Consider the following 72,089-nt stretch of genomic DNA (forward strand, 5'->3'; position numbering starts at 1 on the left):
TTATTTATTTTACGAAAGTTTATTTGTAATATTATTATCAAAAGGATCTGTTAAAGATAACAAATAAATTATCAAAAATAGAAAAGAAAAAAAAACATGACTTTTGAATATAATCAAAATTATTTTTATTAAAAAAAAAATGATATTACTTCACATGATTCGCGATAGTTATTTTGGAAATAACTTTGGAAAGCAGAGATAAAAAATTGGATTAAACGTTTTCCAGGCGACTTGACAAACACCGAAAACCGGACGAGCTTTCTGAAAACGATCTGGGAACCGTAAACGTCCAAAGATAATCCGAAGGTTTATGGTTTATGCGAACGTGATTGCGCGTTTCATCGCATAGCGCGATGATTGGAATCTGTGAGTTGGTTCGTCTATTATTGGCAGCATGCTGATAGTAATGGCTACGTATACGCAAGAACCCTCTCTTCTGCATTCCCCTTTTAACCCCTAGTATATCATCAACCCTCAACTCTTGCCACTCCTTTCCAGTCCATTTTCAAACGTTTTAAACTGCATTGCACACAAGTATGGATGCATAATAAAAGGTAAATCATTCATCTTGTTAAATGTTTCCCTACATTATTATTGTTAATTAGGAACAGAATGAGATAATTGTTGTTAGAAGAAATTGATTTTAATTATTTATGTCATTTGATTTGAATAGAATGATGAAAATTAATTATAATTAGGTTCATGTAGAATTGCAAATTTGTATATGTAATTTATATATATATATATTAAATTATATAAAATATTATATAATATTATAGAATATATTATACATTGTTTATTAAAATTTAGTAAAGTATTATATAATATTTTATATTATATAAATATATATATATATATATTAAATATAAGATAATAAATTAATTTTACTTTTAATTATATAATTACATTTAAATATAATTACGTACAATATATAATTGCAATTATATAATTATAAATATAAATGTAATTATTAATATAATTTGATAATAAAAAACAAAAAATCAAAAAAGAAATAAATAAATTTAAAAATATTTAACTAACATTAATAAACATCATTCAAACATAGTTGTTCTTCTACCTGGATTATCTAATTTATTTTAAAATTATTATCATCCATGAATTCGAAAATTATCAAAAATCCTTAAGTACTCTTAAGCCGATATTCAAACCTATCGAACTGTTTAATCTCTCGGTAACTTTTCAAAGGGATTTACAAAATTTTCCTTTCGACAATTGCCATTTTGTACCTTCGACAAAATCCTAATAAAAGCTTTGAACAAATTTCGATGAAATAAATTTTTATAATAGTACGATTAAAAAATACTTCATCGACTAATTAGTAAGCGTTTGCTTTCACGGATTAAAACAAAGTTAATTTTCTATTTTCTCACTCTTTCCAAGTAATCTATATATGTAAAAGGGAAAGGGCTAGGAGATGTAGAAAGGAAAGGGAAGTAAAGTAAATCCTAGAAAGTTTGACTTTCTCAACCGAGACTAAAGTAATATGAGCATGGTTAGGTTTACTACTGGGTAAAGCTTTTGTTAGAAAATCGTGAATTCTCTTGTAGAATCTTCATCTCTCATTTTCTTCGTTCATCTGTCCGTCTGTCCGTTGTGGTAGCTTTTATAATTTGACTGTCGTCTCTTTACCTTTCCTTCCTTCCTTCCTTCCTTCCTTCCTTCCTTAGCGTTTCCATTCGCAATTTTCTTTACCCATCCCCCCTTTCGCCCTCCCCTTCCCCAGTTTTGCAATCCACCTAACCACTTGAAGCAAAAGCTTTCATTCCACCCACACCAGGTGAAGTCTAAGGCAAGCAAGCAAGCAAGCAGTGTCGTGCTTGAACGATAACTTAGTATGCAAGTGTCCCTCGCGATTCCACCACGCGAGTTTGCCCATGCAAATTTTCTACAACTCGGTCGCGTAACAAGCGGACGGACTCGAAACCAACGTAATAAATTAACTGTCCGATCCCTGTTGCTGTTTGAACTCACGTTTCTCAACCGAAACCCAAACCCAAACCCCAACTCTACATCCCTCACCCTTTGTATCTATCTTTCTCTTTCTCTCTGCTCTTGCTTTCCATCAGCGTGTACTTATTGTGAGTAGTTTACTATTTTCGAATTTCATAGCAAATTTGCTGTTGCTCCTTCTAATGCTTCAATCCTCTTAGTTCTCCTCCTTAACCTTCTTCTTCTTCTTCTTCTTAGTAACGTTTTCACTGACCTAGATTTCTCAAGCACCGTTAAAAGAAACTTCCTTCGTTTTATCTTTAAAAACTTTTCTTCAAAACTAATCGTCTAATCGATTTCTAATCATTTTTTAAACTTTAATTGAATTTTTCAAGTGAAAACTTTTTTAGAATGAGGATGATTTGAAAAAAAGCGAACGAAAATCCATGGTAACGGCAACGAAACGATGAAACGGCTACGGTAGTTAAAAAGAGAAAACGAGACAAACATATGCACATCTATAGGATTTAGCCTAAGAGAAAATGAGATAGAAGACAATATGCATTTGTTTCTTACTCTCTACTGGCTACTAAGTGTTGTATATGTGTTTGTTTGTATGCAACTGCATGCTACGAAACGTAGACTCATATTAACTTAATTGACACATTTATAAGTTAGTTCTTCGACTGGCCACTAGACTATCCACGTTTCTCACAAACAAAGCTGTTTTTTTTTTTTTTTATAATAAATAAACCCTACAATTATCTTACTCCTGATACCTTGCATTTGACTCATTCTCTCGAAGCGAAGGTTTTAAGAAGGTTTCACTTCTAACACGTGTGATCTGCACATATGATATTTCTTTTCTTTTGTGAAAATTTAAAAAGATTTTCAAGATTTGCAAATATCTTCATCTTGAATCCTAAATCGTAGTAGTCGTAGTCGTAGTCGTCCTACTAACCGATAAAATGCAATTCAAATAGGAATTCGAACGTAGTTTGAAAAGGGATCGTCGAGAAAACTCCTGACGAAGGCAAGAATCACGAAACTTAAAGGGCCACCACTACTACTAACATCACCAATAGTGAGTAGGTGGTTACCGTGCACGCTAACTTCCCTCGAATGGGTCGATTTTGCCAAAGGCGAGGCTTTCGAGGCCAATAAAAAGAGAAAAGAAGTGGATGAAAGAGAGAATAAGTGTATAACGCGTGAGAAAGAGAGATATTTAAGCTTTTTATACCGACTATCGTTTAAACGGCACGCTCGTTTATGCTCGCTCAATTGGAATCTCGGGATTGTTGAAAAATTTTCATTGGATAAAATCACAGGAAAAAAAAAGTAATAATAATAATCATATCTCTCTACTTATATTATTATTTATGTTATTGTTAAAAGAATTTCTACGTTTCTTGAGAAATTTATTTATTATAATTGTATACTCAAGTTTATTTATGACGTTTTCGTGTATAATCGTCGAATAATATGAATACTTGAAGAATAATAATTTAAAAGAAATGAAAATAAAAATTTAATTACATAAATATTATAGATAATTTAATTTTTATATTATTATTATATTATTATTAAATATAATAATATTTAATTATTATATTATATGTAATAATATATAAAATTATATTATATAAAATTATTTTTATATATTATATAATTAATATATTTTATTATTATTATTATTATTATTATTAATAAAATATAATATTATATAGAACGAGAAACTCTCTTATTTTTAACGTTGCACTAACACGAAACAGAAATCTTCATAAAATGTATTTTGCATATTTCACATACCAAGATAACATTTAGTACGCTTTTGATGGTTCTTAATAAAGATACCAACTAAGATACCAACAATTAATAATAATTACGTTTTCTAGTAATCTATTATGATATTCTAATGATATCCTTTTTCAATGAATTCAAATACTTAACTGTACTAATTCAATTCCTTAACAAAAGTCAACTTATTACGTTGATATATTTTATTATATCTATCGTTACGAAATAATTGCTTTTTACCTTCTAATTTTATATAATAGAAAAAGAAATAAGAAAAGATATTTTACTGTGAGATCGATAAAGTTTAAAAGTGAATTTACTGACATAGAGAAAGTAATCAGTTTTATGTTACACCATATATGTTAGTTCACGTTTTTAACAGCACTATTAATGCTCAAATAGACACGTATAATACACATATGACTACATATCTTCTTTTATAGACTTGTAGAATACATCGTAAAATGCATTGAGATAATAACAACTATCTGATAATCTTTCATCTCGGATATGACAATACAATTTTATTAGATATTTCCTAAAATTAAAGAACACGTGTTGATAGATCGTACGATATACACATCCCTTTTTATTAATAATATTATTAATAATATCCTAAAGGTAGATTTAGTTTTAATATAATAAAGTAATTTTTTTTATATAATAATATATAATATATATTCTATTCATATAATAATATAAAACGGTAATATATATAATAATAAAGTAATTATAATAGCATTTACGACAATGTGTGTATAGAAATATTTAATATTTAAAATTTAATTAACTATAAGAATAAATAAATAAATAAATAAATACTAAGTTACTACAATGTGTGTATCCCATTTTATAAAATGATATATATACCCTAGAGATAGATATAATTTTATTATATTTTATATATTCTGCTTCTACTTTTTAACATATCGTATTCGTATGAAAGAATACTCAAGGACCATAGTGACGATGAATATAATAACGAAGAACATCTACATGAAAGAAAAAGGATCTCTTTTGTATGCAGATACAATCGACTCACGAAGTTTACTAAAGAATACTACAATGCGTATGCATCTACACCTGTCTCTTACACTTGTTTCCTTCTTTTTATTTTTTTTTTTTTTTTTAGTTTGTTTATTTTCTATTTTTTTTCCTCCTCAACCTTTCTATGACACTTTCCCTAACCTTTTTTCTCTATTTCCATCATAGAGAGAGACCCAAGCTTGCTCTCGATTCAATTTAACTCGCGATAAGATCGCGTACGTTTCTCAGTAAGCTTTCGACTTGGATAAATACGAAGGTCCAAAGGGAGAAGACCTTGGCCCTTTGTACACGTCGATAGGTACATTCCTATTTATAAAGAGTAAGAGAGAGAGAGAGAGAGAGAGAGTCAAATTTTTCGTAAAAACATTCTAGACGGGGAAAAGAAGATTAGATTTTCCAAACGGTATATTTGACTATTAAGAAAATTCGAGAAGGGCGTAAGGACATCACCCTTCTAGCTATTCAAATTGATTTACGACCAATGTTATTTATTTGACGTAAATAGGATAGCCCTTTAGCTTTTTTAGAAGAGTAGGTACTGAATCAAAGTTATTTCAAGAAAGTATGCTTTATTTTAATTATTAAATAAATTTATCTTTTTTAAATACTTTAAATTATTATATTAGTATTATTTATTGAACGTTTAATTAAAGATGCATGTTATTTTAAAATTTGAATTATAATATAATATTATTTAAATTAAAATTTTAATAATTAATTAAGTATTATTATAATTTAATATATAACAATTTATAACATAGAAAATAATTTCAATAATTACATATATATATATATGCTATCGTGAATTTGAACGAATAAATATTAAATTTATCAATGAGATATTTGAAAGATAAAAAAGAAGATGAATCAAAAAAAAAAAATCTATCGTAATCATATTGACATTTTACTCTCGAGATATCAAGCTTTCTGGAACACCAATCCCTAAGACGATTTCAAACAAAATTGGATCTCGCTTATCAACGAGGGGGGAAAAAAAGAAGAAAAAGAAGAAGAAGAAGAAGAAGAAAAAAAAATAGAAAAAAAAGAAAGAAAAATAGCTAAAGAAAATGGGCTATCTGTAGCAGCTGACCTATCTAGAGCCCCGATCGGCGAATAAAAAAAAAAAAAAAAAGAAAACCCTACAAGAAAAAAAGGACAACGAGTGGTAGGATTCGACTTGTGTCTCTAGATCCTCGTAAACGTATCGTATCAATTAAAATTGGTTCGGCTTTAGGTCAAAGCAATTTCGAAATCGGACACACAAGAGAAATTCAACGTCACTGAGAAGTTGCTTGTGGATAAAGAAGTCGAACTTACGATCGATAAGAAAAGAAGGTTCAAGAAGGTACAAGAGTTTAGTAGTATCTAAAAATAAGAAAGAAAAAAAAATACTACGAGTTAGATCGTAAAATAAAGATTTCAGTTAAAGAAGGTCTAAGGGATGAAGTAGATAGTCTTGTACTATTTTGAAGGTTTTTACATTGTATACTCTACACAGTTATATACACACACAAAATAAATCAATGTTAACCCTTATCAATTTCTAACATCAAACATCGTGACTTTCTATCTCATAGAAACAAATTCTCATCCCACTTTTTAAGGCTCCCTTTTTTTCAACACAAGGCACATTCGATATAAGCGTGATTCGCGCGTTAGATATTATGATGCCTATAAACGTGTATTTGCGTGTTTATATATCTATGTGTACTTATATATAAGTATATATGTATATATATGTGTGTGTGTGTGTATTTTTCTATGGGTAGAAGAGCATGGATGAGAGAGGCGGATCGGACGGGTTCAACCTGAATACTGATTCTCGACTGACGCATACATTATCTCCCATGGATAAAAGATATTTGCATTTTGATGGACCGCGCCGAGTGCATTTGACGTTTCGTATGCATTTTTCACGAGTGCGTGTACGCGAACGTATACGAGTGAGTGCAACAGAGAAAACGAGAAAGAGAGAGAAAGAGAGGGTTCGCGAGCCTCTGGATAACTCGTCCTTCCAGCCGCTCTTTATTTATAGCACAATATATATATCTATATAGATATATGGGAAGAGTATTTTGCGTTTATTCGTGCCGCCCTTACGACCCTTTTGAATATCACCGCTGAGTGTTTCACTGCTCTTACATGGAAGAGACGAACGGTTACTTTTCAGATCGTCCTTGTTCGAGAACTTTTCATTATTACCTTTATCTCTTTTTATACTTTATTCAGGTTTTCGTGTGTGTTTTTTTTTCTTTCTTTTTTTTTTTCTATTTGCTCGGTTCGCTTAATATTCTACAATTAACGAATTTACTTATAATTTATTATTTAATGTATCAAGAAAATATCATTTTTAAATAGATGATACTACTATTACATCGTTCGTTTAAATATTTTACAAAATCCTGAAATTACTCTAACTACATTTCTTTATATATATATTGTATATTTAAATTCTCAATTTTATAATACAAAAAATAACAAAATCCTTTAAAAAATCTGATTCAAAAGACTACAAAAAAAAAAAAAAAAGGAAGGCACACATTTCATTTAAAATTGCGAATGATAAAAATTCGATACTCAAGTTGTTCCAGACATGAAAAATATTCTGTCAAAAAAAAAAAAAAAAAAAATTAGAATATATTTTACTCTTATATGTATATATACTCATCTTTATCTATCTCTCCCTCACACAAACACACACATACATACATACATACATACATAAATTCTTTCTTTTTCTTTCTTCGGACAAAAAAAAAAAAAAGAAAAAAGGCCCGCGACAAAATCAATTGCCGAAATTGCCCGGGGTCGAAAGCTGGATAAGCGCTTGGATAGTACGTACAAAGGCACGAAAAAAAAAGTGGCAAATTGAAAAATCACCGACGCGTAAGCGTACCGTAAGTGAGAGACGTCGTCCTTTATATATCACTATCTCCCTTTCCCTTTATTCCTTCGATTCAAACTCTCTCTCACTCTCTCTCTCTCTCTTTTCGTACCCTGTGTTTAAAGCTGCAAGGGTAAGCACATACGCGCATATTTTCAAGTGGATTCTACCATCTTTCATCGAAGTACGAGTGAAACCCATCCACCCCCGCCCCCTCCCCTCCCCTCCCCCAGCCCCTATAATACGTATAGCAATAACGTCTGCAATAACCGATAATTCAAATTCAAAATCCGTTTCTCTACGACCCTACGCGATAACGACAAAGGAAAACCTTGCGATTTTTCACCCCTCTCTGAGAAAAAAAAATGAGAGAAATATACAGAGGGGTGGTAAGAGAAAAAAAAAGAATAGGGGAAAGGGAAATAAGGTGATTATTATTCGCGTTACGTACAAACGAAATTCAAACTCACCATTTTTGTTGGTTTTGTTGTTGTTGTTGTTGTTGTTGTTGTTGTCTTTCTTTGATATTTTTTTTTTCACTTTCTTCACGACTCTTTTTCGTAGTCTCCCTTTTTTTTTTTTTTTTTTTTTTTAAGTTAGTAGGGAATTACCCGAACTTTTAGGCACCACGAAACAACTATATATCAAGTATTTGAATAGTATAATAATAACAATTATAATAATCACGCACACTATATATATGCTTTTAGCTTATTTTACACAATTTCTTCTTTCACGAATCGTGTCATCACAATTGTCGTAAGTCGTAAGTCGTAAGTCTAAGTCTAAGTCGTAGTAATAGTAATAGTCGTAATAGTCGCAGTTGTCGTAGTCGTAATCGTCCTCGTCTTTGTCGTTTTCGTCACACTGCACTTTTACGTCGATGCAACTGCACCACCTTGACAGTCATCCGTCGACACTCGTTTAAGACTCTCATGACTGAAAATAGAAAATAAAAAATGAATTAGAATTAACAATAAATAATTGAATACTTAAATCATATGAAATTTTCATGTTCATTCATGAACATGAATGAATGATGAATAATCTTCGTGATAGTAAATGCATGAGAGTTTAAACGTAAAGATAGACAGATAACAAGAATAAAAAAGAAAATGTTTCATCCTTTTTTCTTTCCTCCCAGAAAGAAAAAGAGGGAAAGAGAATAAGAAAATATTATTCAAAGTGAATACATAAATATCACTGAAAAGATAAAGGAATAAAATACAGGAAGAAAGGACTTTGAGAATATCTCTCAAGAAATTTACGAGAACCATAAGAGAGAAAGAGGGTGTTCGTGTCGCGTGAAAAAGAGGGACGGACAGCCTTCTTCTCGCCTTCGGGCAAAATTCTGTTAACAGTTACGGGTTCTAGGTAAAAGGAAAGAGAAGAAGAAGAAGAAGAAGAAGCTTAGCAAGAGACGTTAAGCTTTTTCTAGCGAGATAGAAAGTATTATCCGTCTTTTACAAACGAATAATCGTGCGGTAAAGTTTCTAATATGAAACAGTACAAAAAAAAAGTAGAAAAACTCAACCGATGGACCGACAAAGAGAAACGAGCGAATAAACGTACGTGTATAGAAGAGTTGAGTGAGAAAGGTAGGGGTAGGGGGATGAGATGGGCTCACTATGATGATGCCTGGTACAGTAGTTGGGAGAGGGTAAAACTCGGAGTAAAACTTGCGAAACCCAAGGGAACGCTTGTGAAGCTTTACAACTTCGACAACCTTAAATCGACAGAACTACTAACGCGAAGCCTTCTCTCGTACACGTTGGATGCTTTCTCTGTAAGGATGGATAGGAAAAGGAAAACTAGGTGGATGATGGAGCTAAATAGAAGAGGTAGGTACATGTACTCGATACTAAAAGAAGAACGATTCGGGTGAACCTTTTCGTACCTTCTACTACGATGAGAAACTCCGTTTACTGTTACTAATACTATTACAAGTAGTATTACTATTACTAGTATTACTTGTTGGGGAAAGTTTTTCACCAAAGCTAACTTTTTGATCATAACGTGTATGTATTACGAAGAAATCGTCTGTGGTTTTTAACCCCCTATCCCCACCACGTTATCGTTCTACCCTAAAAATGGTAAAGTAAATATCCTTGACCTATAGATACCTGCTAGTATGGGATATACGTTTGCTGTGCGTGTAAAAGGGAATGAAAAAAAAAAGAAATGAAGGGGAAGAAAAAAATCGACGAAGATAGTGAAGTGGAAAAAAAGGGTAAGAGGAACGCGTAATTAAATTTTACAAGAAAAAGATAGTTAAGGAAGATAACGCGATTAAACCCTCCTCTCCCTTTCTTTTACTTTACTTTTCTCTCTCTCTCTCTCTCTCTCTCTCTCTCTCTCTTCGGGGAATGATACTGGAACATTTATTTACGTCTACGTTAACATGGAAAACACCGGTCCACGGTTTAATGGCTTCTAATTATATGTAATAGTGATGCATGGTGAGTTGAAAAAGAAAAGAACTGAAAATACTCGACGGAGAACGAGCATGGATTTACAAGGGCTTCTACGTTGTTCAACAACGCACCACCACCACCATCACCTACCATCGTTCATTTACTTTGCTTTTACATACCATCATCTCGTCGTGTCTTTTTAAATTCGAGATTTTTATCTCTTTATAATTCCCATCGTCGTTCTAAATACACATATATATATATACACACATATAGAAAGACATCGTCATATTTGTCATTTACGTTTAATTAATCTAACATATAATATCTCTCGTTAAAACTACAAATTGCATGGGTTCATTCACAAATGTGATCTAAAACATTTAATTCTCATCCAATGGTAATTTAGCTCACCCCTCTTTTAACGATTTCATGAATTTCCAAAGACAATAGGGACCAACCAATCGAACCACGCCTATAGACCAATCCCTAACGATTTACATGTTCGAACAAGTTGGAAGAAGGAGAAGGAGGAGGAGAAACGACGACCTTGATAACTTGGATTCCCTTCGAAAATTCTGCACCGTTGTCCGGGCAGTCCGAGAAACTAATTTCCAGTAACTTCCGAATCACCATCATCCCTTTTCGCTGTCCTATCCTCCCCTATATATCCTTCTCTCTCTTTCTCTCGAGTGAGACAGACAGACAGACGTCTCCAGAATTCCAGGAAAGGGTTGAAAAGAGAGAAAGGGTCCAAAAGAGTCGACGTTCCGCGTTAATTTAATGAAAAATCGACATTTCTCTTGCGTGCTAACGTAGCACGATCGCAACCCTTCCAATCCCCCCCCCATGCACCTCTCTCCCTTTTTCTTTTCTATCCGAGACGTCGAAGGATCACACTGCCGCCGAAGGAGTCAAAAGTACGCGAGGAATTAATGGCGAACATTCCAAACCCTTCCCGATTCGTCTCGACAGCTAACCCTTTTTTTTATTTTATTTTTTTTTTTTACACAGTATACACTCTGAACAAAAAACTACCAAGAGAAGGTTGAATAACGTAAAAAAAAATATCATGTGGGCAGATCACACTTGTTAGAAGTGAAACCTTCGAAAAATTAAGTTTCGAGAGAAAAAGACAACTGCAGAATATCAGGAGTAGGATAATTGTTAGGTTTATTTGTTATAATATTATTATTATATTATTGTTATCACATTCAAAAATTGTTATACGTTTTATTGAAAACACATATAAATAGATAACATATTACACAGCAAGCAAGTTCTCAATTCAAAGAAATGAGACGAGTTGCTTCTGGTAACTAAAAAATGCATGGTAACTAAATACCTCTGTTAGTGTAGTAAACACTTCTATAGTAAGGTTTTTTCCGAAAAGTAGTGAGGTTATTTTTTAATAAAATAGTGAGGTTTTTTCCGAAAAGTCCGTAGGGTCTTTCCGATAAGTCCGTAGGGTCTTTCCGATAAGTCCATAGGGCCTTTCCGATAAGTCCGTAGGGTCTTTCCGATAAGTCCGTAGGGTCTTTCCGATAAGTTCGAAGTATAGCATAAAGAGGAGACCGAGAATAGGAAAAACTGTATAGCTATATTCCGTCTCATTCCTTCGCAGTCTAAATCCTATGTTTGTCTCTTTTTCTCTCATTATTTAGTATAGCAACCGTTTCGTAGCTTCGTTTCATAGCTCCGTTTCCTAACCGACCACGTTTATTTACTTTTAAGATCACTCCCATTCTAAAGAAGTTTTCACTTCAATAACACACACAGTTAAATGATATGCAGCAATCGTAAAAAGTGCGACTCGCGACACGCAGCACGTGAAAATGAAACAAAAAAAAAATGCAGTCTCGATAGTAGTCTGTCCCCAAGGATGGGATGAGTGCTATAGGGGAGGGGGAAGAGTTCTGGGATTGAGTAGACTCGGAAAATACCTAGACATACACCCCTCGAACCACTTTCCTCACCCCCAACAATTCCGGACGCGATCCCTTGTTTCGAATCGAAAAGTCGCGTCAATGGGGGGAATGGTAGGGGGTCGTGACGTTCATCGTATGCGCCTCAACTACCCCTATCTTCTTCCCTACACCCTTTCCTTCCTTCCTTCCTTCCTTCCTTCCCTTTTTTTTTTTACTTCGGTACCAGTAGCAACAGATTCACCAGGCAGCAACAGCAACAGCAGCAATTCTCTTTCTCGAGTTTTGTCAGTGCACAGAGGTTTCCGTGTTTCCAACAACGTAACGTCATCTCGTCCCTTCGAAAGTAACAAAAAAAAAAAAAAGAAAAAAAAAAAAAGCTCGGCTTGCATTTCAGTAAAGAGCCAACCCATCCGCGTGTGCATGGACAATGGGACGAGACGCCCTGGTAGACGGGCCGCCGACAACGCCCTTTTCTTTCGACACGCGTGTCTGCGTTTTATACGCTAACATATGTGTGAGTGCATATATCTTTCTTGCTTTATCTTTCTATATGTATATATCTGTATCTTTCCCCCTCTCTCTCTTTCACACACATTTAAAAAAGGGGGATGAACACGTTCCTCCTTCTTTCTCCACGCACCAACGAAGGGAAAAAAGGGTGACACACTCGTCGATCCTCTTCTCAACTTCCGTCGCGTCGCGTGGGTTGACTCACTCATACATTCATACACACATATATACAAGAATAATGATGGATGCATAGTCGTATACAGTAACGTGGTGGAAAACGATTTGACGGTAGGCAGAAGCTTTGACATTGACTTCGAACATCCTGGCTCCTTCTTTTCTCTTTCTAACAACTTGTCATCGTCATCGTCATCGTCATCGTCATCGTCATCGTCATCATCGTCAAGGTCGGTAAATCCATGTTTAAATCGACCGTTTGGTATACGACGAGACACTGCGGATTTAATGAGTTCCCTTCGACTCCCTTTTCCTTCATTCCTTCAAAAATGAAGGGGAGAGTGCATCCTTGGATAAAAATTGCATAGACTTCTGTCGTCCTGCCGATACCGCGACCATAATCAAAATGATATCTACCTCGAAAGCGAGGAAGACGAGCATGGAATTGGGTGGTGCGGTCTGAGGGATACGAGACATAGATAGACGTAGGGTGGGGTGGCAGAGAGGGATGGAAACCGAGACGGTATCGCGATTCGATGCTTCGAGGCTTTCAACTATACCGGGGGTTGATTTCAGTTGGGGTGGATTTTCTCTATAGGTCTCGCAACGCTTTTTTTTCACTGTCCGCTCCCCTCTACTCCTCTCATCCCTTCACCTCACCGTCATTCCTTTTTTTGAAGTGTAGATTTTTCAGGGAGATATCTTTTTTAATTATCCCCCTTCTACGATGTATGTGTATGCAACGTCGGCATTGCATCTATCTATACCACAAATGATGAGGTTTCCTGAGTATATTGCAAGTTAATTTTATAATTTATAAAATGGTTTTTATTGCAAATTACTGTGAGCTATTTTTATAATCTTGTTTATTCTATAAAAGAAAATATAGAATGCAACGTTTATTAAAACTTTCAACGATTAATTAGTGTGAGTGATAAGGAAATGGAAATAGTATTTTTATTTTTCATATTATTAGATATTTTGTTAATTTGTTAATTGGGAAATAAATTATTTATTTTATATTTAAAAAAGAGAAATATATAGAATGCAACATTCAATAAAATTTTCAATGATTAATCAGGGAGTAAAAAAAAAGTAAATAAATAAAAATAATATTTGTATCTTTGGTATTATTAAAAATATCTTGTTAATTTATCAGAGAATAAATTTTTGTTTCAATTAGTTTTACAATGAAGATTATTCATTCTTATCATAGTTATAAATAATATCATCATGCAATAATAATATTTCGTATTTGACGACATATTTCTTGAAAACCAGTTAACAGGTTTTAAAATATTAGCTAGGCAATAACCAATAATAATAAATTCCATATCGATGAAATCAATTAACGTATCGAATACAAAAGCAAGATAAGATCTTAGCAGATATATGACTGTGGTCTCAGTAATAATATCGAATCGAATTAGAGGTATAAAGTTGTTTCACGATTTTCACCCAGTTCTCCTATAGCCCTAAGGCATCATCCCTTTTCAAACTACTGGTTGGTTGGTTGGTTGGTTGGTTGGCTCTACGCCACTGTATTTCAAGAGACTAGTACGTGGGCCCTGAGCATTTACGAAACTACAGGCATTCGCACCTTTCGTGTATGAGACGAGTACCTACGCCTAGAGCTGAACGTTGCAAAATGGGGGAAATATTCACAGCTTTCTTTTGTCTTTTCGTTCATCCCTGTTCTCTCATACCCCTTCGAAATTCTTCCTCTTACTCATCCCCTACAGACGACACTTGCAATCTCACAGACTCTCATTTGTTCTCCTAAAATTTCATTCTTTTTTCTTTTCTTCTTTTTCTATTCTCACACCCTCCCAGTCAATGAATACTCAAGTTGACTTTTTTTTTTATATCGTTCAAAAAGTATTGTTACTTATATCATTCAATAATTTTGATCCATTGTAATAAAAAAAATATCAATGTAGAATTCGTATGACTGAAAATGAGAAAAGGGAAAATATGGGTTGATAGGTTTGCATAAAAATAAAAAAGAAGGGTAGATGGAAAGCAAGAGGGTGAAATTTTCCAGCTTGCGTGAAACAAAAGCATCGTATAGGAATCTCTCATTCACTCACTCACACCCTCGTACAAGCCTAAAGCTTTTTTTTTTTTCACGTCGCGTCACCTAACTTTCTTTTCTTTTCTTTTTTTTTTTTTTTTTTATTCTGTTTCTTCTTATAAAACGCTAGACGCATTACAGTGTATAAAATCTTTCCTCGGAAGTCATTTCCATTTACTTTCGTGAAAGTAGCTAAAGTTCAGGACTCTGTGCTTCATTGTGTTAATTAAGCTGTCGCGCACTGGTACAAGTGGAAATTGTTAATTAACGTAAGTTAAGTTCGAAAGTTTGGACGAGAAACATTTTCAATAACGAAACTTTCGTTTTATACAATGGCCAAAGTTTGACGATTTCGTATCTATATTTTTATTTCATACGTTGAACGATATTTAAAAATAAAACATAGGAAAAAATTATTTATTTTTTATTAAAAACCAAACCCTTTTTTGGTGGATGGTACAATTAAAATTTAAAATAAATACAAACTTAAACTTAGTTGTTCCTTGTTCGTACTCAAAAGATTCGGGTTCATGAACGAAAACGATGAATTCATAATCTTCAGAATTATTTCATATAAATTTATATAAATTATTTATTTCATTTTTTATCATAAACCAAACCCTTTTTTCACGAATGGTAAAATCAAAATTTAAAATAAATACAAACTTAAACTTAGTTGTTCCTTGTTCGTACTCAAAAGATTCGGGTTCATGAAAGAGAACGATGAATTCATAATCTTCAGAATTATTTTAGAAATAATGAGTCTCGTGAATATCATTATGATATCTAAAGCTGAAAGATATCGAATTGGTGAATCTAATGGGTGGTGGGAAGAGAAAGGGGGTGGGATTGAATCGTATAAGTACGAAGAATGCGTATTCATTGATTTCTTTGAACAGCACACACAAAACTCTGTACCCTTTCCTTTCTTTCTTTCTTTCTTTATCAAAATCTGGTGGTTCTTTTATTTTTTTATTTTATTTTTTATTTTTTAGTATGTTTTTTTTTCTTTTATTCTATCGAACGATACGAGGGAAAAGAAAAAGATCGGCTATTGTTGAAGGAGTCGCACAATATAAAGTAATGAGTTGCTTGATTCGTCCGAAGAATGGATGATAGAATGAGAAAGAGAGAAAGAGAGAGAGAGAGAGAGAGAGAGAGAGAGAGAGAGAGAATGGTGAATCCTACCGAACGGTTTCACCTCCCTAAATGTAATAATAAATTCCATTCACGAGTTCCCGACGTATTCGATTGCGGCCGATATATATATACCTATACATATATCCGTAACTATACTGGGTGTCTCGTTAGAATTGGCCCACTGACTACGTCCGCAGAAAACTGACGTGATAACACTGCAAACTCAACCATACAACTCTTCTCTGTATACGTTTATTTATTTATTATTTTTTTTTTTTTTTCAAGAAAAATGTAATAAAATATTCCACTAACGTAAAATTTGATCATTTAATTTAATACGAGTGTACACGTATTGTTAAATTAAACAATAATCATATGGATTTGATTTAAACAATAGGAACAATGTATATTAAAACGAAGCGAATATAAAAAACAAAAAAGAGGTAGAAGGATGAAAAGTTGATCGAAAGTAATTTTTTTGTCTTCTTCGTAATACTTTTTCAAAATAAATATGAACCCGTAGAGAGAAGAGGATTTCAAGGAGACGATCAGTCATACGTTATATCCGTGTGACGGCCGATCATTTTTCTTCTTGGAAGTGCATTGCGACTACTGTACTCTATGTATATATATCCATCTACCTATACTAACCAACCCTACCTATCTACCCTACCTAGGTAGCTAGCAAGTTACCAACGTTGGTAGATTCAAGTAAGGAATATCAACTCTTTGTAGGTGAATAAGAAAAATAATCGGACTGTTGGAAAAGAACTATTATAAAATAAAATAATTCATCTTCATAGATTATTATGTAATAGTTATAATATTTATATATGGTATATTATATAATATAATTAATTATAATAAATTATGAATAATATTATTATATTAATATAATTAATATAATTATATATATATACTAATATACTACTAATTAAATATAATTATATTAATATAATTAATTATAATAAAGTTAATAGTTATATATTATATTATAACAATTTATTATAATAATAATAATAAATATAATTATTGTAATATAATATAATAATATAATTAAAATTTAATTTCAATTAAATCTTAATTATATTTATATTTAATTAAAGTTATATATGTATAAATTAATCACTTTATTAAAAATTATATATTATATTAATAATAATAATAATAATAATAATAATAATAAGCTTTGAAGATAATTTGATAAGAAATAAATGTGATAGAAAAAATTCCAGAAGTATAGATAATAAGTCAAAAAAAAAAAAAAAGAAGAAAGAAAGAAACAAAAGGGGTAGTAAAGAAGAATAATTGTCCGAGATTCTGGTCACGAGTCGACGTGAACTCAGAGAGATAAATAGAAAGAGAAAGAGAAAGAGAGAGAGAGAGAGACAGCCGTTAAGCCGGAACTAATTGAACTATTGTCAAGGGGCGGCCGAAGGTGAGCGCGAACCTCTTGTAACTTGGGTATTATAGAGATTCAGCAACGAGGAACCCATCAAATCCTCGATGATAGATCCTCCAACACAATGGCCGGGTCTTCCGAGCTTCTGGGTATCATTAATATATGAGAAAGCTTTTCGTTTCTGCCGAATATGGAAGAACACGTGACGTTTACTTGAAGGTTTGCGAACAACGTGCACGTCTCGTTTATTTCTTTCCCCTTCTAGTGCTTTTCATCTTTTTCATGAAGAAACACCATGGGACGACTGTTACTACCATTCGATTTAACTGTACCATCTCATTTTCCGAGTAGACGCTTTTAACAATTATTATTATTATCATTCTAGTCTTGTTTTTTATTCCAGTGGGTGGTGGATATTTTGTAGGAAAAAATTGGTTTTCAAAATTTTAATGACATTCACATACTTTGTTTATTATTTAAATTATACCTAAATTGTTCTACGAATCGATACACCTTTTTATGGTATTCAAATTCTAAAGGGTTGTATGTATATATATATATACAGGTAGGATTAATAATTAGGTGAAGCTACTATATTGTATTTTGGGTATAAAATAATAAAATCTTTGTTAATTACAGAGAAACAGTTTATGTGTTAGTCATACAAAAGAAAACCTCTATCAATTCCAAAATCATCTTATATATATAAATGACATTTTCATAATCTCTTAAACGTCAAAGATAAATGAGTTAGCATCTTAAAAGTAAAACTAGTAGCAGCAATAGTAGTAGTCGTAGTAGTAGTAGTAGTAGTAGTAGTAGTCTTTGAATATATGATGACCCGTGTGCTAAAAGCGTCGTAGAACGTTTGCGTTTACTCGACATCACAGTCGACTAATGCGAATTAGATATTGACGTATAATTCGTGTACGTCCGTTACATCCATCCTCCTTCTCTCTTTCTTCCTTTTCCCATTAGGGGATGGTTTTGAACTGACTGAGAAACGAACTGTGCGCGATTCGAACAGAAAGTTGAATATAGGAAAGCGATGATGCTACTGGCTCGACCCGTTTTACCTTGATCCCATAAAAAGAATAATTAATAAGAGAATCGTCCTCTCGTTTGATAGGCTTTATCATCCTTTCAACCCTCTACTACTAATGCTACTCGTTAATCGTTTTTCAAAGGACGCTTCGTTTATGAATAAAAATTCCATTTGAGCTTATCAACTTTTCGATTTTGCTTTTTCAACCAACGTTTTTCACGTGTTAAGTATTTTAAACGAAATAATAGACCCTCCTTTCCCCCCCCCACCCACAAAAAAAATATAAAGTCGATTAGATCAAATGTAAAATAAATAAATAGTATATACAATACAGATACATACGTGATAATTTTTCTGATCTTTCATTGAGTGTTGGAAACATTTTTTTTTTTTATAAATAAATAAAACGAGATATTCGCATGATTAAAAAATAAAAATCGACGAATGACGACATTAGACGTTAAAGACGTTAGAGACGTTTAACTTTCGTCGATACGAAGCTTTAATTAACGAATTAAAACTCATAGAGTTGAACGCGCTCGTGTTCCAATCCAAAACCCTTTGGGTGTAGTAAAATTTTCCACGTAAGGAAAACGTGGAGAGAATGTCGCGTTAACGTTGCGGGGTTAGGGGGGTTGGGGGGGGGGATAGAAGAGGCAGATTGGGGTGGGGGGTGTACGTAAACAGGAAGTGGAAGATGAACGCGTGTAATGAGCTCTTCGTAACGGTTTAAGGCGTTATACGAGCCAAGAAAGTTCGTTATTTACTTGCGAGTAGGTACTCCAACAGCTCGTTTACGTACGCAACGGTATTTCATTTCCTAGAGAGAGTAAGAGAGACAGAGAGAGAGAGAGAAGCTTCTGGATAGGCACTTGCTAGAGGTAAACACATTAAGGTGCTCTCGACTTGTCGGTACACTTCAGTTTTACTCTCTCTCTCTTTCTCGTTCTCTCTGTCTCTCTCTGTCTCTCTCGATTTAATCCTTTTGGTATATCTTAATTCACGAAAATCACGATTAATCCTTTGAACGTACTCAATATTTCTCTTCCCTTGAAATGTTTCTAATTAACCCACTGGCATTGATTCAATTTAAACTTAGGTACTGTTTGGGTAATTGATTCATTTTATAGTTGTATGTATAAATATATATATAGTAATTTATATATTTTTTTTATAAAAATAATTTAAATATATATATATTACTATATATTTTGTATATTTTAAATATATATTTGTTTATATATTATATTAAATTATTTTTGCATTTTAAATATATATATAGCACATATTATTTTACTACAATTATATTACTAAACTATAATTATATAAATATACTAATAAAACTATACTATTACTGGTAATTATATTATTACTAGTAATTATATATATTACTAATAGATATAATAAAATAGTAAAATAATATATATATTTAAAATAATTTTAAAATAAAATAAATAATAAATTAAAAATAATATATATATTTGAAACAATTTTAAAATAATTTTAAATATACATGTATATAATATTTTTTTTTTATAAGATGTAGCTTTGCGTGTAAGCATTGAAACTTTTCGAATAATTAATAAAAAAAAATAAAAAATAAACGAAATAAGATTCTTCCAAATTTATTGTAAAATTTAATTTTTAAGATAATTATTTGTGTATACATTTAATAAACATTGTTTGTTTTATAATAATATATTAATTTGATTGTATTAATTCCTGATTATAGATCTTTTGAAATTTTAACAAGAATTTCTTTTATTCTTATTTTTATTCTTTTTTCTTTCTACTATTAGACAAAATTTGAAATCTTGAATAAACTTTTAAAATGAGAATTACTTTTTCCTCAAAACATTCTTAAATATTATTATCAACCGAATGGAGAGAAAAAAAAAAGTAAAAAAATAATCGAAAAAAATCAACTTTTCCTGTCACCTGCTACTCGACACTCTTAACTTGAAAGTTCTCACTTAATTCCCACCGACTTCTTTTCTTTCTCTTCTCGTTTCTTTTTATTTTTTTATTTTTTTCTTTTTTCTTTTTTTTTTCTTTTTTTTTTTTACCAAGCCCGCATTTTCTCGATTTTTCCGGAGGCCCCCATTCTCGGTTGGATTACTTAGCGAGAAAGTTTTTGCCGAATCAATAAAAGAAATTAACACTTTTTTGTCAGTTTAATCGGATAAAGAATTTTTTTTAATTTTTTTAATTCGATGCATTTCACCAAAAATTTCTCGCTTTATCTATCAAATTATCATGAAAATAATTTTAAAAAATAAAATCCTATTTTATTACTAATACTAATATCATTTTCAACTTGAAAAAGAAATTCTCATGTCAAATATCTCTGGTCAACTATGACAAAATTCACTTCTTTATCTGCGAATTATCTTGAAAATGATTTAAAAAAATAATACGAATAAAAAATCCTATATTACTAATACCAATATCCTTTACCAACTTAAAAAAGAAATCCTCACGGCAAGTATCCTTAGTCAACAAAGAAGATTTTGTAATAAAAATAAAATAAAATAAAATTAAAAAATTTAAAAGAAAGGAAGATAATAATACGTAAAAAAGAACACGGTGGTTGTTGTACAAAAAGGTTTAAGCATTTGGTAGAATAAAAAAGAAAAAAATATTCACGACGAAATATTAGCTCTTTAAATATTTCACGGTTAGCTGCTTAAAATAATAATAATAATGATAATAATAAAATTAATAATAAGAAGAAGAGTGTATTGTATTATGTAGAAAAAGAAAAACAGGGAATATCTTACAGGATTTTAAAAATCATTTGCATATATTACCGCCATCGTACAAACAAACAAAAAAAAAAACCCAAAAAGAAAAATAGAAAGATGAGATCGTAAGAAAAATTTCTAAAAGAGAGAGAGAGAGAGAAAGGGAAAGAGTAAAAGAAGAAAAATAATACGAAAAGAAAAAAAAAAAAGAACGAACGAATGAACGAATATAAATAATCAAATGATGATGCATCGGAAGATGAAAGGGATCCTGGGGCCATATCTATTTCGAGATTTGGGTGAGATAAAAGGCAGATACGATAACAGATTGGTCCATGGATGGGGGGTAAGCTCCTAAACCCAAAAGAAGGAAAAGGAAGAAGATTTGAGGATGGTCGAGTCTTCCATGAAGGTTTTGAGATCGATCTGAAAGTGGTAAAAGAGAAAGGAAGAAAGAAGAAGAAGAAGAAAAAAGATAAAATGAAGAAAATAAGGGTCGAGACCAAGAGATGGCTTATGGATTCTTTGCCTTTTTACCCTTTTTCCACTCTCACCCTTCTCATCTTCTTCTTCTTCCTCTTCTTCTTCTCTTTTTCTTCTTCATCTCTTACACTCCCTTTTTGCCGAAAGTTTCACGCGGTAACCCTTCGTATAAAAGGTTGCATGGTGTTGGGGACACAGTCAAGTAATAGACGTGATCCGAGAGTTCTCTTGGAACCAACCTTTTCCCCCATTTGTAAAGGGAGAAATTACATCCGTCATTTTTGAGGAAGAAAGATCAAGGTATGAACTAATATTTCAATGGTTGTGTTCATCGTTATCAATAGAAAGTATTGATGATAAGAGATGAACAAGTTTGAAACAACATTATTAATTAACAATTTTTATAATGTAAACGTATGTGTATAATGTTTATATTATATTATTTTTCATGTATTAGGTTGAATCAATAGTTTGTCCATTTACTTGGTCATAAACTGTTTAATGTGAATTGTTTTTGTACTAAATGTTAATTTTAATAATAATAATTTAAAAAAGAATACAAGAATTTTTGAATCATTCCAGTAATTACATATATTAAAATAACGTAATTGTTTGTTATCAATTATAGAATGAATTTATTTTTGTATGAAATTTAATTCTAAAAATATTAATTTAAAAATGGAGAAGAATTTTTGATTCATCCTAATACTTACATATATTTAAAAAAAATGTAATTGTATTATAAATTATATAATAGATTAATTTTATATAAAATTTAATTTTGAAAATAATAATTGAAAATAATAAAAAGAATTTTTAATTCATTTTAATACTTAAATATACTATTTAATAAAACACGTAATTGTTTTATAAATTATATAATGAATTTGTTTTTGTATAAAATTTAATTTTACAAATAATAATTAAAATAAAATTAACAAACTTTTGATTCACCCTAATACTTAGATATACCCCAACAGAACGTATAAAATTCAATTTACTTCATAATAATTGTTTTCTCAACAAAATGAAGAAATGATGAATCAATATTCACAACAAAATAATTTTCAAAGATGAACATAAGGTGTTGATGATAATGAAGTGTAAAAAGTTAAAATAGAATTAAATCGAAAGATACTTTTGTTACGGCCGATTAAACAATGCGTATCCTTTTATTTTAATTTCACTCGATTTCACTGGTTATCCCACACCTATCTTGATGGTTACTAACATATAATACGTCTCTTTTATTTCCCATAGAAAAATATATACATAAATACATATTAGTATATATATATATATACTATATAAAATACATATATACCTATATAAAATTTATACACTTGAATAAGAAAAAACATTATTCTCTTTTATCGTCAGTCAGTTCGTTTGAACGCTTTCGCAAAAAGAAATATCGAAGATTGATCGATTCTAAATTCGTGATTTTAAGACACCCATGAATTTATGCGTTAAGAAAAAAAAAAGGATCTGAAAGAGAAGGAGAAAGAAAAACGTAGAAAAAGAAAGAAAATAGAAGTGGTTGATAAGAGACGAGTAGACTGGAAACGACGAGGTTTTCCGTACGCGACAAGAGTTTACCCCTTTTGGTCCTTACAACCCTTGGCACGCGGCACCCTTGCTGTGATTTTTAACGACCTTCGTCGTCTACATTGTCGTATGCAGTAGTCGTCATCCTTCTCTTCCTTTTCCTCTTTCTCGTCGTCATTTTTTTTTCTCTCGAGGACGTAACCGTGACGAAAGTAGGTTCAAGGTAAGCGCCACCGTTACTGGCGTATGATTTATGAATGGGGAAAGAGGAAAAATAACGCCACGGCTATTCGAAAAAAAAAACAAGAAAAAAGGGGATGTAAAAAAAAAAAAAAATAATAATAATAAAAGGAAAAGAGGGCGGTAGCAAAACTCGCGTGCAAGCTGCCAAGCGTTAAAAACGTTCTTTTTGTTTTTGTTTTGTTTTGTTTGAATAGACAATACGTTAAACAAACGTTAAATTCACTTGCACACGTGTGACACGACTTACCTGTTTTTGTACAAAGTAAACGTGCGAAGTGTTGTTAAAAAAGAAAAAAAAAACCAAGTGTTTTTTTTATAATGTTCATCGTCAACAAATATTCGAACTTTGAGTGGCTTTTTGATGAAAAAGAAAAAAAACGAAAAAATCACCGTCAAACGTATTAACCCTTTAGAGTGCTATGAACGCATATATGCGTTTGGTAAAAATTACACAATTTTTATATTAATTAATTAAATTATATTCAAAAAGATAAACTGTTTACTGTGTTAATTGTAAATTATATATATATTATTAACATAACTGTTAATTATTAAATATAATTTATTATTAGAATCTATAGTTAATAATAAATTATTCCATTCCTAAAAAACATTTTAGTTATTGTAAAAGTATTCACCACTCAAAGGTTTAATTATCTACAAATTTTAATCGTAATTATATTTAATTATACGGTGATTAATTTTTATCTTTATAACAAACGTTCGTTGTTTCGTTGGAAAAAAAAATAAATTGAAAATAAAAATGAAAGAACAATTTTGTATATAAAACATTATTGAATTTATAGAATTCTCTTTCTTTTTTTTCTTTTTTTTTTTATAAATTAAAATATCGAACGATAAAGAATGATAAAATGAATTAAAATCGAGAAAGAAAGAAAAAGGAAAATGATAAAGTGCATATAAAAGGGTACGAATTGTACGTTTTAGTTTGTCCTTTGCGTTCCCAATGAAATTATTTCTCGAACGAACCAACGAACGAATGAACGAACGAACAAAATGAAGCTTTGATCTTTCCACTTGTAAACGTGACATATGAATACCATGGGTGAACCCGACGACGTTTGGTATTAATCGTAATCACAATTCAATTTCATACCAGTCAAAAGAAACATCGTTCTTCCTGATGTAACAACGCTAGGAAACTGTAACTATGATTCGTCCTACGTAATCCTACACATCGTCCTACGATCTTTGTCCTACATTCGTAACCCGTATTTGATTGCAAAAATTTCAAACGAGATTGTCGTTGGATTCTGAAGATTGAATTTTGTCATTCGTTCGAAAAGCAATTAAATTCAATCCTGGTTGAAATGATCTCTCATGTCAATGAAATACTAAAAATAGTGGTCAAATTTTTAATAATAATTGCAAAAAAAAAACTTTGTACAAAAATCAATCAAATTGTATCTCTCAAAATCATTCACTGTAACGTTTATTAGATTTTTATGTTTAAGTAGTATTTAATACAATGTGTTTTTGAAATGAAGAAAATTTTAATTGAAAATAAGTTAGTATAATTTAATTAAATATTTAATGAGTTTAATTTGTAAAGCAAATGAATTAAACAAATACGAAAATAATGTATAAGAAACGATTGTACTGTAAAATCGTACGTGTTGGGATAATTGTAAAAACAGGTAAAATACCCGTTGTCTTTATCACGTTTAAAGGTCGGTCGTCCTTTGTTTTAACTGTTATTTCAATGTTTTTTAGTATCAGAATTAATTAAAATACCTATTAAAGTAACGATAATATAATGTAAATTTGTTTAAAAATTATATATACCTAGTGTAAATAATTTCAATCTGTAATTGTATTAAATAAAAATGTTCAATTAAAAATCATCAGTGATTTATGAACCTTATAAAAATTTATATATTAGTTTAAACAATCTAAAAAAATTAATAAAGTATAGTAGTGTGTTAAATTTACCTTAATTAATTGTTAATTAGTGAAAAGAAATGTATATTGTAGTCGAAAAGCACCGAGAGTGTATGTTGACGTACCGTTCTCTTCGAAATCCAACGATAAACTGATTCTGTCCTCTGTCAAAGTCCTTTCATTGAATGTTGTTTATAAAACTTTCTGAAATAATCAAATCTATTTATTCCGAATACTTTTTCATATTCTACACATCTATGGTTCGGAAAGTCATATATATAAACAACAATCAATAGAAATACTTGAAATAATTTTCACAGATGATAAAAGAATCAATTTACTGTCAGATTTCATTTAAAAATATTATTCAAAGATTTCGTTTATTAATGAAACACATTAAATATATAATTATTATTAAATTATAATTAATATATATTTAATATAATAAAAAATATATATTTTTTATTATAATAAAATAATATACATATTTATTATTTATTATATATATAATTTATTTATTAAATTATCTTTCTTATTAATTAAAAATCTGATAAACCTAACAACATATAATTCAAAAAAACACACACACACACATCATATGTAAACCTATCAATAAATTAAATGAAAAAAAAAACTGAACAATTTATTTTCACCCCAGTTCATTTTAACGATGAACTATGAAAACGTTTACTTCAAACGATAGATCGAAGAAAACCTCGAAGGAAATCTAAAACCCTTCCTTCCTATAATTCTCTTTCACTCTAGAATTCTCTCCCTTTTTTTTGCGCTAAAGTAAACGCCATATTTTACAGTATCAATCATAGCAACGCAATAAACGGCTCCGTGATATAAGAGAGTGAGACAATAAGAGAGGGGTCAGGTTGCCAAGATACAGAAGCAGTTAATAGCACTATTACATCTAGCCTAGCCGGTTTTCTAAACCCAGAACCAGGAACGACAGGACAGAACAGGATAGGAAAGGAAAGGAGGGCAAGCATGTGCACGTGCACGTAGGATGGTAAGAGACAGACAGATAGATAAAGAGGAGGAATAGGAGTAGAAGGATTAGAGAAGGTGGTAGGTAGTGGTGGTGGGGGGTTGGTGGGGGGGGGAGATGACGATGTGCCTTATTCGGTACCCCCGAAGGGACACGATGTCATCGCAACGTGCTACTACCAGCTGTGACTTATAACGTATCACGATGTGCAGGAACAACCAAGGACTAGTACAACGTTGTTGCCCAACGGGTGGCCCGTCAAAACTGAGCCCTACGTTCAATATAACTTGTGATTTATCGAAAAATAGAAATAAAGTGAAATGATAAAAGATCAGGTGAGGTTAGGAAAGGTGCAAGGAAAAAGGGGAGAAATATTCGTTCACTTCTATTACACCATTTTAAACTGTTACTTCTTTTTTGGAAGCCTTTTTACTGTTAATAATAAGTTTCATATGTCGAAGAAAGATGTAGGGCTGTTTTCTTTTTATATTAAAGTTCCTTAATCTTCTTTTGGTGAAAGGAACGAGTTACTAACATTAGAGATTTACCAGACACGAAAAACACTCTTTTACGTTAACTTCAATGAATTCTCAATTGGGTAAATAAATCTGACGATCTGACGGTTTTATTTTGAAGCTTTTGGGATCTTTGGATGGACGACGAGTTTAGGTACTTCTAGGAAAGGAACAAAAAAAAAAAAGAGGTGAAAAAGCACTGGAAACATTTGAAACAAATTTTATGTGCTAGTTTGTTTTTTCGATGTTTGATGTAAAGGATATAAAATATGTGTGTGACCGGATTTGTCTTACTAAAAAAAAAAAAAAAAAAAAAAGGAAAAAAATCTAATTTGTCATAGAAAGATTCAGGAGAGATCTTAAATCATTTTAATTACGCTAAATCACGTCCCGCGGGGTTGCGATTAATTGTGAAAAACTAGGTGACGGGTTATAAAGTTGTAAAAAAGTTAAAAGAACATTTCTTAAGGATGGTTTTTTGAATATGCTAGACGGTTAAGGTAGGCAGGTTGGTAGGTAGCATGTTTGCCTTACTAGAAAATTTGTTGAAGCACATTTTGAAGTAGCACTCGCGGGAACAGATCAAAGGCTTTTGGCTTCTCAACTTCTTCACTCTTGGCAGGATGAATACACGCCCCCGCGCGACCAAAAACTTTTTCGTACAAAGTTATAAGTTGTTTCTTAACCTCGATTCTGAGATATAAAAAAGAGGGAAAACCGTTCGTTGATCGTTATAACAACTTTTACTCCTGTGTTGTTACAAAAAGAAAAAAAAGAAAAAAAGAACTTTCTTTTTCGTATATCGATAAATTGAATCATTTCTCATTTGCTAGTTTCATTCTACTTCACTCTTTTGAGGATAAATATTTACAAAGTATTAATTATTATTTAGTTTTTCTTCGAAGTAACCAAGTTTTCATAGTAATATCAATAAATGAAATTTTCTTAGGATAATAAATAAAAAAAAATAAATAAATAGAAAAAACAATTGTTTATGAATTTAAGAAACAAATAAATAAAATAAATATATATTGATGTAACCTAATTTACAAAATTTCTAATGACATTTACAAGCATTAACATAAATTAGATTTAATTATATTAATTTGTTTTTTTTTTAATTTATTATTAATTAAACTATACTTGTAATAAGTAAAATGTTAAATATATTATTTAATTAACTATTAAGAGAAATAACTAAATTAATTAAATTTTAATTATATAAAAAATTGACCTGATGTACATTGATTTACAAATTGCTAACAGACAAAAAAAAATAAACGTAAAATAACCTAAATTTGAACTACAACAAAAAATTTAATAAAAAAAAAAAAAAAAAAAAACGTAGACATTGAAAATACACATTTTTCGTTTTTGATATCATGTACTATATATTGTTTTCCTCAAATAAAGTTTTCAAAACGATTGGTGGAATAAAAAAAACAGTCTGCAATACTGAAGTACTATTGGCAGATTAAACCGTCGTTCATTTGCACGTCTGCTACTTGAAAAGTAATTACCCCGTTGTCATCGACAGACCACCACCACCACCACCATCATCAGCATTGGACTCGAATCGCAAAGGGGGCGGACGGGGAGGGGGATAAAAACTCAACGGCTGCTAGAGGGTGAGCCTCTTCATTATTTTCCAATACTTTGAACTCTTCGAATACTGCTATCTCTCTACTAACGAAAATAAAACATAGAAATAGAGAAATCGTTTGTTTCGTTTGTTATATATAATATATATATATATATATATATATATATATATATTGGATACGTATCAAAAGCAACACCACGTTGAAAATTATTTTTAAATAATATTATATATATATTGAATCCGATTGAAATAAAACCGCTAATTAACCTGTGCAATAAAAAGTAAAAAAGAAAAAAATAAAACACTATTTTTATCTCGAATCTTATCAAATAAAAATAACTAAATATTAAACGATATGAAAAATATAAAAAAAAAATATAAAGAATATAAAGAATATAAATATAAATATATATGTATATTATGAGGAATTAATATTAATTAGTTATATTAAAATTAAATTTACGAATCAAATTATTTCTATATAATATTATTATATTATTATATTATATATATATAATATACTCATATTGAAATTAATTTATATTAATAAAATTATTTATAAATTATTATATATTATTATATTATATTATATATATAATATCCTTATATTAAAATTAAATTCATTAATAAAATTATTTATATATATTATATTATTATATTATATATATAGTATCCCTATATTAAAATTAAATCCCTATGAATTATATATTCGCAAGAATCTAACATATTCTTTTCTTAATAAAATTCGAAGATAGAAATAAAAATTAATTTCGTATTATCTTCGTCGTTTCATTCAGAAAAAAAAAAAAAAGAAATGAAAAAGTTTGAAAAGATAAAAGAAATGATTACATTTAATAATGTATCTTTAACTCGAGACACATTACTAATCTGTAGCCTTTGATAATATTCAGATTCGTTGAACGAGAGAAAAGGATCGAAAGTAAATGGTCATGACCAAAAAGGAAAGGATAATACCACCGGTTGGATAATACCGTTCTTTCACGAAGCAAAAGATAAGTCTTTTTCCGGTACGAAGGAACCTCATTCGAAGAAAAGACTGCATCCTATCCTCCTATTCTACTACGTTGGAAAACCAAAAGGAAATAAGAGAAGGCTAGCTCGTACTCATCTTCTCTCTTTTCTCTATCTCTAGTGGCTGTAATTCTCCAGAATATCAGTGAGTCGTTAATTCTGATAACGACGAATCGTTGGATCTTTTTAGAACATTGTCCAAATCGAGCCTCGTCACTTTAGTTCTACATGGTAAACATCAGGGTCGATTCCTATCATGAAAATCCTTTACGATTTTTTTTTCTCTCTCTTTTTTTTTTTTGAGGACTTTTTTTTTTTTACTATATATGCGATCGACTTTATAGAGAATTCCAATTAACTTGATTTATTTGTTATTTTTTGTTTTTCTTCTTTTTTTTTTTATTTGTTATATGTATACATATATAACATATATATATGTATATCGATTTTATCACGAAATTTATTCGACAGGTAAAAGTACAATATCGTTACTCTCATATCAAAATGATTTTTTATATTTTACTTTAATAAAAATTATGATAAATAAAATAATTTTTTTCTGATATAGAAAAAAAAGAAACAAAATTTAATTTATAGTACCTGTAATTACATAGGTGAAAAATAGAAAAAAGAAAACAAATTATTTGAAACGTCAATCAAGTTTGATCGAGCACACATACACACACTTATACTGTATACCATTTATACCCCCACCTACTAACCTACCAACCAACCTACATAATATGCACACGATAAAACGTAGCCGATCCCTTTTTCCCTTGGATTTCCTATTTCTCTCAGGCGAGTAAACGTTTCGAGCATGCACACTTTGAAGTTGGTCGTTGGTTAAACAGCCCGCCGGCCCAGAATGGCCACGTTGCCTTCGAATCAAAACACCCTACAACTGTATTTAGAAGAGATTGCCTGATATCCAGCCTTTCTACTACGTGAACACGAGTCTACCAACACTACCATGACAGATACGAACGAGTATTAGCGAACAAACTTAACGAACACCCTACCCCTCCTCATCCCTTCCTTCAAAATTATATTACACTCGTGAGGGTTTTTAAAGGAACTTGCCTGATTAGAAATGAAATCGTGCGATAGAATAAAGTAATCGCATGGAAACGAACATATATATATATATATATATATATACAAATTTATATTTAATGTTTTTCCTTGTCCTAACTACGTTAATGTTCTTTAAAAATTGTTCTGTAACATTTCTTGATAAAAAATAAAAAAAAGAACAATATTAATTAATATCATAATGATTTAAAATAATATTAATAATAATAATAATAATATATTTAAAATATTACATAATATTTTAAATATTTTAATTCACTTAATATTTTAATAGTAACATTATATAGATATATTATTTTAATTTTAATATTTTTAATATTTTATATATAAAATATAAAAATAATAATAATAATAATACCACACATATTCGAAAGAATTTTATTAAAAAAATAAAAAAAAAAATGGAAAAAGGTTATAAAGCAAAAAAAATGTTCATTTGATTTGAACGAACTAAAAAACCATTTAACATTGTACCCTTTCTTAAAAATGAACTTTTTTTCTCTACATAGTTTTTTTTATTTCTCTATTTTCTTTTCTATTCCTTCGCGAGAAATCTAAAGAAAGGTACCTAAAGCAATTTCGAGGAAAATCGAGGCGAAAGCTTGATTACCAGCGTGACTAACGAGACTTCATTCTTTCGTTTTAAACGAGAATGGGCCCTCCGATCTCGTTCGAACCTACCTACTATCTGAGCGTGGAATCGATTTAGCAACGTGAGAGTCGGTTTGCTTGCTAGCACCAGTTCGGCCTCGGCAATTCCTTCACAATGAGAGAGGGAAAGAGAAAGAGAAAGAGAGAAAGAGAGAGAGATCGATTTCACATTTGTAATCGAGCAAACGCGACGTCAAACATTCTACTCGAAACTCATCGAGTATTCCCTTCTTTCCCATTTTCTATCTCTCTTTTTCCAATTGATAAAAAGGGTACAAGATAGACTGATAACGGAGCTTGAAAAAAGAAGAAGAAGAAGAAGAAGAAGAAAGAAAAAATCTCCTACAAAGAGCATTGTTAATGTACACGACACCTTCGGATTTGCGAATACATCGGAGTTCTTTGAGATCTTTTTTTTTCTTCAATGAATCCTTTATGCAGTTATTTTACCATTTTACACCTTTCAGGATGAAAGGATAAATTTTGAATGGAAAAATGACAAATTTATCGATTATATTCATTCAATCTTAAATACGCGTAGATATAAATCAACAATTAATTATTTCATTATAAATTATAATTTATTAGTGAGATTACGTAAAAAACATGCATACACATCTATACATACTTATATATGTATATATATTTTTATATATATATATATATGTGTGTAGAAGCAAACTATCAAAGGAGAAGAATTCGCGAGTTTTCAAGAGTAACGAGCCATTAAATCGCACTTAAAGTGTTTGCTTGACCATTCTTGCTTTTACGATAGAGCTGCTACTACCCCTTGCTGACTCTTTTTCTACGTTAAATCGCATAAATGGTAGAGGATTTTTAAAGGGACAAGAGAGAAAATTTATTATACCGTTTGTGCTTTTACCAAGATTTTTCTTGCAGCCTGCTACTGCAATTGCTACTATTGCTACCCCTGCTGCTAGTTTTGCTACTGCTGCTACTGGGTGCTACTGGCTGCTTGCTGTTGGCCAGCTACGTAATGGATTTTCGATATCTCTCACGTTTACTAGTAGAAACGAGAATGCAAATATGATTTACTCGCTTGGCTGATAGCGTGGGAAAACGATTTAACGCGATAAATAATACAAATTTTTTTTTACTCTCTATAATATATATATATATACTTTACATAATTATAAACTAAATGTTACCAATGAACTACTCTCTTCTACATTTTCTTCTTTATTTCTCATTTTTCATTTAAACACATATTTTATTTTGTTTACTTTAACGTTAAATATGATTTTTAATCGTGGTAATGCAATTAAAATCAGTTTTTAAATTGGCTGCAAGAAAATAATGTTTGTGTGTTTGATAAAGATAAAAAAAAAAAAAGGAAGGAAAGAGAAAGGTTCTTTTTTTTTCCCCAACGATATTACACCTTACATACATACACACACGTTTAATGAACAACCCCTTATTTCCTCGCGTCGAATATCCTATTAAACGAACGAAGTAAAGAAGGTGAGAAGAATTAACTCTTAATACTCACCCTTTTCTCTTTTTTTTTTCTTTCTTTTTTTCTTTCTTTCTTTCCTCGTACCTTGATCGAAACCTTTGAAATCCTTCGATTTTTACCGAACTGACACGTTAACAAGGCTTCCAAAAATCACCGCTTGTAATTATGATACTTGTACGTAATTCACGTGAGCAGAGCTTTAACCAAAGTGAAGTGGAGGGTGTATTATAACCTCTTCATCAATTTCCTTCCCAACCTTTCTCCTACCTTTCTTTTTTTTTTCTTCTTCTTCTTCTTCTTCTTCTTTTTCTTTGTTTTTTTTTTTTTAAGAAGAAAAGGATGGAAGAGTGGAAGGTGTGCGAGTAGATGGAGGAAAAAAAAAAAGATGAGCTCCTCTCGAATTTCGTTTAAAAAAAAAAAAAAAAAAAAAACTTTGTGACACGCCCTTCAATGCACCTAGTATCACTTTTCTTGGTACAACTTATCGATTTTACGACAATTTGTTACACCATCTTCTATCCTCGTTCTTTCTATCTCATTCCACCCACTCCCCTTCACTCACTTTCCCTTCTTATTTGAACATCTTAAGTGATAGGCTTAAGATATTTTCCGTGTTGTAGACATAAGGAAAAGTATATATGTATTTATGTATATGATGTATATCATTATTATCTTAAAGTTAAGTCATCTTATCTTTTAAACATCATTTATTTATTTTTTTTTTTTTTTTTTTTTGATATCACGAGATTTCTTATAGAATTATAATTATTATCTAATTTATATAATATTTGAATTTTAATATTTTAGGACAAAACTTTCTCGCGATTATAAGTGTAATGATTCCATCACATTCATATATTATTTATCAAATAATGCAAATGTTAATTAACAATGATTATATCATAAAAATAATGGTAATAGGTTAGATGCATTGAAATGAGTGAAAATGAACAATAGACAAATGCTACTACTGTATTTATACGTGATTGCTAAAGTAGATAGGTGGAATGGGTGAAAGATCGAAAAGAGACAGAGATATAAAAGAGTAAAAGAAAAAAAGAGAATGAGAGATACAAGTAAAAGGCAGTAGTTGGAAATTCGCGAACACGATGAAAAGGACACAGAAAAGAGATACACGAGCGGTTGAAAGGTAGTCAACGCTCGTCGGGGGTGTATTCTTCTTCCTGTTCACCTTCGTCTCGCTTCGTGCATGCTTCCTATATATGTGTGTGTTATGAAAAGGTTTGATATGTCGACGAGGGCGATGCTATTTGATACATAAGTACATACGTCGAGCAATAAGCACGGTAAATACACTGAAATCTCATATTCCACCCTTCTCCGAGACCACCTCCCATCCCCACGCATCCCCTTTTTCGTTTCGCTGATAAAAAGGATAGCCTTGCTAGCAAATGTGCTATTTCTTTCTTTTTTTTTTTTTTTTTATTTATCTAACTTCAATTATACTTCATTTTTAGTTATACATATCTAATAACACGCGAATTTTAATTATATATATATATATATTTTATTTATTATAAATATTATTTTACGATCGTGAATAATACAACGTATGTGTTAAGTAGAAAAATTTAATAGAAAATCTGTTAGTATTTGTACGATCGAAATAAAACCGTGATATAGACAGTAACATTAACACAATAATATTTACAAATATAAACAAATACATAAATGATTATATAATAACTGTGCAAAAAGCATCGGTTTCTTGAATAGAAAAAACATAGCAAAAACAAAAACAAAAATAAAGTTGAAACGAGACTTGCCAGAGTTTTGTTTTTTCTTCTTTCTCAGTTTTACCTACTTTAGGAATCATTAGTAGAAAAACTTTCTTTTTCTTAGAAAGTGCTCGTAAAAAAAGACGAAACGAGAATGTAAACGAAATTCGTATGGCAAATTCGTTTAAACTACACGGTCGTAAGGCGCAATGCGACAACACGGATGTAGGCGCGAATGGTGTTTCTATAGTTGGTAAAAACAGAAAAACAACAAGAAGAGAGAGAGAGAGAGAGAGAGAGAGAGAGAAAAAGAAAGATAGAAAATAACTTTTGGCTAGCACCTTCCTGTTTAAAATGTGGGCCACCACGAGACAACCGTGCATGAATAAAACAAATGTATAAAACGTTTTTATCCTACGTATGCGCACTTGTCGTTTAATTTTAATTAAATTTTAATTATCCTTGTGTGTGTGTGTGTGAACGAATAAAAACAAACAAATGCATATCCTTAAATAAACATAAACAAAATATTATATACAAAATACAAGTTTTTTTTTTCTTTTGTTTTTAGCAGACCTCAAATGGGTCCACGTTGATAGAATTCACAGTGGTAAGATTTTCTTTCCTATAGTCGATGATATCTTCATAAATCTCATCGTATTCCAAAAGAACACTGACACATGTATATATCTATGTATACATACTTATATACGAATGTATATATTATATCACACGTTACACGTTATAGCAAAAATCGCGCGCGAAACCAACACGTTCAAAAATGTACCTCGTAAACCCCCGAGAAACATCGAACATTTTCAACACGTTTATCAAATTTATTTATTAAATATAACGATCAAATAATAATAATAATAATAATAATAGAAGTACTAAAAACAAATATGTTTTTATCTCTTCCACAAAATGATTATTTTTTTTGGGTGTTAATTTCACGGCATCGGGAACACAAAACACGGGATTGTTAAAACGACGATATTTTCATCATGTGTTTGCTTTCTCTTTCTCTTCGTTATTAGAAAAAAGAATGGAAGGGTAAAATCTTTCTCTCTCTCTCTCTCTCTTTCTCTCTCCCTCTCTCTCACTTTCTTTCTTTCTTTATTGTTATTTTCCAAAATATTCTGGTGGTCCTTTTATTCTGTTCCGTTCATAACTCGGTCACGATTCGTAAGGTAGAAAACGTCGGTGAGTTTCTCGCTCGACCGCCATCGATCCCACGAAGCTTGCTTGCTGCGCGAGAGAATGTGAGAGAGAGAGAGAGAGAGAGAGAAGAGAGACAGAGAGACAGAGAGAGAGAGAGAGTAAAGGTAGGACAAAGAGAGATTATAATGGAGAATTAGTGAGCGGGAGAAAGATAGAGATATACGCGGATACGTTCTTGGATGCACAGTGTAAACGTTATATATGTTATATCTATGTACTTATATATATATATATATATATATATATATATATATATATATATATATATATATATATATATATATGTATGTATACCTTAGGATTTATTTACCCGCGTGGACGTGTTACCACGTTACATTCCTCGTCATGTTATGTTTTTTTTTTATCCTTTCATCGTTTTCATAAACACGAGGAAGGTGTTGAACTTTTCTTCGACATTTAAATCGATCAACGATAAGAAAAGTAAAAAATAAACCGAAACAACAACACAATAACAATTAAACTTGCACGATATAATTATCAATCCTTGATTTTAGATTCTATTTACGTTGAGAACGGAGAAAAAAACAATGTCATTCCAATTATTTTTTAAATGATTATTCCTTCGTACGTTGCTGCTGCTGTTTCTGCTGCTGCTACTGCTGCTGCTGCTGCTGCTGCTGCTGCTGTTCTCATGCAGCCAACGTAGGACATGTGATCGTTTAGAAAGTGGGCCATGTTAATTTGACGTGTAATACGTTTACATATGATGAATAAATGATGAATAAAAAACTTATAGTTCAATCTATATCTTTCACACAAACACAAATACACGCATATGTATATATCCACTTGTTTTATCGAAACGTTATATACAAAGTGTCAACTTATTTTTGTATAAACATTTGTCGTTAATAAACGAACCTTGAACACGTACAGCGAACACCTTTCTTCTTCTCTTCCTTCCGAGAGAGAGAGAGAGAAAAGATCGATAAATTTCTCTTTATTTCTCTTTCTCTTTTGCTCTTCATTCGTAAGAACACAAAAACACGAACGGTACGAATAAGAAACGTGTGGGAGAATTTATACACCATAAAAAAAAAAAAAATTACTAAAAATTATACGAGTTATACGATAGAAATGAGAAGAACTGGACTTTTGATTTGTTCGTTTAAAATGTAAAGAGAGTGAAAATAAAAATAAATAAGGGTGAGAGAGGGTGAGTTAGACGTTATTTAGCGATAAGGGTTTACAACACACAGGAAAAACCGCGGAGAGAAAAGGCGCGGAATCCCTACGCTCGCGAATCGGTCCGGTGACTGAATCGAGCGACGTCAGAGGGGGAGGGTGAGGCGCGAGACGACGGTAGAAACGCGCCCGCCGAAAGGAGTGGGGGTGTACAAAGAGAGGGGAGAACGAAGATACACCCATGACTCGCGCATGCGTGTCTCTCCCTACTATCTATTTTCTCTTTCCCTATACTTACGGGTAGCCAGCTACTACTACCACCACCACCGAAACCAAATACAACCAACCACCCACCAACCCAACCACCCATTCTAGTTTTATCCTTGTCACACTCATTTATACTTTCTTTCTTTCTCTCTCTCTCTCTCTCTCTCTCTCTTTTACCTCTTCTCTCTATGCCCCTTATTTTCTTTCCCTCTTCCAACTTTCATTTTTTTGTGTGCTTCTCTCTCTCTCTCTTTCTCTCTTTCTCTCTCTTTCAAAAACTCACCCCGTCGTTGCACTCTTCTTCTTCTTTTTCTTTTTTCTTTTCTTTTTTCTATTACTTTCGTATCCTTTTTCGTAGATTTTCTTCAACTTTCGTTTAAATCGGATAGGTAACTTATTTATTTTCTTTTAAATACTTATTACTTACGAATAAATGTTTAACATTTTAACGCTTAACACAAGTTAGAAAGAGACTGACGATAAATTAATTTAACGTGTTAAATAAAAATTTACTCTCTATTTCACAATTATTTTCTTCACCTTCTCTATTTCTCTTTTTTTTTCTCGTTTTTTTTTTTTTCCTACTCTTACCAACCCAACTCTCACCCTCTCTCTCTCCATTTCCCATACAGTTCATTTTTCTTTCAGCTCTATATAATTTTTGTCGAAAAAGAATAAAAAAAAAAAAATAAAGAGAAAAAAAAAAAAGAAAAATGAACAAAAAGTAGAATAATATCGCTTGAAATAGGGGAAGTCGGAGGGTGAGTGAGGGGTGGAAATAGAAACGAGGAATCAATGCAGCGGTGACACTTAATTGATATATCGCGTTAATCACGTTGAATTTGAAATTCGCTGAGAGTGGATTTTATATTCCTATAAAAATGCATTACACTGACTGCGCGTTTGATATACATATATATATATACGTTTGCATGAACGCATATGTATTTGTATATGTAACCATATATATATATATATGTATTCTTGTAGTAGTGTGTAAAAGCTCATGGGACACCTATGAGAGCTTTAAGAGCGGACCGCTGGTCTAGGCGGAACATAAAGCGAATATTTCGTTTAATATTTAACACCCTTTATGAAGATCGATGTTGTAGGTATTGGATATTGAACATCAACGTTGATATCGCTATCGCCATAGATAGAGAAAGCGAATATTTGATCATGATATAAGTACAGACAGGTTTTCATACTAAACTTCGTTTGTTCTCTCATTCTTTTTCTTTCTTTCTCCCTCACTCAATTACTCTCACTCTTTTTTTTTTCTATAAACTTTTTCTTTCTATTATTTTTTTTTTTTTTATTAGTTTTCTTTTGCTCTTTTTTACTCGTTGAGACAGATGGAATTTGCAGAATGTAAAGCAGAATGGATCGCCTACGATTTAAAGAATTTGAATATCGTTACGAGAACGAAATACTCCTCTCTCTCTATCTCTCTCTCTCTCTATCTCTCTCTCTCTCTCTCTCTGTTAAATGACGGGAGATAGTGTCTAATGAAAGCGTGAAAAATTCGTGCTAATTTTATCGATTATCTATTATCATTTATTAAATATTTCATTAATCTAATTAAAGATATATATTTGAATGAAAGAAAACTGTTATCTATAATCGAAAGATGTTCATTCATAAATAATCATTCGAATATGAACATTCAACAAATAATATATTTTTTTTTTTTTTATACATTTGTACGTATTAATATTGTATACAATTTTTATAAATGTATCACTGAATGCGATATTTTATTAAATGATCAACATCCTCCAATATTCGTTTTTTAATACATTTATCTGAAATATGAAACAAAAAATATCAAATCTGACACTTCTACAAAACCCATGAACTTTTTTTTTTAATCCAAATTCAATTATAATTGCAAACGAATCATTTTGAATGTAGTAATATATAACATATGTATATAATTGAACATTGTCATAGAAACTAGTACACGTTGATATACGTAACATTACTTCTCTACGTTTAATTTGTAACAACGATCAAGTTGTCAAGACCGACACGTAGCTAGAGAATAGTGCAACAATAGCCGAAAATCCTCTCAAACGGCTAACCATCCAACCCATTCACCCCCTACCACCTCCCTTCCTCCCACCTCATCCATAGCATACACGCAGCATCCAAACGTTTCGTCGAGTTTCTCCGACTGCTTGTTAGGTTGTGTTGTGTTGTCCGATTCTGTTGGTTGTTTTGGGGGGGCCTCGGCGTATATGAGAGTGCGATAATCGCGATACAACCGGCGAAACACCGGATGCATAATAGTTGACAGGACCTAGAGCGTTAGTCGCGGTCGAACGGCTATTATAGACGCACAAGGCGTTGGCTGAATACGGATCGATAGGTCGTGACGTGTTCGCAATACTCGGACGTATTTTTGAAGGGTCGGTTCGGCTTTGGTTCTGTGACGAATCGATTTGTTTCCAGAAACTCGATTATATGCGATTTTCCACCATGTTCCACGGATTTCCTCCGATTCGTCGATCTTATCACACGTGTGTCGTTCATCTTTTTTACGATGATTTTCAAAACAATTTTTATTTTAAACAAGGAAAATGATCAACTTATCATTTGGTGAGCTTATAAGTTAAATTAAGATTTATATTATGTTTTTGCAATATTTGTTTGTTACTTACATTTTGATAAAAGTTACTAGATATTCGTGAATGTTAAAAATAAAAATATTTGATAAATTCTTATTAGATTTTTATGTTTGGTTATCATCCGTAGTTATTGCAGATTGAACGTGTTATTTTTTGGGACACTACTAAATAAAACATTTGACGTTTCCACCTATATAACCATACATGTACGATCCTCTTAGAAAGAGATGTACAAAATATCACTTTGTAAATTCGAACCAACGCGAAATATTTCCTCATCCTCCTTGGTTGTGTTCACAAAGCAAATTTTCACGAAGAAACGAACGATCTAGTAAGTGCGCATGCTTGTATATATACTTGTGTATATACATATGTGTATGTGTATATATGCAACGTTTCTCGCTGCATTGAATATATCTCGCTTGTTGTATATTTATAAGTAACGTTACTGGAAGTCTTTGCGTGAACGGTAGTCGATGGTTTTGTACCGAACAAAAGAAATCCTTATACTGAGAAGTAGAAGAGAAGAATCCCCTCTCTCTCTCTCTCTCTCTCTCTCTCTCTCTTTCTCTCACTTTCTGTGAGATAGGTTCTCTACCATCAGTGGAATACTAACGCTATCGCGTTATATTTCCGTACCTCTTTGAAAATCGCAAAATCGTAAGGGAGCAACCGGGATGGAGAAACGATGGGTGTTTGGGGGGATGCTTTCTTCTTTCTCCCATACTTCGATGTTCTGTCAAAAGATTAGAATAGAACGGTAGTTATGTATGAATGCATAGAAACTTTGCTTTAAAAAAATAAAAATAAAAATAAAAATAAAAATCATATTACCATCTATAGTTCTCCTACTTCTCGTAACGATGAAAATTTTCAGATTTAAACATTGTCCAAGCTAGTGGTAAGAGTATATAAAGAAAGGTGGAGGGGATAAAAATAAATGACCGAAAGAAAAAAGGATTAGTAAAAATATGCCGAGAATAAACTTCCGATAACATCGAACAGGCAAATCGTTTCGTTATGTTTGCGGACGTAGAAAAGGACAGGATATGTATATATATATATATATATATATATATATATATATATATATATATATATATATATATCTATGCAAAAGCGAATTATTCTCGTCACCTCTGTGATTCGATAGAAACGATTGTGGCATGAGGGAGTTGTTCCCTGTTCCTCTATTCATATACATATGTACGTACACGTGCATACGTGTACATAGTCGTGTACGCTCGACCACCGGAAATAGGATTGTCTTCCATGAGCCTTTATCCGATATCGCGATTCCAACACGATATCCTGAATGAATGAACGAACGAACCAACGAACGAACGAATGAACGAGACAACCGAACGAAGGTACACCGAGTACGAAACACAAAGAAGCTCAAGTTTTAATTAAAAACCATTCAATTACGCAGATTCTCTTCTCTCTCTCTCTCTCTTTCTTTTTCTTTTTTCGTATACTGTTCCCTCTCATGCTCTCTCACTCCATTACGATCGTCTACAACGGTCTATCTGCAATGTAAACACGATTGTCTCAGTCATTAACGTAAGCTAGATTTTCATTTTCTTACATGGTTTATCTGAAAAAAAAAATGAATCCACAAATGATATGATTTTTTTTTATAAAAAGTTGCGTGTGAAAAAATTGGAAAATATTTTTCTTTCTATCGGATCTTTTTAACCCTTAGATTGCTATCGACGCATATACGTGTTTGTCAATATTAATATAAGGTAATGTAATATTTATATTGATTAATTAAATTATATTCAAAAAGAAAACCTTTAATTATTAAATATATTATTTATTATTAGAATTTGATTAATAATAAATTATAATTAATTAAAAGTATTCAGCACTCAAAAAGGGTTAAAAATCCTCGTTAATATACCATGGATATAAGATTTGAAATGCAGAAAGATGGACACACGTACCATAAGCGAATATGATAAAAATCTTTTGTAAAATGGGGTGGGGTGGGGGGATTAAGTAGATTTACATATATCATTCTACCATTCCTTACACTTTTACCATAGACAAAATAAATGGATTCTGGTGCACGTACCCAACTCAACCCTACCACCATTGGTCTTCTCTTCTACTTCTTCCGATCTTATTCAAAATGCTGATTAGGCAAATAACAAGAAGAGAAAGAAAAAGAACAAAGAGAGAGAGAGAGAGAGAGAGAGAGAGAGAAAGAGAGAGAAATGAAGAAAGTACATTCCTAGCAGAGTTAAATCCTCCGAGAACTGGGTACCAAGTACATCCGGCCCATTTCTCATCCTTACTGCATAATTATTTTCACGCGCAGAAGTATTCCATCTTTTCATAGTCGCTTACGTTCGCATTTCGTCTAAACCGTCTTTTCCATTAGTGATTCGTCCGATTTCCAACTACTGAAAGAGAAAGAAAGAGAGAGAGAGAGAGAGAAATACTAAGAAGAAGTAGAAAGAACGGGGTGGTGGCAAAGGGGTCGAGCAAACGTAATTAGTCGACGAGGTCGGACCGAGAAAGCATGGTGGTGGTGGTGGTGGTGCTGGGGGTTTGGGTTGTAGCTTCGCAGCCCATGAAACTCCATTTTTCCAGGCAAAAAGATCAGGGTCGAGGAAAAACCATTCGCCGGGTCCTTCCTCTCTTTTTCTATCTATTTCTATCTCTCTCTCTCTCTCTCTCTCTCTCTCTCTCTCTCTCATTCTTTCTCTTTCTTTTTCTCGTACATGTACCACATACACAAATACAAAACGTATACATAGACTGTTTGGTCCGACATCTTCCTTCCTTTTCTCTCATTTTATTTTCTTTATCTCTCTCTCTCTCTCTCTCTCTCTTTTGTAGCCGACAACCGAGTGAGTATTTCTCTCTCTCTCTTTCTCTTTCTCTCTCACGTAGCCTTCGTTTTCCTCGTTGCCGCCGCGGTGTCGGTATTTATAGCACCGAGAAACCACAGAGCCTCGGGAAAAGCTGCCCAGCAGGGTAGAAACTGCCGGCCGAATCGCCCACGAAACCATCCCAACCCCCACCCAGGTTTTCTTCTTCTCTACCTCTCTTCCTAGACGACGACGACGACAACAACAACAAGAACAAGTACTACTACTACTATGACAACTACAACAACCGTCCGAACGAGTTTCTTCTTTCTCTCTCTCACACCCACGCAAATACATATATAGATATACATATAGACACGTATATAGAAGTCCTAGCTTCTTGTTTTCTCCTTACACGCATTGCGGAAGAAACGGCAGTGCACATGGAGCCGTTATTTTGAGCTAAAAGCCTTAATCGTCGTTTTTACTCGTTTTCTTTTTCGGCGAAGAGAAAGGAATTACCGGAGCAACGACGAGGACGTTGGCTAGCTAGCTAGCTAGCTATGTAGTATTACTTTACCTTACTATTGCAATAACTACTACCTTCGACTTTCTTCTTAGCCAACAGCATCGAGAAAGCTACGAACGAACGCTTACGGTTTTCTTTACACCACCATAAAACGAACCAACAACTTCTTACCAAACTACCATCCTTCTTTTCTTTTTCTTGAGTTGGCTGAGTCTGTAGTTGAAGGGCTGCCGCATTACGTCGCTTCTATCTTCTTCTTCTTATACTTTATAAAGGATATTTTTCTACGGTGAGACTTCTTAAACGCCATGGGAAAACCGACTTTTCTCTTTTCTTTATAATATACTTTCTTTTACTTTTTTTGTTTTTTTGGTCTTCTTTCTGTATCATCAAACCATCGAATATGAACAACCGTCTACCATTCGTAAAAGCCATTTACAAATATACCATTATTGTTATTATTATTATTATTGAAGTATACGTAAATAAATGAATTATTTTATTAAAACTATCCCCCTTTTGTTTTCTACTTGTGATATCTTTCGTAGATTTTTCATACGTTATCACTAACAAAAACGTTTCATTTAATATCGCGGTTTATGTTTGTGGTAGTTTTAAAGCCCCCACCTCCGGATAACGATCCTCTTTTCGAGAACAACCGCAGACAGAAAAGAGAAAGAGAAAGAGAGAAACAGAGAGCAACATCATTCTCGCATGTGAATTCACCGGGTATATTCGTATATGCGTGAGAAGAAGGGTGGGAGGGGTACAGACAGAGAGAAAATGAGTCCATCGTCGAGGACACGCGTCGACGCTCGATTTCAACGCTTGTTTTTCCGCTGGCGATAAAATTTCATTCGTAGAACCCACCAGCCCCATACCGACACCACCCCCTCTCATACCACTCGATGATAGGTACACGCGGCAATATTCACCGTCCACACAGTACGACTAACCATTTTACCCTTCCATTATTTTCACGAACATTCCAAACGGTTAATATTGGATTCCTTCCAAGTATTTTCACAATTCAGATGGCATCTTCACCTCACTATCTTCCACTTTTCTTCTGGTGCCCAATATAAACGTAGTCTTTTGCATATCTCTAATTGCGCTTTCATTATACAGAAAATGGTAGAATGTCTTAATGAATTGGTCTCTTATAAACGTGAGGTGATGCTGCTGCTAGTTTAGTTGTCTATGCGATATCGTTGCAGCAAAATGATACGACAAAATTGAAAACACTAATTGTAAGAAAAATACAATAATCTTTCTAATGGATCAATTTTAATTATTAATAAATTAATACCTTTATAATTTAATAGAATTTAAATACAATTTAACCCATAGACTGCCAAGTACGAGAAATCTCGTAGGGTGTGCTACAATTTGAAATTAATTACAAATGATTATTTGCGTTCAAAATTATTTAAAAAGGTTGAATAAAATATTCATATGGTGTAAAAAACATTAATTATCAATGATTGTAAATACCATTACAATATTTATTAATATTATTATATTTTTTTAAATTTAAATATATGTCTGGCAGTCAATGGGTTAAACGTTTACTCCTTACGTTTGTTTTTGTTATTTTAATAAGAAAAATACTTTTTGAAGTAACATAAGAAAAAGTTTTCCATGAACTGTTGTGTCTGGTAGAAGACTAGTGTCTGGGTTGTTGGATAGAAAGACTTTTTCAGCATTTTTTTTTGTTAACGAGTTTGAGAGTAACTAAGATTCCAAGACGCGATACTCGTGCTCATTGTTGCTTTGACATTCACTCGAGCCCAGACACGGTTGAACAGTTTCTGAACAGGTCTCTGAAACGTACGTGTACTTATGGATACACGGGTGGGTCTCTTCCTTGCTTGTACGTTGTTCAGACGTATTCTCGTTACATATACTTCCATCTCCCACCCACACCCACCTATACATAAGCTTTACCGCACATGGCTAGCCCAACAGACCCTCGGTTATCGTAGGACCACTCGAGACGGCTGTTAGCATGTTGACTTAAGTACCTACAAGGATTAACAAACCAGCCACTTTTTGTCCGGCGGCTCACATTTTTACATAGACGAGGGACGAATCTTAATTATGACCTTACTCTTTAACAGTACCTTAACAATGGTTTCTACTTTAGATGATTCTTCCTACTTCTCTGATAAATAATTTAACGAGTTTCTTTCTCTTCTTATTATTTAGGAACAATTTTTATAGTAACAAGTTTTTCAAACGAGTTATAAGGGCCAAAACTTTTGCTTACGTATTTCGTATATTCATATGAAATAACTGGGGGAAAAAATATGTAAGAAAGGATCTCTCTCTCTATATATATATATATACATGTAAAACGTCTTTTGTTTTCCTCGAATTTCCTGACTCCTCTCGAATGTCCAAAAGTTTAACGCGAGAGAACCTAGGATCTTCGCGTACGAGCATAGAAGGTAGAGAAGGTAGATGGGCTGTCAAGTTAGCGATGTTTCCTTTGGGACCCGTCAAACCTACAGAACGATAGCAAACCTCCTTCTATACGGCCTCGGATGTCTCCGTGCATTCCCTAAGGAGGCCAGTGGTGATAAAAAGCACAGGACCAGTCAGCATTCGACAATGAAAGAGCCCTTTAACCATTCTCGTCTATTTCGACAAAAGGTTTTTCATCTTCGTTTGGTTTGGTTTCGATTTCTACGACAACTATCGTCAATTTTTTTCGAATGATCATCATCGTCATCCTGTGATACGTGAAATAGAAAACAAATCTCATAGAAAGAAAGTATTGAACTTGATTGACAATTTTTAATTATTCAAATTTTGAAAATACAAATCTCATAAATGAAATTTTAGAGGAAACTGAAATTGATTATTAAAAAAAACAAGTTTTACCAAATTGTTAATAACTCAAATTTTGTTGAAAATACAAATACAAATGTTAATTAGCTTGAAAATTAAATTTCTATAAATTTATATATGAAAAATAATATTAAATTTAACTTTGTAAAATATTCTACATTTAATCAAGAAATATTAAAACTTTCGTTTATATTAAAGGTATAATATCCAATGTGGTAAAACCATGATAAATCCAAATGGTCGACAACGATATACGTTCATTCGTCGAGAGAAAGAGCAAATACGAGAAATACTCAGGAATGGATGATGGCATATAGAGCTATAAGGAATCCGTGAATGAGAGGGCTTGCTTTTCACCCCTTCTCATACCCCCTCCCACTCTAGGTCACGATGAGTAGATAGGATTGGAATTCAGAGATTTTGATAATAGGGGTAGGAATAGATGGGGCTAGGAAAACTAGGTAAACCGATATCCATTGTTAAGTATATCTTGGTCCTGATTGCTGCACATCTGTTTGATTGATCTAATGAGAGAAAGAGATGGAACTAATTAATCGAATATTAGATTAATTTATCCAATTTTCATTATTTTTTATTAAAAAAAAATATATATATATATATATATATATATATATGCAAAGTAAATTAAGTAAATCTATTAAATAATTTAGAAACAGTATTCAATTTTTATTACTTTTATTTAAAAAAAAATATATATAAGCAAAGCAAACTAAACGACAAATTTATCGGATAATTTTAAGAAGCATAATTTAAATATTATCGTATGTTCTAGTTGACGTTACTAGAGAGAATTATTAATCTCAGAAGATTTTCGAGAATAAGTTCTCATTTTGTCATACTCTTAGAAGCTTTCAATCACGAGAGCCCAGGTATCTCCGACGAAAGCTCGAAAACTCGACGCCGCTATTCATCGGGATGTGTGAGGGGATTTTAACATGAGAGAGAGAGAGAGAGAGAGGAATGGAAGATTTGAGGAGAAGAAGGTAGGAAAGAGATTGGGTAGCACGTCAAAGCTTTTCCAAAGATTCTTTACGGGATTTTCTCGCGTACGTCGATAAGAATACATTATCGTCACCTTCACTCGTGGTAAAATCGCGAGAGTTGGTTGGTTCTCACTTCTCCTCCTTCTTCTCCTCCTCCTTCTTCTTCTTCTTCTTCTTCTTCTTCTTCTTCTTCGTATAAGAAAAGTCTGTCAAGTGTAGAGAAAGAGAAAGAACACATGCATCCTTGATCGATTACACCGTTTTATTTTCTTCAAAGTAATGGGTTCAACTTTATCGCGATAACTCGTTTGCTAATCGCAATTCGATTTTGTCTTCTTTGAAAATCTAGAAAAAAGATAGTGTTGAAAATTCACAGTTACCTTCGTCTTAAGCTAAGTTATCGTTCTTTACGAAGATAAGATGAGAAGAGAAGAAAAGAGAGAAAGAGAATGATGGTTATCGGATTCCGGAATAAATAAAGTAACTTTTCCATTAAAGACCGTTTAATTAAATTAAACCGTGCAAGTACGACCGAGCATCGTCGTTTAATCGGAACGACGAAGACTATAGCCTATAGATATACCAACAAAAAGAAAAAGAAATAAGAAAGATTGGACTCCAAGAAAATAATGCAAAGATAGTTGCCAAGAAGACATTTCACTTTCGTTTCCGTTTCTTTTTAAACCCTCACCCATTCTTTCCTTACTCCACCCTCCACTCTACACTCTTTTCTATACCTTGTAAAAGTAAGAATGGGGAAGAAAAAAGAAAAAAGAAGAATTTCATGACAAAAAAATCTTCCAACTTTTCGATTTCAATTCTTTCTTCACGTGTTCCATTTGTTTATTTTGTACTTTTGTACCAATGCACATCTATTTTCTAGACTATATATTTATAGAAGAGTCTGTAATCGTAACTGTTCAGCAACCGATTCAATTTCGTGTGCCCGGCTAAAACCGGCAGCCAGCAGAGGAATCCAAAAGGGGCCCCCCACCTGCGTTGAGAGTTTATTTGAGAATCTAGTTACCGAGTTTGTTCGTTCGAACGATTAATATTACGAAACTTCTCAATTTGCCGAAACTATGGGGTAGAAGGGGTAAGGGGGATGGGGGACTGCCGGTGAAGGTTGCTGAGAGTATGAGGGTTTAGAGGAGAGGGATCTGGATGGTGGGGCTGGAAAACAGTGATATCTGAAATCGATAATGGCATGCAGGCAGCGTTCGTTGCACTTTCCTCCTAGCGAGCACACTCTCTGGTTAGGTACCAGGTTACAGCCAACTCGATGTACGATCGTTCGCTAATTACTAATCATGCTGATAATCCGGTCCGATTTAGTATAACTGAAAGTACTTCCGATGATACGGATTCTACGGAAAAACAAAAATTCATGATTTCTTGATAACCATTTAATATAATTCGATATATAATATTGTAACAACGTAGATGGTAGGTATTTTGATAGAACGGAATAAATAATGAACATTTTAAAATTAGGTTTTTACATATTTTGTTCATAGAACTATGTGACTTTAACTATGATTTTAATCCCATTCCTTTTAATCACCTTTAGGGATTGATTGATATTCTCAGTTACACTGGCAAAAATCGTTGATATATCCAAAGGCAGAGTTAGAGACCGAGAGACATTTCGAAAGGGAAGATTTAATTAGAGGTGGATTCGCCGAGTGATTTGGAAACTAGCAGGACAGACCAGCCTGTTTCTCGTATACGAGAGGGAAGTAGATAATCAACCAGGGGCTTGGCCAATTAGGCCAGAGTACGAGGAATCAGTTTAGTTCACTCGGTTACTCCGCTTTTACGAGATTGAAAACGTTTCGACAAAACGGTCAGTCGAGCCAACGACAAATTCACCTTTATAAATTGTAATTAACAACAAACTAGTTTATAACACACACACACACATACAAAAATAAGAAAACAAGAAAAACAACATTTTCACTTTTAATATTCGTTTTTACACAATGAACGTTTTATAATAAATATAAAAAGTCATTTCTATATTTAACACGTGTTTAAAATAAATCAAAATTATTCTACAAAGATTATAACACGCGAAATAATGTTACAACGATGATTGGCGAGTTGTTAACGTATAATAATAGTAACTAGCAAAACTTTCTATTAGAATGATTGCTGGTAAGTTTCGTGACAAATTATATACCTTATCGTTGTCCTAGATTTAACCACGTAAGGCTTTTGACGTCTATCGAAGTTGAACGTTGATAATCTTGTTGCACTTTGATTATAATAAATGGTTATTATCTTGTTCTTTAACAGATTTACAATAGACCTAATCTTTCATTTTATAATTACAATTAGTACACACTTATTCATTGAAAATATGTATTATTAAAATACTTTAAGTGTTTACCCCCCACTGTCATTATGTTGATTGATAATTGCATCACGATGCAAAACTTACCTGTTACTTCATTAAATAGTAATAAATATCTAAAATAAATAATAGTATATTATATAGTATTATATAATAGTTAATATAAATAATAATTTTAAAAAAATAATATATTTACTGTTTAAACTGAAAGTATTTGAAATAAAATTGGACGTGTTATATTTAATAATTTGATATTAATTCTTATTATGATAATTTGTTGTTATTAATCTAATATTAATCTTCCATTAATCAATTTTGTCTTCTACAAAACGTTAACCGATTTAGTGTCGTCATAGTGTTGGGTATGGAAATTACCCCTCGGTGGTAGAGTCACGTAGTCAATGTTCCGCGTAATTCAAAGTTAAGTAGGCAGTGTAGAAAGGACGTGGGCGTAGTATTAGTAGTAGTAGTAGTAGTAGACGAGCCGGAAATAATATCTCAGAGTGAGTGAGACGTTTCTCAGTCTAAATGATTGAGGCCCTTTTCGATCGTGTTGTCGCGCTGCGAACTATAATAATTGGTTAGATTATCGGTAGGATATAGTTATGGGAAGTGCGAACCTCCAGGCCTCGTTTGAGATAATCTCTAGGTCTGATTGCGTTTGACGCATCATTGAGCGGAATGATGGAAGTGAACGTAAATTTCTCTCTCTCTCTCTCTCTCTCTCTCTCTCTCTCTCTCTCTTAGCTCTATCTCAATCCAACGATTCCTTCCTACTGTCATTATAATACCCAAGTGCCATTGTTATTTCTATCCTAGGATAATGAAAGTAGAAAGCTAGAAAGCTACTTTAGTGATCCTCCTTCTCATCATGCCCTTACATCGTGAAGAATCAATAGATTCTATAAGAAAGAAAGAGACAGACAGATAGACAAATAGAAAGATAGGAAAAATGATTCGTAAAAAAGAATGAGAAAGATAATATGACAAAGACATCTGACACTTTATAATCGGTCATATTCGAAAGCACCGTTAAAATTGTAATTGAGTTAATACCCGTTCGATCGTTTTCCAATAATAACGTTATATGAAGGCAAGCGATGCATCAAAGAAGGGACGAAACGATATACACCTTCATTATCCGGCCTCGTTTCAACCTAACTATGTTACCACAACCGTTTGTTGATCTATTGTTAAGCTTAAAATTACACCTTTTTTTTTCTATATCGTCAAAAGAAACGAGACAGTTATTATATTTTCCTAAACGTATCGTTTTAATTGATCGTATTGTTTGTTGTTGTTGTTGTTGTTATTATATTATATTAATTATATAATATTAATTAATTATATATACATTATATAACTGGCTTTAGAAACTTGAAATTTGTATTTTTTATATCCGCAAATATTAAATGCCACCCGTAGTATAATAATATATATATATATATATATTGTGGATTATATGATATATATTTTATATATATGTATATAATATATAATATGTATAATCCACTCTATCTCTCATTAAACTACATCGGTATTCCTACGGCAATTAGTCGTTGTTAACGAAATTGGGCCAACACGGTGAGAATAATGAAACGGTTGCTTGATATTCAAAGGTTCGTTACGAAAACTGGAACAACTCGATGTTCCATGTCGATGATACTGAAAAGAAGAAGAAAGAGGAGGATGAAGGAGGAGAAGGATAAAAGAGAAAGAGGAAACAAGAAGGTGGTTTAATCTGATATTACAACGACGACAACGACAACGATGAAATACAATATAAAGCCAACGTAAACTTTTATAAAAAAAAGAAGAGAAGATAATAGAAATAAAGTAAAGCCAGTTCTGTTCTATTTCTTACAAAAACTCCTTTTCGAATAGCAGATAGAAAAAAGCTACTTAAAATTTGTTCATGTGTACAGATCACACGTGTTAGAAGAAGTGAAACCTTCTTAAAACCTTCGCTTCGAGAGAATGAGTCAAATGCAGAGTATCAGGAGTTAGATAATCGTAGGGTTTATTTATTATAAAAAAAAAACAGCTTTGCTTGTGAGAAACGTAGATAGTCTAGTGGCCAGTCGAAGAACTAACTTATATTTTTAAATGTTTCGATTGAGTTAATATGAGTCTACGCTTCGTAGTATGCAGTAACACATATACAACACTTAGTAGCCAGTAGTGGGGACTACGAAACACTGCACAAAGAGGAGACCGAGATAATAAGAAACAAATGCATATTGTCTTCTGTCTCATTCTCTCTTAGACTAAATCCTATAGATGTGCATATGTTTGTCTCGTTTTTTCTTTTTAAATACCGTAGTCGTTTCATCGTTTCGTTGCCGTTACCATGAATTTTCGTTCGCTTTTTTTCAAATCATCCTCATTCTAAAGAATTTTTCACTTGAAAAAAAGAAAAAAAGAAAGAAAGAAAGATCGAACGTAAAAGTCGAATAAAAGAGAATCGATCTTGAGGAAAGGAAAAGTATATATATATAGGCAGGAAGGTAAATTTGATTAAATCGCGTCGGCTTCGAGCAAGTAACTACGTTAGAGAGTTGAAATCGCGTTAACTATCGAGGCTTGCGTTGTCTTTGTTGCCCAGTAACGACCAGCAGTAGCAGCAGCAGCAGCTTGCTAGAACTCGATCGGATCGATCGACAGAATCCTCTAATTAAATTGCTGACCCTCTCTCTCTCTCTCTCTCTCTATCTCTCTCTTTATCTTCCTTTTCCCTTTTCTCTCGTCATTTTCCATTTCTGTCTATCTGTTTGTTTCTCTATCTCTATCTCTTCTTATATTCTTTCTTTCGAACCTCCACCCACCTTTTTAAGGGTCCTATTTTCGTAATTAAAAGTAACTTCATATAATTTCAACATTCATTGTATTATTTTCTCATTCCCCTTATCGTCATTTAACAGTTTCCTCTGATAGTTTTATACTCGTTCGTGTATGTATGTATGTATGTGTGTGTGTGTGTATATGTTTGTTCGATAACATTTCAAGTAAGTATAAAAGAATTCAATTGAATTCAATGAAGTGAATATATGCTTCATGAAGTACTATATTATGTTAAGCTTTTAAGTGATATGTGAATTTAATTTCACATATGTGTATTTAATTTCACGACACTAAATCTTAACCCCTTGTGTACTGAATTATTTTAAAATTTTGATGTATAAATTATAACGAATTTAATTTGTTGTTATATGAATTAATATGTCAAAGTATAATAACATTTTATTTGGAATTATAAAATATATATTATTTATATAATATTAATATAAATATTTATATTAATATTATATAAATATATTTTTGCAAACAACATTTTAATTACAAAATCTAAATAAATATATAAATGAAACAAAATAGAAATATGTATATATATATTTTATATATTTATATAAGCTTCTCTTAAATTTAGATGACGAGTCTCATTCGTCAAATATACCCAAAGGGTTAATCTATAAGATGAATATAATATTACACGTTTATCAAATATTTCATGTTCCAATAATAATCAATAATACACATATATATAAGTACAATATTATAATAATAATAATAATAATAATAATAGTAGAATAGGAAAACCGATATCTTCTATCTTCTTCATATACCATGAGAGTAAAAAGAGAAAACATTTATTTCTGATGAAATCCATCGAGATGATTCAAAGAATGAAAATCTGAGAGACGAGATAAACGACGGATCATAATATTTCTGCGTCCCAATGGCGAAACGCGACGCTTGCCAAGCAGATTTTCTTGTCTCGGAGCCAACACTGTTGCGTTATAGAGACTTCTATCGTCTTTCTCTGATCTGGTCTGGTCTGACTTGGTCTGGGAATATATCTGGAAGTATCTTCCTTCTCTCCCTTCGATTTTACCGTTAGCTATGTGAGTTAGTATGCTTGAATAGTCGTCCACCAGTATCGGATACCAGAACTCGTCTATTTATCGACTATTCTCAAAGTGACTGTCTATCTATCTATCTATCTTTATCTCACTCACTTATACTCGATCATTCTATCTATCTATCTATCTATCATCCTTCTCGTACTTCCGAGAAACACACGGTTTACCTCTTGTACTCTTCTTCACTCAACCAACCTAACTCACCCCATCTCATTTCATCCCTTTCCTCACCAGTTTACTCCAACTCCTTACCCCTTTCATCGTTTCTGTTCCCTCCACAGTCAATGCGGACACAATTGTGTGCTCGTAATTATGCACGATCGTTCGCCTGTAAACTACGCTATTCACCACACTTGGATGCGTACAAATACATCGATGCTCAACCACATCGAAGTTTCGATAGTTACGGACCAATAGTCAAAACGGTTCGACTTACGAACGAGAATATCTACAAAATTAGTTACAAATATCAATACTCAATAATATGTTTTATCAATTATATCGTTTAAAATTAATAAATGTTATTTTAACACTTTAATAGTCACACGTCTATTCAATCAAACATCACCAGGAGCTCGATAATATTTTTAAAGAATTCATTTAAAATAAACTTTATTAAATTCACAAAACAACTAACAACAAATTTAATTTTATATAACTTTAAATAATATAAAATTCAATAACAATTGTTCTAGTTATCAAACACATGTTGTGTCATCTGCCATTAACGTATTAACTTCGAAATCTAATCATTTGTTTTACTTTTTCTTTTTACAATCCTTTGAACGTCGATAAAGAAATGATAAGTTATTATTAAATCGAACAACGATGTACAAATTTGATGTACTGCATTAACTCTATCTCTATCTCTCTCTCTCTCTCTCTCTCCTCTGAGCATGTCAAGATCTGCTAACCCTTCACCAAGTTCAACTTGATTACACCAGCGTCAGTTTAACTTGATTAAATCCCTGTAAGTAATACATTCGCTACCTCTATCGTATGTATCCAAAGAGAGTGAGAGAGAGAAAGATAGAAAGATAGAGAGAGAGAGAGAAAGTGGAAGCAGTCGGGTGCAAGAGATCGGCTTCAACCGATTTCGAGTGTAATTAGCATGAAGATACGACTACAGGCAAGATAACAATACTCGAGGTTCTCTACTATCGTTAAACGCATTGCCAGTTATAATGACGTTCGCGATGATAACGACGACTGAATATTTATTTGTATGTATATACATACATATATGCATGTATAATATATATGATATACAATTAACTACCGTTAATATTACTATTAATTAACGACCGTATTATATTCTCGTAAAGCTTCCATAAATGACAGGACTCAATTAGTTTCACGTTTCTAATGAACATTCCATCAGAGTCGATTCATTTTCTTGCCATGTTTCAATGAAAATTTATTAGATTACATATTAATTTTCAATGATTTTTTCTTTTCTTTGGTTGTTTTCATCATTACGAAATGAATCGAATTAATTCAAAAGCCCATCTACACCCTGTTCATTTAATTAAACTTTTGAAAATTGATGTTATCATTTGATTTTCTTGAAAATCTGTATAATATTTCGATTATGTTTATTGGAAATAACGTTTAAATTATTATTATTATTATTATTATTATTATTATTATTATTATTTATTGACATTAGGAACTGGAAAGTTTATGGCGACAAATAACAAATCCCGCCAATAGCTTGACCCCGTCCATTCGCAGTCTTCTTAGCCTAATTTCTTTAAGATCTCGAAACAATATTGTCCTCTCATCTATGTCTCGATCTACACAGTGATCTATTCCCGTTGGTATATTGATCAGTATTTTATGCACCGTTCGATCCTCCCCCATGCACACCTCGTCACCTGTCCACCTTAATCGGCATGATTTTACGACGTTAATGATGTCCGGTTTTGTTGTACAATCGTTGTACTTCTACGTTATGGTATTTTCTCCATTCGTCCGTTTACTCATTGCGTTTTGATCCCGAACATTTTACGAACAACTTTATTTTCGAAAAGCCTCAATTTCTTTTCGTCCTATTACGTAAGTGACCACGTTTCGTTACCATAAAGGACTACCGGTAGGATGATTGTCTTGTATATCCTAATATTCAAGCACCTAGACAACAACCGTGAGCTGAGTAATTTATTGATGTTGCCTAAATTGATTCTTTTATTTAATTCTTCGTTTATTTCGTACGTCTGGCTTATGATCGATCCTAAATATATCTAAAGTTGCTGACAACCAACTTTGGACGACCAAAGTTCCAATATTGCGCACATTCTGACATAACCACGCTCATTTGTTGTCTCAGTTCTATTGTATTATGTATTAATATTTTCACATTATTAATTAATGACACTTTATTATAATTATCTTTAGATAGTAGATGATGTTTACAAGTACTACGACAACGTCTTGGAATAAGAAACTAATCTATAGTAGGTACAAGTAGAAAATGTGGACCACTTAGGAAATGTTGGCTTAGTGCCAAACTTCAATCCCTGCAAGGAACACATGCCAAGCTCTGTGCCTGCATTCTAAGCGCACCTGGACGACTTCCGTCATTAATAGATTATCCGGTACTGGTTGATTCATCTTTAAGGTTTGCTATCAACTTGTAGCACCGTTTAGAGAACAATTTTGAAATTAACTATAAAAGGATGGTACACTATTTGCAAGAGAAAACGAGTACCTAATGAGATTCTTTATCAACGTTAATTACAATTTATTTATTTATACGTAATTAATCGGATTGTGTGAGTGTGTTTATTAATCAATGAAATTTCTATATGCATCAGCAACCTACCTGATTCTACCCTCCCCTCCTACCACACTTGATGAGATCCGAAATATCAATATTATTTTCAACACATCGTTGATTTTAAAATATAATCGGCTTGAAAATACTGTCGAAGCTAATGGCTGTAGTTGCATTCGCGGTTTTTTTCATTTTATTTTATTTTTTTTTTTTAATATTCGTTATGGAAATCTAATATTCGTATTGCAATATAGATAATGGAATTAATCGATTGGCAATAATTTGACAATGTTATCTTGCAATATAAAATATTGTATTTAATGTAATCATAATAATAATAATAATAATATTATTATTATTATTGTATATTTGTAATAATTAATTTGTTTGTATTTTTTGTTCTTTTTATTTATTTTTGAAATAAATTATTACTTAATTAAAACTACTTTTCGTATACTTGCATTGATATTTATTGAAGAAATATACAGTCTCTCTCTCTCTCTCTCTCTCTCTCACTCTCTCTTATATCCTGTCTGCGAGGCTTAATAATGATGCTTAAAAAATTACAGAGCGACTCACCTGTTGCATGTAGTAGAATCGTCCAGTATTTTACGTAATCCTCCAGCTAAAGAAAAGCCTGTGGAAGGCAGCCATGATTCCAAGCTTTTCCCGGGATGTTTAATATCACGTTTAAATATGACTTCTTTTCGCGAGCAATTTTTTTTTGTTTTCTTTTGTTTTTTTTTTTTTTTTAGATACGAAAATCTCATCTCGTCTCATCTTTTAATTTACTTTTTACATGTATTTAAATATATATAATATGATAAATAAATAATATTCGTAATAATAATGGTAAATAATTCCTAAGATTGTATCAGTGAGGAAAAATAATCATTAAGCTCGATTTATGACGATTATATCGAATGATATTTTACAAACAGCCATTCTGTAACTAAATTAATTAATAAAAATTTAAAAAAAAATAAATATAATAAAAAATATGAAACGTTGTTTGTTGATTGTGTTACAGAACATTAATCTGTAAGAAAAAGTAAAACTTTGCTTGGTATCAGCTATCGATCGGAAAACTAGTATAGTCCATCTTCAAGATTAAGAAAAAGATACTAAAAAACAAAAATAGAAAAAAAAGTGGAACAAGAAAAGAGAAATAAAGAAAGAAAGAGAAGGAGAAAGAGAGAGATGTATTCCAATTCAGTCACACCTGCTTCCAGTCGTTTCTTTTCCAAACCTCTTCTTCTTCTTCTTCTTCTTCTTCTTCTTCTTCTTCTTCTTCTTCCCTTTTTCCAACCTTTCCCTTCCTCCTCCTTCTACTCCTTCTCTTTTTCTAGACCAGTCCTGAAGAAAAGCTGTCTGGGAGATTTTCTTTCCTCCCTTTTCACCTTTTTCTTCATCTCTTTCTCTCTTTCTTTTTTCTTTCGTCATCTCTCATTTTTCATGTTTTCTTTTACTTTCCAACACGACTATCACCTCTATAAGGTCTCTTCTTCTTTACAACACACTCTCAAATACACATACACACACATACTTTCTTTTATTCTTTCTCTTTCTCTTTCTTTTACGAGTTTGTGCTGTAAAATCCGCTTTTTTTCCTCCCTTCAATCAGCCTCTTCCATATTTATGCACCGACAGTCACCAACCACCAACCAACCACTACCACAAACCACGAGGATAAAATTTTTCGCAGAGTTCAAAGCGGACTACATTATGTTAATCTGTCAAGTAGAAAGAGTGGGTGAAAGAGGGAATGGGAAGGGTGTGACGACACTGGGCTAAAGAACCAAAAACCCAACGACTTTAACTTAATTATTAATCGCAATCCACGATTATGGTCGAGGACCACAATGAAAAGGATTGTTAAATACTTTTTTTCTTTTTTCTTTTTGGACTCTTCTTTTTTTTCATTTTTCTTTTTTCTTTTTTTCATCACAGCACAGTTATATCGCATCCCCAAGAATTTTCTCTACTTTCAAGCTTTCACGCGTGTTGAGGATTAAGAATATTACGTTTTCAAGTCTCTCCCTTTAATCTCACTTTCTCTATTCCCTTTTTTTCTTTCTTTTCTTTACTTTACTTTACTTTTCTGTACTTTTTGTTTGTTATAAAACGTGAGAGGATTTTGTCACGTAAAAATCAGGATAAAGGTATTCAGGTATTAACCATGTATATAAGGAAAGCTTTATAATAAGCTCTAACTCTTTTTTTCTTTCTTTCAAATCATACTTTTTGTAAATATCATCCCATTTATGTATATAATATCTGTATATATGTATTATATTTATTTATGTATTCGCACAATGTGAATATTCATGTATATGTATGTATTTTTACGTATCAACACAATGTGATCATGTTTAGTTTCTTTGTTGTTGTTGTAGTTTCTTTTAAAACGCTACTTTCTACCTTTGTCAAGCCCTTTTTACCTGACTTGTCATTCAGACCATTTAATTTTGCTTTAACAAAATTAATCATTACACATGTAATTATTAATTATTGTAAATATAACAATTAAACAAACCTACGTGCTTTGTTCTATACTGCATTTTGTATAATGCATCAATATTTTAATAGAAATATTCTTTTTTACAGAATTAAAATTGTTATAAACATATATTTTTAGTGTATTAAATAAATATGTCTAATTGTAAGTGTACCACCGGTGGTACACGTGGCCTGAAGAACAATTTTAACGTGTTAAACACAAGCAATCATATACATATATATATATATATATATATATATAAAACCGATCGAATTTTAACCGACAAAATGGTGAAACTTTCGAACAACGATGGCAACTTTCGAAAGGTAGGATGAAAATATTCGTACGACGAAATATTTAATGGATCATTTTTGCCAAACCATTTTCGTATAGCCCAACTCAACTGGTCGACCATTCGTTCGTTCGTTCGTTCGTTCGTTCGTTCATTCGTTCGTTTGTAACCAGGAACGAGTACATTAAAATCGTTCTCGTGCATTCAATATATTTTATGCAGTTTTTACGAATGAATTGCAAAATCATACTTCAATCTTTTATTGTTGTTTTTTTCTTTTATGTTTTTTTTTTTTTTTTTTTTTTTTTCATTTTTCATCGACAATAACAACGATTATGTTTACTTGCGTATTTTCTTTCGATATTTTGACGATTATGACGATTATTATATAGTTTACATTTTATATGAATTATTTTTAAGAAAATAGATTTCATTGATATATTGGGTTAGAAAATAGATATCAATGATTGGTGAAATCCACAATTGCTTAGTTGTCAACTCAATATATCAATGATATCTATTTTCTTAAAAATTAATTAATATAAAAATCCGAAATTATTTAGTTGTCAACCAATTATAATAATTTATTTATCATTGAAAGGAATGTACAGTTTATTAATTTAATTACTTAAATAGTTAGGTTTATCATCATATATGACAAACTTCTTACTACCATAAATATATATATATATACATCACATTTATCTTCTATGCAAATTATTTAAGAAACAAGCCGTATTCCGTTAGAACTTCAGAGGAAAAGATCACTCGACCTGATTATCTTAAATTTAATTACTACTTGCTCGTAATTTTAACACTATTTCATTATCTTCTATAAACGTATTATTTAGATAGATAAATATTATACGATTACTTTTAACAAAAATGTATCAACACTCTAAAGGGTCATTCAATGAATATTATTTTCCAAATTAGATAAATAATTCACCATTACTTTTAATACAAAAAATTATCTATACTGTAAGAGAAAGAAATTTAGGATTTTCGAAAACAAAGTTTTTCGTCAAATATTCGGTGCAAAACGCGATGAGGAAACGGACGAATGGAGAAAACTCCATAACGTTGAAGTACAACGATTGTACAATAAACCGGACATTATCAACGTCGTAAAATCACGCCGATTAAGATGGGCTGGTCACGTGGCAAGGTACATGGGGGAGGATCGAGCGGCACACAAAATATTGGTCGGTATACCAAACGGGAAAAGACCAGTAGGTAGACTGAGACGTCAATGGGAGGATAATATTAGAAGGGACCTGAATGAAATAGGATACGAAGACCGCGAATGGAAGAATCGTGCTCAGGGACGAGAACAATGGCGGGATTTGATATTTGCGACAATGAACTTTCGAGTTCCTAATGCCAATTAATAATAATACTGTAAGATTACGTTCTGTAATAATGTTTCGATAAAATGATTGGACTTCTTTCAAATTTAGAAAAAAAAAATAATAATCATACATGTATCTGATAAATGCTTAGAAGATTAGTCTGGTACGTCGACGTTGAGCTAATAATGCAACGAAGGCCACCAATGCTTCGTCAAGCGCCCAACCCTTTTCATTATTATTATCTTAATACGATGGTGTAAGGTCTAGTACCGTCTGACCCGCTCTCGGTTTAACGAGATTAGCATAATACCGCGAAGCCCTTCTCAGAAGTCTGTTCTCTCTTCTCTCTCTTACTCATTCCTTACACCCTTTGTACCCTTTAACCACCTCTCGCCTGTACACTTGCATAGCGTAAGCTCGTGTCAGACAGAAACTCGTCGTTCAAGTTCCTTCTACCTGGTAGTCTCACCTGTAAACTTCAATAACTTCGTATATATATATAGCTTGAGAATAAAATTTAATTCTTCAATCAAGAAAGGTTCAATTAATGTTTATTTTTTATTTTTGTCAACGAAATTGCATACCAATGTGCATTTTAATTTATATATTTAATTTCGTATCTATGTCACCTGTTTATAAAAAAAAAAAAAAAAAAATGAAGGAAGGAAGAAGGATGGATAGATGATATGAATGCAAGTGCATCCTAGGAAAAATATATTTGACGAGGAAAGAAGGGAACAGCAGGAACAGCAGGCAACGAGAAGCGTTTTGCATATTTAACGGCATGGTCTTTCTGCATGCTGCTCCTGCTACTAGCAACGTGGCATTCGTAGAACACGGTCTATTTATTCTTTGACCGGTATTTAAAAGTGGCCTCTTGGCAAATTAATTTACTAAATCCATCTCATCTCCGAGCCAGGAAAATAAGAGCATAAACCAAGCCGAATGTATTTCATTGGTAGTAGTAGTAGTAGTAGTAGTGGTAGTGGTTATGAAGAATTTTGATGGTAGTAGTTAGTAGTAATACAAGTACTGATAGTAGTAGTAGTAGTAGTAGTCCATTCCATTGCTTTAATTATTCATGGCTTGCGGGACACTTTGCTAAAATTAGCGTACCAGCCATAATGTTAATGAATTTTTCAGAGCCAGGAGAACGGACTCTCATTCTCTCTCTCTCTCTTTCTAATTCTCTCTCTTGAAAGTGCGTGAACGTGAGCGAAGCGTGCCCATTGGGCGCGTGTAATTACATCCTCATGATATTTTCAAATGCAAAAACACCTATTTATGTACATAGGTATATTAGGCGTATTGTTAATTTAGATTTAGTCGATTTCCTAGCTCCCACCTCCCTTAGTCAACCACCTCCATCCAGTCATTTCCATTTTCTAGTATTCCGTCTAGTATTCAATTCACTTTCGTTAATGACCAAAAGGTCTTCTCTCTCATCGTATCGCGTTAATTAAATCGTCGTTAAAAGCATCAATAGACTCTCCATCTATCTCTCTCTCTCTCTCTCTTTCTATGTATGTATATATATGTATATATATCAGTACTTAACGATCCTATCAACTAACGTTTCGAATATACGAATAACTTAGTTTGATCGAAGATAATATCGGATCTCACCTATCTCACTCTTTCTTTGGTTAGAAAATAAATATTGTTTATTTTAAAATTAAATAAATTATATATACATATATATATAATAAATAATTTATTTATAATTAACACATCTTGCGATTGACATTAATACAAATTAACTGTGTATGAACTCATTAAAGAAATTTTGATTACTTTTTGGTCTCCATTAAAATATATTATATAAATATAATTTATCAAAAAAAAAAAAGAAAAAGAAAAAATAGATAATATTTTATTATAAAATAAAAATACGAATTTATATAAATTTATATAATTCTGCAAATTTTTAATATAAATATAAAAAATAATATTTAATAAATAAAAAAAAAAATGATTTTAGTCATCTCCCACGCAAAATGTGTTAATATATTTTATCTTTTTGATATTCGGTTTATTTAATAAATAAAGTTGAATATTTTATTAATAAATTAAAATAATTAATAAACGTGAACACTTTGAGATTGTATTTAACAAGGGATTAGAGTATAAATCAGTTATCATAATCAGTTGTATATTTTATTTTAAAATATCACGCATATTTTTCATTCATTCATTCATTCATTCAAATTGTTTTCTATCATCTTTTCTATACTTGGTACTTTAGAATACGAAAAAAAAAAAAATGAAAAAAAAAAAATATATTAAAAAGTATAAAAAAGATAAGCAAGATCTTAATCGATGAAAAAAAAATCATGAACAGAAAGATACGTAATAATAGTAGTAGTAGTAGTAGTAGTAGTAGTATTCTTGAAACATCACGTGATTAATGCAAATTCAAAAGATGAACAAGACGAGTACTTATTTATTTTTTCATGAAAAATATTTTTCTCGCGATTTCGCAACAACAACAACAGCCAACCAACGGATTACGGTTTAATTTTTTTGCATACTAAAAGAAATAAAGGTTGGGGAAGAGGGTTGAGGTTATACACAGAGAAAAGATACGTGGTTTAGCAAAGTATATCATATACTAAATGGCACAGGTTATTTACTTTTCGTTCCGCATGGGTTAACGTATATCGCGAGATTATGAATAAAGTATGTATATATATTATATATATATATATATGTATATAACGAATTACATAATACGTTGGGGGATAACGATCTACTTATACCTGGGTTACGTTGAATATCTTTCAAGTTTTTTCTCTACCATAAAAAATCTACAACCCTTTTACTTTTCTTTTTCTACTTCTTCATCATCTTCTTCTTCTTCTTCTTCTTCTTCATTACGTCGTTCTTGAAATATATCCAAAATTTCTTCATTCAATGATATACTTTTATCTTTCGTTTTGAAAAAAAAATAAAAAAATAATAAAAAAATGCGGAAAAACACACACATCTACAAACACATGCAAAAAAAGTAAGATGTATGCTTTTATCTTTCATTTTGAAGAAAACAAAATAAAAAGATTGAGAGAACATACACACATATGTACAGACACAAATACATATGCATATACGTAAGATGCATTGGTGAATACATACACACACACATACACATAAGTAAGATGTATGCTTTTATCTTTCATTTTAAAGAAAAGAAATAAAAAGATTGAGAAAACATACACACATATATACAGACACATATACATATGCACATACGAAAGATGCATTGGTGCATATCTTTCATTTCCTAATTTAAAAAAAAAAATTTTTTTTTATTCAGTTCTTCCTTCTTCTTCTTCTTTTTTTTCTTCTTCTTCTTCTTCTTCTTCTTCTTTCACTTTTACACGTCGGCCCGGTGCCATTAAGGTCGTACGAACGAAAATCGTCCCTCGTTTTCAACGAGATTAAATTTCCGGAGTTAATCCGACCCGACGGACTCTTAATTCGATGCCTTGATTCGTCGTCGTCGTCGTCGTAGTCGTAGTCGTAGTCGTCGTCATCGTCGAGAAGCTTTCTCGTCTTTTCGCGTAAAGTGTCTCTTAATTCTAATCACCGGAATACCGGTTATAAGTAAATCTTCAAAATTAATGGAGTCTATTGTTTATCGAGTATTCGTCTTGAGAAAAAAAAAAAAAGAAGAAGGAAAAAAAAATGAAGATGAAAAAAAGAGAAATAGAAACTCCACCCCTTTCTTCCCCAGCCCCCAAAAGAAAAGAAACAAAAAGGGAGTAGAAGTGTATTGACGATACTTGAAACCCTAATCGCAAGGGATCACAATTTGTTTTTTTTTTTTTTTATTCGTGAAACTCGTGCAAAAAAAAACTCTGGAAACACTCGAGGGCGCGTTGGAGTATCGTTTTATTTTTTTTTTTTGTATTATTTTTTTTTGTATTTTTTTTTCGAGGGTTTAACGCTCGACTTAGACGATGACGAGAGATAAAAAAAAAAGAAATGGGAAAAAAAGGAAAGTTACAGAAGGAGAAACAGATACTTTCCGAGGATGAAGAAAAGAATGGTAGGAGGTTAAGTATCCCACCCATACCTCAGCCCCTTCTCCTACTACCCTATCCTTGTTCTTCTTTCTCAAAATGTTGAGAAAGAACTGACGAGAAGATATACTCGAGTTTGGAGTACCTTTTCACGCCTAACAAAGGTCTTCTTCATCGTTTTCGTCGTTGTCGTCGTTGTAGCTTCGCATCGAATAATATTCCCTTAAAACCTTTCGAGATAATACTCCATTCGATCTACTTCGTTAAATTCTTCTTTCCATTTTTTTTTTTTTGAATGATTAAACAATAATTAGTAAAAAAAAATATATATAAAATTAATTAATTAATATTCATAATAATGTTTATTGGGTTGACAACTAATTCATTGGTGATTTTAAAAGGTCACCTATCGACCAAATTCCCAATCATTTATTTACCAATCAAATAATTATTATTTAAATATTATATATTAAATCATATCAAATTCTATAATTAATTAAATATTATATATTAAATTATATAAAATCATATAACTATATTATATTATATTTTTATATTATATTATATTTTTTTAATTATTAAAAAATATATTATATAAAAATAATATAACTATAATAAAATTATAGTTTCTCCTAATTTTATTATAGTTATATTAACTATATATATATATATATATAAAATTATAATATAAATATAGTTACTATATAAAATAACTAATAAATTACTATTGAAATAAAAATAATAATATTAATATTCTAAATATTATACAGTAAATATACTATTAACGTTATAATTTGTGTTTACAAAATAAACGATATTTAGTCATTCAAAAAAGTCGATCTTATATATACATATATGTGTGTGTATGTGTATCATGTATTGATGATAAAGACGACATACTCATTTTCTTGGATGAGATCAATCGTTTATTTTCTTTCTCTCTTCCTCCCCCTTTGATATATACGTCCAACAATAAACGAATGCGTGGTCACATAGAAAGCGCATAGGACATCGACGATATCTACTCGAGCATCGGATTCTACCTCGAGTATTACTTGTACGAAGAAATGGCCAATTCACAAGGGTATACCCACCACTACGACCACCACGACTACCACATCGGCTAGAGACATCAACTTCCACTTCCATTCATCAATTATTTACCCTCCTGGAGCGACTGTCACGAAGGAGTCCATGAATGTCACGCAGCTATCGTTCGATACCAACGTGTATATACTACTATCGAAACGAATTCGAGTATTCGATATCGAATGAGAAACAGAAAAAGAGAAAAATTACACAGAGAATTACAGAGAAAGAGAGAGAAAGAGAGAGAAAGGTTTTTTTCCCATTTTTTTTTATCTTTTATATTTTTTATTTTGTTGACTATAAAACAATTGCAATATAGATCAACGAATACGTATAAATTGCTGTTGTATTTGATTTTTGTAAAAAAGAAAAAAAAATATAATAATAAATACATGTATGTATATCTTCTATCAATGAATATGTGCAAAATTGTTTTTTTAATTTTTGTAAAATAAAAAATATAATAATAATAAAGTTGGGAAAGCTTCGAGATAGAAAGATAATAAGATAAGCTTAAATAGAAACAAAGAGTTAATATTTAATGAAATTTAATTTAATTTAATTTAATTCTAAATATTTTATATTTCATTTCGTTAACAATAAAACAATTGCGATATATATCAACGAGTATCTACTAAATTGATTTTTATTTTTATAGAAAAAAAAATATATATATATATATATATATATATATATATATATATATATAATAAAATTGAAAAAGCTTTAAGATAGAAAGATAATAAGATAAAGTTAAGAAGAAACAAAGAGTCGAGATTTAACTGATGAGGGTTAGGGGTAACAATTCAATACTTCTCTTCCTATCATCTCGTCTTCTTTTTACCCAAGTGTTTTTCTAGAGTCTGGGATAGTAGGTGGGGAAGAAGAAAAAGAAGAAGAAGAATAAGGAAGCAAAGTGGTTGACATATTGCGAGGCTAGGATGATCGACAAGGTGGTACTCGAAGTGAGAGATACCCAAGAGACACTTCAACTCTGTTTCCGAGAAAATCCTAAACGGTGGATCACAGTGGAAAGGGTCTCTTCTATACAACAGCTGATTGTAAGATGGTATGCGTGAGTATTAGAAAAAGAGAAAATAAAAAGAGACAAGTAATACTAGCAGTAAGAAAAAGAATGAAGAAGAAGAAGAAGAAGAAGATGATGATGATGATGATGATGATGAGTAACTAGAATGATTTTTTCTTAAACTCGAGAATGACAGGCGTGTGTCAGAGGCCAACATGGAAATAGGCAAACGAGATTTAACCCCTGGGTTGGTAGTGGGTTCTCTTTTATAATGAAGACCGATGACAGTCAGGGGTTCGGCCCTAGTGGGTACTGCCTCTCTCAAATGGAAGGGGTGTAGAGAGACTCACCCCCAGTAAGTTGTTGGTTAGGATACGCCAAGGCTACTAGCCGAGGCCATTCATCCTGATTAGATGCGGTCTCCCACGGGAACGAGTCGGGAATCTGTTGGTTGACGTACCGGAGTTATTCTTTGGGACACTGCAAAAAAAAAAAAAATAAAAGAAGGGACTACATCAGGAAGCTCTTCATCATCGTGCTAACTCGCATCAGGAAAAAAAGGAAAAAGATTGAACGACGATGACGAAAATTACTGAAGGAATCGTCTAATTTTTATTTGTTTTTTGCTGGGTAAACATTTTGCTCATCATATTACCCTTCTACCCTTCTACCCTTTATGATATGAATGCCGGTTAATTAAAATATTATTTTGTATTTAAAAAATGTTTTTTCAAAATTGTTTACAAAATTTTGTTTAAGCGTTTCATTTAAATACGAGACACTTTGGATCCTTAAATTAATCATCAACGTTAGTTTAAACCAAGTTATTAGAGAAAGGAGAGTCCTGTCACATCCTAGGGAATTTTCCTTTTACCAAGTTAGCGTTCATATTCGTATCAGATAAGCAGAAACTCTCGAGAAACAATAACGTTTCGTTGACTTTGAATTTTCCGCGGTAGCAGTGAAGTCAGCATTATTTCGTTCCCGCGAGTATCTACCACACGAAGTGCTAGGAGAGGGGGTAAAGAAGTCAACGAAAGAGACCACGAAAGAGAGAGAGAGAGAGAGAAAAAAGAGAAAAGGGAGGAAAGGGGGAAGGGAGGTAGAAAGAGTTTGCCTTTCCAACCGTATTATTTCCCTTGCGGCACTTTCCAGTTCTCTGTCTCACTCGTATGTCGTATCACAAATAAAGAAAATAGAAAAAGTAGAAGAAAAGAAGGAGGATAGAGAAGGAAGAAACTGGAATAAGAAAAGAAAGTGGGAGTTTGGGCCAGCATCAGAGTTATATTCGTTCACGAGTTTTCCCGACTTGTTTCTCGCTTCGTCCGAGAAACAAAAGGGGAACCAACGAAGGGAGAAAAAGTGAGAAACGAGGAAAGTAATAGCTGGTTTGAGAATGTTGAAACAAGAGAGAGAGAGAGAGAGAGAGAGAGAGAAAGAAAGAAAAGGGATAAGAAATAGAAATAGAAAAAATAAAAAATAAAGTAAAACCGAAGAGCGAGGTCGGAGCGTTAACTTTCGGCACTTTCAAGTTTGATGGGATTCTCCTTTTTATTCTATTTTTTTCTTTTCTTATTCAATCTCTTTCTCTTTCTTTCTTTCTTTCTTGGTGGAAAACCACCAGTGAGGAAAATGGAGGTTTTCTCTTTGTCGCGATATTACACGAGTTGAATCGGTAAGAAAAGAAGAGAAAAAAAAATAAAAAGAAAAACTGTGTGGATTTTCAGCCCTTACAACGTATCACCAAGTCCTGCAATTTTGTCGTCTTGAAGAAAAATTCTCAACAAAGTTCTTTTAGCTTTGGTATCAACGATACCTTCCTTCTTTTTTCCTATACTTTTTTTAAAATGATCATTTGCTCTTGATGAAGAATTCTGATGAAGAATCAATAAACTGGTTAAAAATATGTTGAATGCGTTTTGTCAGAAATGAATCGTATCAAATTTTCTATAAGACATCAATGAATGAGAATGAAAAGTCCTGAATTTATTACCACGTCCGGATAGACCAAGAAAGTTCGAAAATATTCTATTGATAACACTGTATAAAAATATCAGACAAATTACAATAGCAAAATTTAAAGACATAATTGACCTATTACGATATATACCACCGGAACATCATAATTTCTTCAAATCCCTTTCACACACACAAAATGTAGACGAGTAGTAAATTGTTTTGTAATTAATGTTTGTAATTTTGTACGTTATGTAGTTAAAAAATATTTTCAATTGCATCAATTATATTTCTGAAGTGTTTTAAAGATATGTCAAATAAATTGAGTATTTTTTTTTTTTTTAATTTGAAGCATCCTAAATTATGTTGAATGGATTTGGGTCCCTTCGAAATTTTATAACAAATCTGTTTGTTAATTTTGAAAGTGGCCTAACTCTATTCGTGGTAAGAAAACGCATATTATTCATTTAATAATTGGCATTTAAGCAGTATTACTCGTTAGTATCTTGTACGCATATTTTCAATTGCATTGAAACAAGTCCAACACTTCAGTATCTCAATTCGAACATAAATGGAGTTAGGCCACTTTCGAAATAAACGGCTCATATATTTTTTGTTTCTTATCTCTCTCATTAGTGTATCGATCAGAAACGATGATTACAGTTGGCTCGAATTTAACAATACGTCGCGTCGCATCGATCTGTTTCAAGCTTTGAATACAAAAAAATAATACGAGACCACCGATGCATGTGTGGATGTATGTGTGTTTCTGTCTCTTAGCAAACGTGATTTTAATGGAACCACTTACGGGACGAATCGTAATAACGATCGAATCGATAACCATTCTAATTTACATATACTGATACGATACGACGCTGATTACCCTAAACCAACGTGTGTCATTTTTGAATTGTAATACGAAAAGGGCCGTATTCATTCATTACGAAACCTATGGTGTGTGTCCCTAATGAGTTTTGGGATAAACAGCTTGCCTAGGATATTATCCTTTCTACCCCCTAACCACCCCCTATTCATCCATTATTGGCCTAATTTAATTTAATCTATTAATTTATTATTAATTGAAATTCGTTACGGATTTGTTTATGATTCAAATTGACTCAAATTGTTTAATTGCAATGCATTAGAAAATAACAAAATAACATGAAAGTGTATAATAATTTAAAATAAGTATTTTATCATATTTAAAAAAAAAATATAAGTACACACTTTGTTGAAAAATATTATAAACAAAAATAAAACAATACTATGAACAAAATTGTGTAAAAAAAAAAAATTGTATGTAACATTTAACATTATTCGATAACATGTTATATATCAATGTGTTGTTGTTGTTGTTGGATTTGTTGCAGTTGTTGCATTCGGTTATAATGGTACAAATTCCCTTTGCAATTTTATACTTTTTATTATTTGTCCGTAATAGTTCGTCGACAAATTTAATATCACGAAGTGCGTGTTGTTGTTACGACATACGACAGAAGGTTATAAGGCAACAGCTGATATTCCTGTAAAAAAAGAAAATCATTCGTTCGGTTTTCTATCGTTCGAATTTTATTATTCGAAATCTTTCTCTCTCTCTCTCTCTCTCTCTCTCTCTCTCTCTCTCTCTCTCTCTCTCTCTGTGTACGATTGGAAATAAAAATTGGATCGGTCTCGTGTTTCTTGATGCACAACAGCAATGCAATGAAATGCAGTTGTCCAAAAATTCTCTTGAAATTTGTTCACGTTTATTCTACACTCGTATATTTTGTAAAATTGTTAAAGTAAAAAAATGTTAGAAGAGTTTTGTGTTCTAATATTATTCTGTCTACTTTAAAATTTATCAAACACACACACTCACACACACACACATGTACAAACACATATAAAAATTCATTCTTATCCTGTTTGAATGATTAATTGAAAATTGAAAAAAATTGTTTGAAATTTTTGAATTTTTGTCATTTAATCTCATTCATTTTAAGGGTCACACAAGTAGTAGAAAAAATAGGGAAAGGGTGTCTTAAGAGTATCCAGATATTTTTCATAGATCAAAGTACGCCGATCGTTCTTGTCCGATAGCCGAACTCGACATAGTAGTAGGAACTACGTTCTTGCAAACTTCTCGTCTACCTTAAATCCGGTTTTAGGAACCTACGGAGGGAGGATAGAACCTCCTCGTCCGTCGAGGTGGAAACTTTCGTCGTTAAGTAAAAGCTCGTAGGAAGAAAGAGAGAGAGATAGAGTAGTGGTCTTCTCTCTTATTCCCTTCCTTCTCTAACTTTCTATCTCTTTCTTTACCCTTACCCTCACCCTTATATCTTTCTTCTCTCTTGCTAGTGTCTATCTCTTCCCCAGTCTTGTCTCCATCTTTCAGGAAGACTCTCTCACGAACGGACAAATCGTCCTAGTCTTGGCAGACTTCCTCCTCCTCCTCCTCCTCCTCCTCCTCCTCCTCCTACACCACCTTTTCCTCCACCTCCTTTTCCTTTTCCTTCTCCTCCTCTTTCTTCTACCTTTTACCACGGAATTGTTCGTGAAACGTTGCCGCGTCTACGACAAATGTTAGAGAGAAACTGTGTGCACGTAACATTGTGAGTTTAGATAGTTTAGATGATATATATATATATATATATATATATATATATATATATATATATATATATATATATATATATATAGAGAGAGAGAGAGAGAGAGAGAGAGAGAGAGAGAGAGAGATAAAAAATAAAATAAAAGAAATTTTAACAAAATATTACTTTATTTATTTCCTTCTATTCATCGTTGAACTATCTATTTTTTGGGCGTTATTTTATTCATTATAAATCATTATTAATAGTAGTAATATATTATTATTATTAATGTTATAAGAAAAAGAAAACAATTATAGGATAGTTAGATAGTTGACAAAAAATAAAATAAAATAAATATAAAAAATAAATAAATATATAAGTAAAATATATGTAAGAAAAAAAAAATAATATAAAAAAATAGAAATGAAATAAAGAATAAAATAAAATATAAATAAATTTTAACAAAATATTATTTCCTTTATCACCCCGTAAATTGAAATCTAATTTTATTCATTATTAATATAATTATTACTTGCAATTAAATAATAATTGTGTGTTTAGTTATAAATAAAAAAAAAAAAGAAGGAAACAATTATACGATCGTCGTAGTACTTTCCTTCTTTATTTCTTTTTTTTTTTTTTCATAAAATTTCGAGAGACAAAAATATACAAATACACGAAACGACATTCTTCATTATAATCATAATTACAACCCCCTATTTTTGTCTCTCTCGATTAACGAGCAACAACAAACAGCAACAACAACAAAAAACAAACGTCAAAAAAAAAAAAAATAAAAAAAAAACGCTAGAAAGTCGTCACGGTTAAACGTTAAAAAAAAAATTAAAAAAACGCGAGAAAGTATCGTCACGCTTAAAAGTCGTTTAATATTTTTCCGTTTCCACTTTTATATTTTTTTTTTATCTCACATTTTAAATATAAAAGATTATAGTAAAATCAACGATCGTGAATTTACAACCCCTTTTTTCTTTCAATTTTATTTTATGCGTTAACCATCATTCTCTTCTCAACTATTATCTCATTTTAGTATTCTTGGTAAAATCTTTTTTTGTTTTTTTTTTTGTTACTTTTATTCACGTTTGTTCTTAATTTTTGTTTCCACTTTTATTTTATATTTTTCTTTCTTTTTTCTTTTATCTATTTTTTTTTTTTTTTTTTTTTTTTTTTTTTTTTTATATGAACAAACGAGCGCACGTAGTAGACGCATGCATAAAACATCGGTAGGAGCGAAGGACGAACAAAAGCGCTTTTTAAAACGAATTTATTGCCACGCACCAGGGGTCGTCAGTAGTAGAACGTACTTTCCTTTTGCTAACCCTGCTAGCCGCAAGCTTCAGCGTCC

At 31.8% G+C, this 72,089-nt stretch overlaps 1 long non-coding RNA gene across 1 annotated transcript; it reads right to left on the bottom strand.

The window, feature by feature from the left end:
• Positions 1 to 8,244: 8,244 nt before the first annotated feature.
• LOC107069387 (uncharacterized) lies at positions 8,245 to 37,199 on the bottom strand. Its single transcript, XR_016176750.1, has 2 exons — positions 36,205 to 37,199; positions 8,245 to 8,617 (listed from the first exon to the last, which is right to left on the bottom strand). It is a non-coding gene; the product is annotated as an uncharacterized LOC107069387 (long non-coding RNA).
• Between the last annotated feature and the right edge of the window lie 34,890 nt (positions 37,200 to 72,089).

The sequence above is a fragment of the Polistes dominula genome, unplaced genomic scaffold (assembly GCF_049000335.1).
Source record: "Polistes dominula isolate Pdom_NZ unplaced genomic scaffold, Pdom_raw_medaka contig_22, whole genome shotgun sequence".
Classification (NCBI taxonomy): domain Eukaryota; kingdom Metazoa; phylum Arthropoda; class Insecta; order Hymenoptera; family Vespidae; genus Polistes; species Polistes dominula.